The sequence below is a fragment of the Nicotiana tabacum genome, chromosome 22, assembly GCF_000715075.1.
Source record: "Nicotiana tabacum cultivar K326 chromosome 22, ASM71507v2, whole genome shotgun sequence".
Lineage (NCBI taxonomy): Eukaryota > Viridiplantae > Streptophyta > Magnoliopsida > Solanales > Solanaceae > Nicotiana > Nicotiana tabacum.
In genome coordinates, this window is record NC_134101.1 from 13400589 (window position 1) to 13472677 (window position 72089).

Below are 72089 nucleotides of genomic sequence, written 5' to 3' on the forward strand. Positions count from 1 at the left end.
ATGAATATCTATATGTTGCACTTTCAAGAGAGATATCAATAATATCGACAACAAGAGTTCTGGTTATCGCAGAGTAACCAAAGCATTAGAAGAAAACATATACAAAAAAACACTGTGTATAAAGAAGTACTCTATAAGATACCATCATATTAGATACATTTAAACTACAATACATAATTATCTACTTAACATGACTAAAATTGATCATTTATGTAAGTTACGATGATATCCTTTCATTTTGAATTCACGTATTATGTTAATCTAACAATATTTTTCGGCATTTAGATAAATGTTGTAGTATTATATATAAAATTTCTCTCATTAATTAAATTTATTGTTCCTTCATATAAATAAATATTTAAATCATCATGTGTCATTATTAATGTGCAACGCACATTTATAGATACTAGTGTAGTTAAATTGGTGGGTTTCCTTCGGAAAGTGTTCAATGAAATTTCACCCAGCAAATTGGTGGTACACTCTAGAGAAACAGCGTTTTTTTATTGGCGTCACACTAAAGTTGGAGGAAATCAAATAAGAATTGACAGAGGAAATGAGTTCTATCCTATAATATGATAACGCAGCATAACCACTAATCTATCAGTGGTATTGTAGCCTATATTGCCCCTAGAGCAGTAGAGAGGGAAGTGTAATTGTGTTATAAACTACCAATCCTCGATATCTAGTTGTTTGGCCTAGTTAAAAATATATTACCAATTCTCAGCTGTTGTCGGGCAGTATAGTATTAACCACATTCTTCACAAATAAAAAGAAACATTCTCGGCATGAATTAGGCATTAGAGTAGATCTCCTGAGTTCTCTAACTTCCTCGGCATGGACGCACACACATTCTGGAAGGTAAGAAATGCCAGGTCTTCGATGCTCCAAACCACACGCAGCTAAGATGGAGTGAGTGGCTAGTCTTGCAACTTGCTTAAATGTACCAACTTCTGCACAGATGAAAGAATAACAAACTCAGACCAGATGCATCATACTACAACAGTTACTAACCGTATAAATGTAATGAAGTGATGCACGCATAAGCTAACTACAGGTCAAAGTAAAAGTCGTACCGAGCTTTTTATCTCTGCATAGGATTTTTAGGTTGAGCTTCACAAGAGATTGGATCTCTGTCTTGGCATCACATTCCACCTGACCTCTGTTCTTAATGCCACTCTTTTCCACCTTGAGTTTCTCTTGAGGAGGATTCACAATGCTACTCGAGGAAGAATAGTTCTCTTTGTCATTACCTACGGTGGTAGAAATCGATGCCGACCTGACAGAAGAAATCAAGTGTGTGGACCCAGCACACGACTTATTCTTCTGTTGTAGTCCATTTTTTGCATGACAGATATCTGGCTGAACTGAAGTCTGAGACTCCTTCAAAGATACAAGTTCACTATATGATGGTCCACATGCCATTGAAAAACCTTTATCTACAACTGAAGAACCTTCTAATTTACTGTTCAGCTTAAAAGCATGGTTGTGGAAATGACTACCTGATCCAATATTTTGAATATACGCACGCTGATGCTGTTCGATCTTTAGTGAGCCAGACCTTGAGCTTGATTCACCAGCTTTTTTGCAGCTAGTATTCTTCTTAACAGTGTGTTTTGAAGCCTGAAGGAAACTCTTATTCCTGTCACAACCTCTCTCTATTGCCTTAGCCATATTCATCATTTTCCACGCCTTCTCCACCTCTATTGACCCTTTACTGTCCAGTTTATTTTGATCAAGAGACTGCGATGTCATTGGTTGACTCGAGCCCGAACAGCTGCCCTGCACTGGTTTTTGTTTAGCAATAGCATTACTCATTTTGGTAGAAGAGAACGTCAAGGATCCACTTCGAAAACCATTCCAATGTTGACGCAATGTGCGAATCTTATCATGGACATTGCGGCAATGCCCCAGTGTTCTGGCATTGAACTTAGTGGCATGTCTTACAACACCATTTTGTCCTACCGAACCCAACCCAATCGAGCTGCTTTGAGAGGTACTTTGCCTTCCAGTATCAGTACGAGATGAATTTTCTGTAGCATCCAAGGAGGCAGTAGGAGTGTATGACTCTCGTACAATTTCATATATAGATACATGTCTTGCTGGTTCTGCTAAACGGTGGTCACCGAAACTAGCTTGAGTATCACAATCAGTTTTGATCTCACCCTGAGCCTGTTCAGCCTTCAGAAGCGAGCAGTCTGCGCAAAACCAATCACCCTCAGGTACAATGGCACCAAGGCCAACACAATAAGTATGATAAGCAGTGTCACAAAGGTCGCACAACAGCAAGAGACTGTCATCGGCCGTGCTATGGCACACGTTACATTGCACCTCTTCGTACAGATCCCGTGGTCCAGTTGTTGCATTTCCGAGGTAATGGTAAGCCTGCATAAGCAATTTCACCAGTAATACATGAGAGACAGTCAAGAGATTATACCTAGTCTAGTCTAGGTACCATAAACCAAGTGAATTTTTAAAAATATATACAATCAAAAAATGTATGAACCACAGAAAAGTGGAAACAACAAAAACAGAGTCTTCCCCTCCAAACTTTTGAAGCGCTTTTTTTTTTATAACCGAGAAATCGCAGAAGGCCAATTGCGCAAGGCTTGAAGCATAGCCGATAATGGGCTCGCCCCTCCATCCTTCTCCACTTAAATACTAGGCTTTTAAGATAGACAAGAATAATGGTTTTATCATTCAGAGTGCATTCGGATGTTCATGACTTCATCATCAAAAAACTAAAGGTAGCAGATCACCAATTTTATGAAAGACTACTGGCTAAAGATAAATTAATCAGAAATTAATGATGAATCCTGATGTGAAAACAGCAGTTTTAGAATTCATGAGACCTAAAGCGTAAATGCAGGATGATGCAATCCCCATAGACCAATTGGATAGCTTTTCATAAAGCAAATGGACATCTGCTTTTCATCAAATAATTACATTACATACAACTAAAACAGAATAATGCTTGCAACTCTCTGAGCTAAAAATCAGCAATAATGAGGCTTAATACATCGTTAAAAAGAAGCTCTACCAACAGGTTATCCTGATGCAAGCTCGTTTATCTTTAGATGTAATATAAGTATATAATTCACATGTCAACTACAATCAACAGAATTATTGACAAATTTTAATTTTATTTCAACATAAATTGACATGAGCCTTAATGGTTTTACTACATCAATGAGTCAAATTAAGCTAGTATAAACTTGAGCTCACAGGAGTTATCACTATTTTCAGAATCCGGAAATCAATCCAATAAAAATAATCTTCAGAAGAAAAAAGAGACAATCTTTCACCAAAAAGAATCAAATTCAGCAATCAACAATAAACAGAAATTCAAGACAAAATAAAAAGACAGAGAAAAGAACCTGATCGCGGACAGGAACATTCACAACGCGTTCGGAAGGGAAAACGGGAGGTTTAGGAGGGCGGCGGATGGTGGAGAAACGGCGTTTACACATGGGACATCTGGACTCAACCTTAGACCACTCCATTATACACACAAAACAAAAGTAATGGTCGCAACAATCGATACAACCTCTGATGATCGTGCCCGTTCCATGTCCACTTTCAGACAAGCAAATTCCACAGCAATTCCATTCGTTTTCCCAATCCGAAGCTTCGAGCTTTGATTTGCCTTTGTCGGAGGAGGACGGCGAGGATTCAGGTGAAACTCGGGTTAGGGTTTTGATCCGTTTGTTTGGATGAATTTCCGGAGCTCCGGTATCTTCCGGGTCGGACGCCATCTCCGACAACATGCCGGAATTGTTCCCGTCGTGTGTTGTTTTCTTCACAGTTAGGGATGTAGATAATGATCCTTCCCACTTGCTGGAAATTTGCGGCCCATAGCCTCAATTCTTTGATAAGAATGGGCCCAAGCCCAAACATAATTCTATCAGAAGTTGGATTAAAATTGAAAATTGTGCAAGTCTATTCTTTTCCTTTTTTTAATTGAAGAATTAACTCAAATAGCAGTCCACCGAATCATTTAAATTAAAAATATCCGATGAAAGTATAATATATGTATACTTTATGTATTATATGTGTATAATTATGTATAATAAATGTATAATCTATATACATAGCTAAAAAAAGTAAACAATGAATATGACCGGTTTTTTGTTTAAAGATCCCTTCTTAATTAGCGATAGTAGAGCTGGAGCAGGTTGATGGAGAATCTTTTCATAAGTTGTAAACATATATGGGATAAAAACAATTTATACTATCAGTATAATTTAATTGATTATAAGCTTATAGATGTATGCTAAGTATTACTTATTACTTAATTTGTCAGGTTATTGTATTATTAGGTTATATGAAGAGTTTCTATTGTTTTAGATCGACAAAAATTTAACCGTGCAAAAATTAAGTTCATTGCTAATGCACATAAGTTAAACTCGTTGTTTAAAATAAGACTCCAAAATAAAAGGTAAAAGAAATTCCGCAAACCTGATTATGCTATGAGTCATTTATTTATTATTATTAATAGAAAACCAAAACTTCGAACGAAAAAGGTCATTCTTGTTATGTCACTACTATGTGAAATTCTTTTTGCTAAGAGTGAATACACATTGCCACATCAGCATGCATTAATTACTTGATCTAGGCCGAAACTTCTTAGTTCACAAAAATTCACATGGTTGAGACCATGTTGATATTACAATGTCCCATTTGGACCGTATTAAAACATTAGCCACAAATATATGGTCTTAATTCATGTTTTGAGCATTGGATTTTGTTGCATGAGAAAAAGGTATATATAACATGAATCTGAACTGTAACATTAACATTATTAACTATATAGTACAATGAGAAAGGAACCAGACAAGAAAACTACATGTAGGAAATGAAAACTTGAAAATCCATTAGACCTTTGCTTGATTTTCCAATATTAGATAGATACAGTATAAATAGTAAAGAATATCATGATACGCCAAAAATTCAAGAATTTTGTAGCTCAGTTATTTTTTGGAGGGTGCGTTCTTGGCATGTGATAATCAGCACTGAATGCTGTGAAACTTCCTCTATTGACCTTCACATTATCAGAATGGCTACTTCTGCCACTCACTTTATTTTGCATTCGAAGCTTTCCTTGCCCTTTACTTGGCATGGCTTCAATTTTCTTAGTACTTTGCCTCATATTCCTTTGCTCCAACATCCTTTTTCTTCCTCTAATTCTGTCACTGGCAAATTGAATAGATGCTGAAATATGACCATCCAAAACTTCCTGAAATTTCAAGAATCTCTTGATTAGTTTAATATTCAAGCTCTCAATTGGAAAAGTAAGTTTTCACATGATTACTAAAGTCTTGACAGGCAACAAGTAGTGAGTTAACTATGGGTTTAACTTCATTCGACAATTTTACACGCTCAGATCGCTTAATAGATTATTACAAGTAACTGTTATAATAAATGAAACAAGTTATCTGAAAAATGAGTTTAAGTTATACTGTTAGTACAAAGATTTACACGATCATGTCACCAAAAAGATATTTACATGTAATTAAGCCTTTTTAAAATGCAAGAGTTATAATCTTGAAAAAATACGTTACCTGCTATAGCATATATAACTATAACCCAATGGTGTAAAATTCTTTATATTGAAAGTTTATATTATAAACCTGATAGTATAATAATTTTTTACATTTTCACAATATATAAGTTAAACTCAATTATGACTAAAGGAGAAATATTAAATTTATACCTTCTCCTCACTAAGGTGGTTCCTTCCTGCCTTAGCAATATCATTTCCAGCTTCATCGACCACAAAATTTTGTTTAACTGCAGAAGTGCGTATATAAACAAATAATTAATGAGATTTCACCAGAAAGCAAGTTTTTAAATAATTAAGAGAAATTATATACACTCATTCAAGGGGATAAAGAGAGTGATTATACCTTTGTCAGTATGAGCAATAGTATCTTTTATGGATAGCAAAATGAAAAGCAGAACAAGCATTAAGCTACTAAAAGTTAAGGACAACATTCTTAACCTCTTTATTTTGCTAAGGGTATGTTTGTCTGTCTCTGCAACAAAGGAGAGGAAGTTAATGGAACGAAAGCGAGAGATTTATAGAAAGTCCAGAGTCCAAAACCAAGTCAAAGCCTTGGATTTGGAACTGCTAACTTTTTCTTTGATAAAATATGGCTTCGGGTACAAGAAGCACCTGGGGAAATTCAAAGTCTGATCGCATAGAATGAGGACAATACTAAAAGTAACATTTAAGAAATGAAAATTGATTTTATTAAAATATAAGGTAGCTACGCTTTTTCTTTACCCTCGAAATCGGATAACAATTGAATTTGTAAGTAATTTTAATGACACGTGATCTAACTTGATACAAAATGGTAAATCAGATTGTAATTGAAATAAGCAATAGAAAAATAAATGCAAACCACACAAATTGAACAGCCTTAGCCTTGGAAGGTTAGCCACCCTCGAGCAAGAAATACTTTAATCGATATCAGAACAACAAGAGAATAATAAGAACTTAAAGAGAATAATAATATATTGCTTTGGGATACGTGTTACAATGTCCGCTATGAATAATCAAACCTCCTTTTATATAGTAGAGGATTCTTGCTTTAGGTATAATTCTATAAAAAGTAAAAGATCATTTGATTCGCTGATTGCCGGTTCCTTATTGATTCGTGCCGAGATTTTCGTCGTAATATCCGACCGGTCACGGATATTTCGAACTTCTCTTAGTTATTTCAACAATGTTTCTCCGAGCTCGTCTGAGGCTAAGGTCGACACCGGACTTAATATTCCTCGAAGACAGGCTTTCCGACCTCGGATTCTAGCTCAGTGGGAGTCAAGGTCGATCTTCAGTCCTTAGTCGCCACGTTCCAAGCCTAATCTACTAAGTTGTAGTCGAGCTCAACTTCGACCGTATATAGATATTCCTCTCATTTTTTGGAGAGTAGACGACGAGAAACGACATGAACTTTCGATCCTGACTTCGATATTTTGTGACAAAAATGACAAAACAGTCGAAACGTCTCGTCAGTCAAGTCTTAATGGCATTAAATGCCAGTCAGTTGTTGGTTGGCGACTCCCAGATGTGAACAGTCACTAAGAAACTATAAATACCCCCTTATTAGTTCATTCAAACTTTACTTTCAAACCTTCTGCCCTCGTACCTTAGAAATTTCAACACTTCCAAGCATTAATTTTCTGGTTATTCTGAAATTCTTTTATAGGAACTTCTGTTCTTTATCTCAAACCATCAAACATACTCTTCTAACTTCATCTTTTTTCCTTCATTTTCCAAAGGAATGGTGAAGACTTCAAAATTCATTCCTCAAAAAGATAATCCTTCCACATCGCGGCCGGCTACCGAAGATACTGCTTCACGTACAGCTGTCGAGGAACCAGCACCGGAACCTCCTCTAAAAATTTTCATCCAGGGGGATGCCTGGTCAATGCTGACTTTAAAATCGAAAAGCCCTCCTCCGTACCAGGCCGGTGTGAGGAGGTATCGAGGTAGATCTATTTGATAACTGAGAACATTCTCTCCGAAGTCAAGAGGGATTGTAACTGGACTGACAAATATGTGGTGGTTCCCGAACATGACGAGGCCATCACCACCCATGTCGAGAGATTTTTAAGTGTTTACACTTATCCCTTTACGTTGGGTCCCTTGGACTCGATTATCATCGACTTCTGTAAGAGATATGAGGTAACCCTCGGCCAGATTCACCATTCTTTCTGGAGGATCTTAATCCTCCTCTGTTTCTTCGTGAGCAAGATCGAGGAGTGCCCTTTCACAATCGACCACCTTATGCGTTTGTGCAGTCCCCGACTCTACCGAGGATGACTGATCAAGCTCGCCCGTCGGGCTAATAAAGTTGCGTTCTCGAGTATCGGTGAAGATAGGGATCGAGGATGGCTAGGCCGTTTCATCCGAGTGAGGACCTCAAACTTGATCCCGGCTGAGTACATATCGTTCCCTGAGAAGTGGAATATGAAATGTAAGTATCTAATTTTGCTTTCAATATTTTATTTATCGCCCCTTTTCCTTCTTTCTTATCGGTATTCTGTGACAGTGCAGCTGTTGCCCGGATCCCGAAAGCGGTTCCTCGATTCAAGGAGTAGGTCGAGGGAATAGTATCGCAAAGGCCTTATTCTGAGCCCTCGTGGCGCGAGCTTTTGAAAGGTCGATGGGAGGCCCGTTCGCACGGTGAGATCTATTTCACGAGTACTTTTTGGTTTCCCTTTTGCACGACTAAGTCCTCACTTATTTTATTTATTATTGTAGGTTTACCCAAGGATGTCCAAATGAGACCTCCATCTGGTAATGACGATCTTCCCACTGAATCCCCTGCTCCGAAATAAGGCGAAGAGAAGAAGAGAAAAAGGGCTCCGTGTTCTCCGGGCTCGGAGAAAAAGAAACCAAAGAGAAAGTTAGTGCGCAAGTCCAAAGAAAGCACCAGCGCTCGAGCACCACCTTTGGATTCCCTCTATCAGTTGAGGGATGAATCCGAAGGAGAACAAGAGGAGGAAACCTTCAATCTGGTGTCCCGAGTCGACACGATTAGAAAGGGCAAGGAGCCTCTGAACTAGAAGGAGGCGATGTTGATATTCATCGAGCTAGGGAGGTCGAGGAAGAGGCCGAAACTAAAGTTTCCCGGGACGTGGGCAGTGCGCCGAAGGAAGCTCTCGGTACGATATAGATCACCAAATCAACTTCATTCACTAAGTCCATGTACAATGAGGCTCAGATGGTGAAAGAACGTCCCAATTAGGGAGTCCTCGGAGCGAACGATCCCTTCCGCGGCTTCTTTGATGGAGCGGACTCTACGGCCACGGAGAGTGTCACCGGGTTAGGTTATTTAGAGATACCGAGGAAGATCCTATCTTCGGGAGCAAGCGGTCCTTACTCGAGTCCCAAACTGGTCAATCGATTCCCTGCCCCGAGTGCAGATCCTGGCCGGAAGTGATTCATCACTTTCTCCCTTGCGGAGGACTCCCGGGTCCTCTCCGCCCACGTAGGGGTGGCTAGTTATCTTCGATGTCTGGTGACCGAGGATGATCAAGCCAAGATGAATGAGGTGGATGCGCCCTGCATGTTCAACGAAGCGCAACAAGCTTTAAACCAGGTAACTTTAAACATTCCTCAATGGTTTCTAATTTGTACTTGGGCTATTTTATAGATAGCTCTAACATTTTATCTTCATGTTTGTAGGCCTCGGTGCATCACCACGAGACTTTTCTCTGATACCTGGATGAGATGAAATAGCTTGAGGCCAAGGTCCGAGGGCTCACTGAGAAGAGATATTCCTACAAACTTCCTAGTGAGCAGCATGAGAGGGAGTCTAAGAGCCTTCGAGCTGAGCTCGAAGTGGCTCAGAAGAAGCATCCTGATCTGGCCGAGCAGGTAAGGATATTTGAGGTTAGCAATGACGAGCTAGGCTCGGTAACTAACGATTGGAATCCGCAGGTCCAACAAAAAATCGACCAAGTTGCCCAACTTCGAGTTGAAATGGACGTTGTCAAGGCCGAAACCAACAAATGGAGGGGCAGAATGGAACGTCTGGCCTCGGAGAAGGAGGCTGCTCGGGTGCAACTAACTTCGGCTGAGGTCCAGCTTCGAGCAGCAAAGGAAAAGGCCGAGGTGCAATCTAGGAAGGTCGGAGAGCTCCAATCTCGGTTAAATTCGGCTGCCTCCGAGCGTAAAACTATGCTTAAAGAACTTGAAACGGCCAAGTCAGTGGCGGCAGTGGTGAAAACCGATGCTGACGAGATAGTGGCCCAATATAAGGATGATGCCGAGGCGGCCCAGGACTGTTTGAAAGATATCGTTAAATACGAGAAACGGAAGTCTCGAAGAGAGGCCCTCAAGGAAATTCATGCTCGGGATTTTGATCTATTGGACGAGATCGAGACCGCTAACAGGCTCGAGGCCGAGGCCAAGAAATTGGCCTGCCCCGAAGAAGAAGAAGACGACCCCGATGGTTCCGATGGAACCGGGGGCAAAGAAGACCAGGCTGTTTAGATGCCTTTGTAAAAAAAAATTCTTCTTTGCTTTTTTGTACTCGTGTACTTTTGTATTTTCATTAGGGCCATTTGGCCTTTGTAAATATTGTGTATAATATATGAGGCTTTGTTTTCCTCTTTGGCTGTTTATATATTCTACTTTCCTTTGCTTTATTTTTTATGTTTGCAAAGGTCAAAATGCATTAGCATAAAATAGTTAGGTCATGTTCGGAGGTTCGAACAGGCCTTACCTTCAACATTATTTTGTTTAAGGCATTATGGGGGTTCGATATGATCGAAAACGTTTTTCCCCAAAGTACTTATGACTTTTTAGATTGTAGTTTGCCGAGGTAGCCTTTAGAACCGGTTATAAAATTTTTCTAAGGCCTTGTTTTTGTTACGGGTCTCGGACATCTCCGAGCTGTTTTAGTATGGTTATAGCCTTTTTAGTTCGGGTGTTGCCCAATGGGCTTATTACCTCGAGTTATCTGGGCTTGCCTAAGGTAACAGTCCCCGAATGAAGCGGTCGTAGCCTTTAAGGTTCGGGCGTTGCCTAATAGGTCTTGTGCCCCCGGGCTCTGATAATTCAAGCCGCCCGAATTTGTTTTCGGACGGTAGCCTCCGATTGGGAGTGATCGTTTGAACCCGAATAAAGGTGGCCCTTGGGCTCGACACCTTTAGGGGATCGAATATAAGAAATTTCTTAAAAGAAAAAAGAGAAATTATTAAAGGACAAGATATTTATCCGCAAGATAGAAATTTTTATTCCTATGCGCGATAGTTACACATGTGTACAAGTTTTGTGCCAGGGCTCGAGTAGTCTATGCGGGCGCGGTTCATGTGACTGTTTGGCCCTTATAGTAAATCCTATCGATCGAGCCAGAACCATTCAATCATAAAGTTTCCTTCCTTGCTAAAGTCGTTAACCGAAGGTGATGCTCCCCAGTGTTCGGGGCCGAGCATAGAGAGGCCTCGAATACTATTGTAGTGATATTTTATACCAGTTCGTAACCGGCCTTCAATTCTAAGTTAGCACGATTTACCGTTGCCTCGTTAAAAACCTTGCCGAAAAACTCATTTGGGACAAAATCGGTTCAAGGGAAAAAGAGTGCAGCGCGTACTTTCAGACCTAAAAATTGTATCATTCCTCGATGATTCCCTGCAAGTGTTAGTTCGGAATATAAATAAATAAAGGTGAATGAAAGGGATCGTACCTTAGCAATAGTATCGCTTCAAGTGAGCTATGTTCAAGTTATACGGTAGTTGCTCACCATTCATCGTTCCAAGTTTATATGATCATTTACCGGTGATCTCGATAATTTGATAAGGGCCTTCACAGTTCGGCCCCAACTTCCCTTCGTTCAGGTTTCATGTGTTTAGCATAACCTTCCTTAGTACCAAGTCCCCGAATTGAAGTGTCGAAGGTTTGTTCTTCGATTGTAATATCTCTCAATCCGCTACTTTTGGGCGGCCAACGGACAAGAGTTGCTTCGCGTCTTTCATCCAATAAATCTAAGCTCGTGTTCATAGCTTCATTGTTTGATCCCTCGGTTGCATATCAGAATCTGAGGCTTGGCTCTATGACTTCGACCGGTATTAGAGATTCAGCGTCGTAAACTAGTGAGAATAGGGTGGCCCCAGCACTAGACTCCGAGGTCGTTCGATATGCCCATAAGACTTTGGGCCGGATTTCCTTCCATCTTCCTTTGGCGTCAGTTAACCTCTTTCATAGTTTTTGGAGTATGGTTTTGTTGGTCGATTCTGCTTGCCCATTCCCATTAGGGGGTAGGGTGTTGATAGGATCCTTTTGATCTTATAATCTTCGAGAAACTTGCTTACCTTGCTGTCGATAAATAGTTTCTCGTTGTCGCACGTGATATCGGTCGGCATTTTGAATCGACATATGATATGATCCCAAATGAAGTCGATGACTTCTTTCTCCTTTACCTTTTCGTATGCTTGGGCTTCCACCCACTTAGAAAAATAGTCAGTCATAAACAATATAGATTGAGCCTTACCGGGTGCCCATGGAAGAGGGCAGACAATATTCATTCCCCACTTCATGAACGACCATGGTGACAAAACCGAATGCAGCAGCTCCCCAGGCTGATGAATCATCGGGGCATGTCTTTGACATTCATTACATTTTCGTACGAACTCTTTTGCATCCTTTTCCGTATCGATCCAGTAATTGCCGGCTCTGATAACTTTTTGAACCAATGATTCGGCGCCTGAATGGTTTCCACAGGTGCCTTCGTGGATTTCCCACAAAATGTACTCGGTGTCCCATGGTCCTAGAAATATCGCGAGTGGGCCATCAATGTCCTTTTGAACAGGGTTCCGTCTTCGTATAGACAAAACTAGACTGCCTCATATGGCCCTCGATTCCTTTGGATCCGACGATAGTTTTTCGGTTTTCAAGTATTTTATATATTTATTTCTCCAGTCCCAAGTTAGGCTCGTTTAGTTAATCTCAACATGACCTTCTTCCACTACCGATCTCATAAGTTATACGACTGCCCCCGAGTTGAACTCGTCGTCCTCGACTGATGACCCGAGGTTAGCAAGGGCATCAGCCTCACTGTTTTGATCCCGAGGTACATATTGCAAAGTTCATTCTTTGAATCGATGTAATGTTACCTGTAATTTATCCAGGTTCCTTTGCATTCGTTCTTCTCTGACCTCGAACATTCCATTAACTTGGTTTTCCACAAGGAGGGATTCACACTTAGTTTCAATTACCTCTGCCCCCAAGCTTTTGGCTAGTTCGAGACCTGCAATCATGGCCTCATATTCGGCCTCATTGTTAGTCAATTTCACAGTCCTAATAGATTGTCTAGCTATATTGCATGTTGGTGGCTTCAATACGATGCCAAGTCCGGACCCTTTTGCGTTCGAGGTGCCATCCGTAAAGATGGTCCAGATCTCTGAGGAGGTCCTTGAGTTAATTAATAACTCTCTTTCGACCTCGGGCATTAGGGCCTGCGTAAAATCGGCAACAAAGTCTGCCAAAATTTTAGACTTAATGGCGGTTCAGGGTCGATATTTAATATCGTACCCACTAATTTCTACGGCCCATTTGGCCAACCGGCCCAAGACCTCGGGTTTACGCATAACATTCCTCAATGGGTAAGTAGTCACGACACATATAGGGTAACACTGGAAGTATGGTTTTAGCTTTCTAGAGGCGCTTAGCAAAGCGAGCGCCAGTTTTTCTAGGTGAGGATACCTAGTTTCGGCCTCACCCAGGGTCCTGCTAACATAGTAAATTGGAAATTGCGTACCTTGTTCTTCCCGGACCAGGACCCCACTTACCGCTATCTCTGATGCTGTCAAGTACAAGTATAGTTGTTCATTTATCTTCGGCGTGTGGAGCAGCGGTGGGCTCGATAGATACCGCTTGAGTTCCTTCAATGCCCGTTGACACTCCGGGGTCCACGAGAAGTTATTCTTCTTCTTCAATAGTGTGAAGAATCGGTGGCTCTTGTCGGAGGATCTCGAGATGAATCGCCCAAGGGCGGCTATGCACCCGGTTAATCTTTGCACGACCTTCACGTTGTCCACAACCGTAATATCTTCGATGTGTTTGATCTTTTCAGGGTTGATCTCAAATCCCCAGTTGGATACCATGAATCTGAGGAATTCACCTGACCCAACTCCAAACGCAAATTTCTCCGGGTTCAGCTTCATATTATATTTCTTCAATATGCTAAAGGTTTCCTGCAAATGTTTTAAATGGTCTTTTGCTCGTAGGGACTTAACCAACATATCGTGTATATAAACCTCCATTGAGTTTCCTATTTGTTCCTCGAACATCCAATTTACTAAGCATTGGTAAGCGGCACAGACATTTTTTAACCCGAATAGCATCACGTTATAGCAGTAGGTGTCGTATTTAGTAATGAAGGAGGTTTTTTCCTGGTCACCCAGGTCCATCCGTATTTGGTTGTACCCGGAATAGGCATCGAGAAATATGAGGATCTCGTGGTCGGGCATGGCATCGATCATGCGATCGATGTTGGGCAAAGTGAAAGAGTCCTTAGGACATGCCTTATTCACATCCTTATAGTCTACACGCATTCTTAGTTTATTCCCTTTTTAGGGACTACCACTACGTTCGCTAACCAATTCGGATATTTGACCTCCCAAATGGAACATGCTTTAAGGAGTTTAGATACCTCGTCCTTGATGAAAGCATGTTTGATCTCGGACTGGGGTCTCCTCTTCTGTTTTACCGGATGGGATTTCGGGTCCAGGCTTAACTTATGAGTGGTTATCTCCGACGAGATCCCTATCATGTCAAGGTGGGACCAAGCGAAACAATCTATGTTAGCTATAAGAAACTGAATGAGTTTTTTTTTTCTGAGCTCGGGGTTTAACCATGTGCCCAGGTATACCTTTCGATCGGGTAGGTGCTCGACCAATATGACATGTTCCAGCTCCTCGACCGTCAATTTAGTTGCGTCAGAATCATCATGGGCTATAAAAGACATGGGTACCCCGTAATCATAATCATCATCTTCATCAGTCCCCTATTTCTCTGGTTGGGTCGGAGCTGGTGTCGGTAATTGCTATTAAGTTCTTGGATTTGTGATCGAACTCGACCCCTCTGTCATTGCAAGTGCGGATATCAGAATCGTCTCATTGACCTCAAACATCTCCTTTGCGGCTGGCTGTTCTCCGTAGATTGTTTTAATTTCGCATGGTGTTGGGAATTTTAACATTTGGTGCAAAGTTCCATGGCCTTCCGAACAAAGCGTTGTACCTCATGTCTCCTTAGATTACATAAAACTTAGCTTCCTGGATGGTACCGTCAGTGTTCACTGGTAATTTTATCTCACCTTTAGTGGTTTAACATGCCATGTTGAATCCGTTTAGAACTCGGACTACATGCACGATTTGATCTTGCAGACCGAGCTGCTCAACGACCCTCGATCGAATGATGTTGGCTGAGCTACCTGGATCAATTAACACACGTTTAACTTGAATTTTATTTATGAGTATAGATATTACCAGTGAATCATTGTGGGAATGCACGATCCCTTCCGTGTCCTCATCGTTGAAGGACAAGGTTCCTTCCGGTATGTAATCTCGGGTTCGTTTCTCCCTAGTGATGGACACTTTGGTGCGTTTCAACATCGGCCCATGAGGGACATCGACCCTACCAATGATCATTTTAATGACGTGTTGAGGTTCTTCTTGTTTGGTTTGTTTGTTAGAATCCCTATTCCTGAAATGATTCTTTGCTCGGTCGCTCAGGAATTCTCGAAGATGCCTGTTGTTGAATAGGCGGGCTACTTCCTCTCTCAACTGCCGGCAATCCTCCGTTCTGTGGTCGTGAGTGCCGTGATATCTACACATCTAGTTGGGATCCCTTTGGGTTGGATCGGATTGTAGAGGTCGAGGCCATTTGGTATCTTTGATGCGTCCGATAGCTGATACAATGGCGGCAACATCGACATTAAAATTATATTTCGATAACCTCGGTGCTTCTTTAGGCCCGATGGGTCTATCGAAGTTGTTTTTGCTCATGAGTCCCAGGTTGCTCTGACCTTGGTCACTTCTCCTTTTGTTTCTTATAGGGTTCTGCCTAGATCATTGCTTCTTCGATCTCCATTATATGGTTGATATCGATCCATGTTTGGTCTCGGTTCACGATTGATGTCTATCTTGACTCTGTCGATATTTCTGACGGGATAAACATACCCCGAAGGGACCTCGAGTTGATCAGCTTCCACTCTAATCTTTGATTGATACCGGTTATGTATGTCGGCCCAAGTAATGGCCGGATATTCTATCAAATTTTGTTTCAACTGATGTGAAGCCACCGAGCTTCGAACATTGAGCCCTTGGTTGAAATCCTGAACAACCCAATCATCAATGAACGGAGGCAAGTCCATTCGTTCCATTTGAAAACGGGACACGAACTCTCTAAGCATCTTGTTATCCTTCTATTTTACTTTGAAAAGGTCCGATATTATGATCTCGACCTTGATGGCCCCGACATGCGCTTTAACGAAAGAATCCGCAAGCATAGCAAATGAATCAATAGAATTAGGAGATAAGTTGTGATACCATATCATATCCCCTTTTGACAGTGTTTCCCCAAACTTCTTCAACAGGAAAGACTCGATCTCATCATCCTCCAAGTCGTTCCCTTTGATGGCACATGTATAAGAGGTTACATGCTCATTTGGGTCGGTCGTTCCGTTATACTTAGGAATCTCGCACATGCAGAATTTCTTAGGGATTGGCTTCGGAGCCGCGCTCGGAGGAAAAGATTTTTGTACTAACTTCTTGGAATCCAGGCCCTTCAATATTGGCGGTGCTCCTGGGATATGGTCTACCCTGGAATTTTAGGTTTCCACCTTTTTGTCATTAGCTTAGATTTTCTTCTCCCGTGATTCTATTCGTTTTGTTAGCTCTTCAAGCATCTTTATGATCTCGGGGTTAGCCCCCGATTCATGTTCATTTGACCTTTCTGCGACCGGTTCATCCCTGCGGGTGACTTCTGTCACGTCCCAATTTCTCCTCCGTTTGAGTATCGTGATGGCACCTAGTCTTAGGGACTAGGTAAGCCTAACATTAATTGAAACAACAACATTATTTAAATAACATCTGCCAATTTGAAATAGAATTCTCTTAAAATTTATAATTTCCAAAACCGGTAGTACAAGTCATAAACTCTACAGAGTGTTTGTTAGAAAACTTCCAAATACAACTGTCCAGAAATAAGAATAAACAGTGCAAAATGAAATCTTGAAGGTGACTCCGAAGCCTGCGAACGCAGCAGCAGGTTTACCTTGAGTCTCCACAGCAACGACCCGCACAGCTACTATCGAACAAATATCTGGATCTGCACAAAAATATGTAAAAGTGTAGAATGAGCACACCAAAATGGTGACCAGTAAGTATCAAGACTAACCTCATTGGAGTAGTGACGAGGAACAGTCAAGACACCCACTAGCCTAATAACTGAACAAGTATAAATTTAGGAACATCAGAAATATGATATCTACATAAAGACTATGCAATATGGCTCACAATATAGTAATTGCAATAAGAAAGGAAACAACAAGTATCAGCGGAATACTATAAAAAAATGACACAGAAGAGTGAATGGAACACAACCTAAATCCGTAATCACAAATACAACAGAGACAAGTAATAACTCAGCAACTACAACTGCTTTTATATCAGGTTTTAGTCAACAAACTCCACGAGATACCGAACTTCTGACATCGCAACTCACGGGTCTCAATACCTGAACTCTAACACTTTGCATCATGTGCCCTCATAACACCTCATAATTGCACTGATGACTCACTTGCCAATAGAGCCATTCTCACATAGAAGGCAAGTAAACAAGGGTGAGCATATATGCTCAATAATATCAAGAACACCTCTTATCCGATAAGAGTGCTTAACTACGTATATGCTTGTGCAAGTGTCCTAACATAGTCCATACCAGCAAATAAGCATAAGGAAAAAGAACGGACAATACGTAGAATATTTTTCTCACAACTTTCACAAGATAAAGCTCACACAGGCAAGTGCACCACTACACAAATATCAACAACAAGAATGTCCCCAGGCCATCACAAATTATCACAAATCAATCCCTGACACAACCCACCTTGTCTCGCCACGTGTGCAATAGTAAAGTAAATGCCCGCCTTGTCTCACCACACGTGCATAATAATGTTCTCACCTTGTCTCGCCACATGCGCAAACTCACATATAATATATATATATATATATATATATATATATATATATATATATATATATATATATATATATATATATATATATATATATATATATATATATATATATATATATATATATATATATATATATATATATATATATATATATATATATATATATATATATATATATATATATATATATATATATATATATAATCACCGCACGGCAGAAACCTCGTGTATCACAATAATCACAACCGCACGGCAGAAACCTCGTGCATTACCACAATAAGTACAACAACAACAATGATCATAATACAAGGATTCAAAAAATACGTCAACTCAGAAATTCCAGAACTCACAGAAACGGAGGAACTAATTTACAAGGGGTAGCCACAATAGAGAACGCTAGTCATAATAAGAACAACTCAATAAGAAAGGAAATATTATGTAACAACGGTCCACAAATGTACAATTCGACAATGAGGGAGCTAACACAAGACGATTAATTTCAAATAAGGACAAGTCAACAAAAATATGGGATATCTAACTTCTTTTAAGGTTGGGCCATTAAGAGAGAGATACAACAACTTCAATTGAGGATAAGCAGCATAAGAATAATCATTTGCCTCAATTAAGGATGAACAATTACATAAGAGATAATTATAATTTCATATAAAGATAAGTAGTTAGGGAAAGGACAACACGGCAATAGAAGAGATAACAATTTCAGTTAAGGCATATATGAATCAAATGAACAACAAGAGTGGATCATGAGGTAATTAGTTCCAATTAAAGCAGGTAAAAGTGAAACTGGAAACTAAGAAACATAATCGCAACGAGAACAACCACATATTCAATGAATATAAGGACCTAAGAATCCCTAAAAGGCCAATTTTCCACAATTAAGTTTGCGCATGTACTCGTCACCTCGCGTATACGGACTACAATTAGCATAGAAGACTCAAATCCTAAGGGGTAATTCCCCCACACGAAGTTAGGCAAGATACTTACCTAAAAGAAGACAGACCGATACTCTAAAATGAACTCCTCGGGTGAAACGAACTCCGGGCGGCTCAAATCTAATCAAAATAATTTCAAAGCACAAATAAAACTCATAAGAGACTATTCTCGATCATAAAGCCTCAATCTTTATCAAACAATCTAAAAAATCAATCCAAAAGTTGACCCCCGGGACCGCACCTTAGAACCCAACAAATTTTACAAAACCCGAATACCCATTCCGATATGAGTTCAACCATGCTAAAATTATCAAATTCCGATACCATTTCGTCCCTCAAATTATGATTTTTCATTTGAAAATTTTCTTCAAAACCCACAATTTCCCTCAACTAAAAACAAAAATTAAATGATAAAAATAAAGATAAAATTATGGAATGTATAAGATTCTAGGTGAGGAACACTTACCGAATCAATTTGCTTGAAAAACCCACAAAGAATCGCTCAAAACCGAGCTCTAGAACTCCAAAAATATTTAAAATGGCTAACCCTCTGAATAGAGAACTTATATTCTGCCCAGGTGTTTATGTATCGCGAACGCGGAAGAGAAATGGCATTCGCGAAGAAGAAAAATGAAAGCTGCCCAGTTGAGCTTCGTGAATGCGACAACACGCTCGCGAACGCGGAGAGAAAAAAATCTGATGGCCCAACGACTGCTCTTCGCGAACACGTGAAGTATTATGCGAACGCGAAGAGTGGAATGTCATAGCTACACGAACGCGTAAGAGACACGTGAATGCGAAGAGGAAAATGATCACCAGTGCCCAGGGTCTGGTTTGCACTTCGCGAACGCGATATAGGGAATGCAAACGCGAAGAAGGGGGTGGCAGAACTTCACGAAGCGTGGGAGGGTGACTGCGAATGCGAAGAGGAAATATTTCACCCTCCAAAATAACACTACGCAAACGCGATGAAGGAACCAGATGACAAATAACAGCAGTTCAAAATAGGAGAAAATGACCTGTAGCTCATCCGAAACTCACCTGAGGCCCCCGGAACCCCGTCTAAACACCCAAATAAGTTCCATAACCTAACACAGACTCGCTCGGGGTCTCAAATCACATCAAATAAGGCCGAAAATACAAATCGCACCACGAATCGAACTTATGAACTTTTAAAACTTCTAACTTCTAAAACTCACGCCGAAATCTATCAAACTAACTCGGAATGACGTCAAATTTTGCAGGCAAGTCCCAAATAACTCTCGGAATCGCATTCCAATCCCGATATCAAAAAGTCCACTTCCCGTAAAAAAACTCCAAAAATTCAACTTTCGTCATTTCAAGCCTAAATGAGCTATAGACCTCCAAAACACAATCCGTACACGCCCCTAAGTCCAAAATCACCCAACGGAGCTAACGGAACCTACGAAACTCCATTCTATAGTCGTGTCTATACAGTTCCGACTACGGTCAAAATCCTAAGACTTAAGCTTCTGTTTTAGGGACTAAGTGTCTCAAATCACTCCGAATCACCTGGTAATTGAATTCAACCACGCACGTAAGTCAATACACATAATACGAAGCTGCTCGGGGCCTTATGCCGCCGAACGAGACTTAAATTCTCAAAATGACCGGCCGAGTTGTTACAACTTCCTGGGACGGATCAGGTTCAACCCTGCTCAACGCACGACTTTGATTCTGTAACTGAGCTATCACTGCCTATTGAGCCTGCAATATTTTGAAGATCACCCATAAACTGATCCCGTCTCCTCCAATGTTTTGTGCATTTTGAGTTGCCGATCGGGCTCCACCGCGGATGCTATTCTCGGGGTCGGTAGGCAAATTTGCGTCGATAGCCACATGTGAATTAGGGCCAATCGGGTCCGCATCCGAAATTCCGATGGTATCAATGGGCGGCACCTCGTCACCGGGTGCTATGTTGTTATTTTCACCTTGGTGACCGGACTCGTTGTCCACATGTAGGGGAGCTGCCGATTGCGATTGAGAGTTTGCCATTTCGTGTTTTAGCTTGAAAATTAAATACACTTCAAAGAACAAGCGTAAAGTAGTGTGTGTTATGGAGATTTGTATCAAATAACCACTATTATCCTTAGCCCCACGGTGGGCGCCAAACTGTTTACCCTCAAAATCGGATAACAATTGAATTTGTAAGTAGTTTTAATGACACGTGATCTACTTGATACAAAATGGTAAATCAGATTGTAATTGAAATAAGCAACGGAAAAGTAAATTAAACCACACAAATTGAACAGCCTTAGCCTTGGAAGGTTAGCCACCCTCGAGCCAGAAGTGCTTTAATCGATATTAGAACAACAAGAGAATAATAAGAACTTAAAGAGAATAATAATATATTATTTTGAGATATGTGTTACAATATCTATTATGAATAATCAAACCTCCTTTATATAGTAGATGAATCTTGCTTTAGCTACAATTCTATAAAAGGTAAAAGATCTCTTGGTTCGATGATTGCCGGTTCCTTATTGATTCATGCCGAGATTTTCGCCATAATATCCAACCGATCACTGACATTTCGGACTTCTGTTAGTTATCTCAACAATATTTCTCCAAGCTTGTCCGTGGCTAAGGTCGACACCGGACTTAATATTCCTCGAAGGTAGGCTTTCCGAGCTCGGATTCTAGCTCGGTGGGACTCGAGGTCGATCTTCAGTCCTTGGTCGCCACATTCCAAGCCTAATCTGCCAAGTTGTAGTCGAGCTCAAGTTCGACCATATACACTCTTAATAAAATATTAGTATAAGGCAACAAAAGGATGAAAAATGGAGGAAAAATATGAACTACACTAATCATATATAGAAAACACTACTCGTAGATAGTAATATATTACTTGTAGGTAGGAGTGTTCATAAAAACCCGAAAAACCGAACCAAACCGATACTTTTTAGGTTTGGTTTTGATTTTGAATTTTAAAAACCAATCAAATTTGGTTTTTTTTGTTTTAATCAAAAAATAACCGAAAAAATCGAACCAAACCGACTATAGAAGTAGCTATTTAAATTTATTATTACACCTATATATATATATATATATATATATATATATATATATATATATATATATATATATATATATATATAAAATTTTATGGTACATATTAGTTGTTTATATTTTAATCTAGTTTTTGTTATTATAATAATCTAATTCTTTGCTTATACATTCTAATTTGGTTGGTAGTTTTCTTTTGCTAAGTACAAGAATTTATTTCATGTTAAAAATAATCAATTTTAAATTGAGTAATTAAATTATTCATCACTATTTGATTCAATTATCATCAATATGTCTTGGTAAATGATAGATTTCTAAAAAAGCAATTGGTTTGATAGTGTTATGTTGAAAATGTAGTCTCCGGAATATGTGTTTGGTAGTGTATGTCTCTGTTTTAAAAGGAGTTTCTGGGGCGAGCCCCGGGGCGAGGCGTACCAAAAATGCCCCGGAGCGATGGTGTGGGGCGAAAGTCTCAAGAGGCATACGCCCCACAACTCGGGGCATACGCCCGGGCGTTCGGGGCATACGCCCGGGCGTTCGGGGCGTAGGCCCGGGCGTTCGGTGTGCGTTTTTTTAGTAAGGAGTAAGTCCGAGAGCTTTTTCAAATTAAAATAAAATTTGTTGAATTAATCCTTCATATAATACCCAAATTCTCAAAAGTCAGTTTGGTAATTACTCAAAAGGTTTAAAAATGAACTCAAAAGTATTAAATTTAAAAGTAAAGACCTTTTTTATCGATTTAAGCCCTAATTCATGATTTTTCTAATTTTTTATCTTATCCGCTAGTCTGCTAATATCTCCCAAAATCAACAAATATTTTTTTTTACAAATACAAAGAGAATTACATTATTCTTCATAGCAGCAAATTCAAAGTTCAAATTGCAGGTTAATCATCGTTTTTGTTCCTCCATATAGAAAATTTTATTCTTTGACTCAAATTACTTGTGCTTGTTAGTAACGTATAATAGATTTTTTTGATTAATTTTTTTGTGGGGATGAAGCATGCATATATATAGTTTTCTTCAATATTTATGCAATTTTACCTGTTTATAAATATTTACTGTCATTATATTATTTTATAAAATATTAAAAATTAAATACCTATTGGGCTTACGCCGCACGCCTCGGGGCTTACGCCCCGCTGAGGCATATGTAAAACGCCTCGCCTTACGCCCACGCCTTTTAAAACACTTGTATGTCTCATTAAGAAAAAATCCGATAAATAACCGAAAAAATCGAAAAATCCGATAAAAAAAACCGACTTAATTGGTTTGGTTTGGTTCCAATATTTGAAGAACCGACTTACTTTATTTAGTTTCTTTGTAGGAAAAAATCGATCCAAACCGAACCATGAAACACTTTTATATTTACAACTATTAAATGCTTTCAACACACTATGAATTTGGTTAGATTAATAATGCAAAAGTTACACCTTGATAATACAAAACAGCATGCACAAAATGAGATTAATTATCATTAAAATATTTAACGTTATAAAAGTCACACCTTGATAGTACACGCAAACCAAGTTTTTTTTTTAAATTTTGGAGTTACGTTTAACTTTTATATAATGACGGTGTCAATAAATTCCATTACATTGTTTATAGGTATAATTAAGTAAAATCGTTACTCCCAACGATTCGCTTTAATTGATTTTTTGGCTTTTTTTTTTAGTCCACAATATTTAAATATTTCAAATATCAAGAAGGAATTAACTTCTTTTTTCCAAATTTGCTCTTGGAGTAAAGAATCTTGGAGTATTCGTTATGTTTCCAATGAATAAATTAAAGGGATATTAAATGTTAACATAGTAAATTTCATTATTAATTAATATTATAAGGTAAATTTCTTAATATGTACAAAAATAAAAATAAAAATAATTAAAGTGGACCGAATAAACTAATTTCATTTATCAAGCATTGTTCTTCCTTTTCAATTACGAGCATTTGATGAAAGAATACATAGTTAAATCGGTCTCATTTTACTAATATTAATAAGGAGAAGAGGACTTTTGTCAAAGCCAAAAGAATGTCGTTTAGTATGAAATTGCGTGATCCACCAGTATAAATATAAAAATAAAGCGAGTTATGGTGATTAACGGACAGAATTTTGAAGGGAGTCAGTCAGGGCGAAAATCAAAACATTGGAGCAGGAGAAAAACATGGGCAAGTGGTAAACTGCCTTGAATCACTCAATCTATATATTATGCTCGATAATAGGATGAAAAAATATAAAACTCATGCTTGATAATATAACCCTTTGTAACTTTACACTTAGGTTTTAGCAATCAAGTCCATAACACGAGGGTTGGGTCTCCCATTGATTTTCTATTTATCAATGAGGTTCTCTTTTGAGAAACTATCGGTTATGTCTGTTTATAAGTTACCAAAATTAGTTAATTCATAAAATATTACAAATATTAGCTAATTAGTTATTTGTAGCAAAAAAAAAATTAAATTTTTGCTTTCTTTTGAGTGTGTGCTATTAGAATAGATTGAGTACATGTTAAAGAGCTTGAATCTCAGTTTTGGGATGATTTGGTAAACTTTTGAGGTGGTTTGAATTGGAAATTCGAAATAAAAACTTAACATGAAAAAAATGACGTGTATCACACTATGTATCATATTTATATCAATTGTGTATCACATGTGTGTGAGATACATATTTGATACATGTGTCGCAGAAATATTTTTTGAACTCGATTTAATTACGAATTTTAATACAAAACCAGTCCAAATCACCTCCAATCTTCCTCAAATTTTGTATATTGACTTATCTATATGTTTTCAATAAATTTCAACTATACCCATTGAAAAAGTTCTTTTTTTGCTTAGATTTTTGGAACATTATATTTTTTTTTGTATTTCATCACCTTATTTGCTGCCACATCCATGAAATTTCCTTTTCGTCTTGCATCTAATGTTGCTAATCACGTTTAAAAACATGGAAGGAGATTTTTGCATGTGATTTTTTGAGAGAAAGAACCTTATTTATTTGGTTTTTTAATTTTTATATGTGCTTGGCTAATTTTAGTAAGTATATGACTAATGGCTATAGGTTGGTAAGTTAAGACTTATTTGGGACATTTGTGTAAGTTTCCCTGCTCTTTTTCACCTTTGCTGTAAACAAGTTTGAGTTTAAGTCATGTGATTGTATTTACACTATCAGTTCATCTAAAGAATATTTATAGGTAACTTGTGGATATTTGTAATCTTAAAAATAATACAATTTACCTGCTAAAATAAGTAAAGGTAATTAAATGGTATAAAAATTCTTTATACTCAAGTTTTCACCAAGTCTCTCTGCGATTTCTTTTGTAAACAATTTTTGGATAATTAAGTCACTTTTACATATTGTAGCAAGTAAACTTGTATTATTTTCAGATTACAAATTTCACATTTAAGGAAGCTATCGCCTATATGTTTGATATCTTTTGGATGACGTGATTATATAAAATTCATACTATATACTAATGGTATATATAATATAAACTCTTAATTTTAACCCAACTCTTTCTCTTTTGAGTGTAAAAACATGCCGTCATTGAAAAAACTAATTACTAATACCAAGTTTGACTAAAGAAGGAGAAAGAAATAGAAGTTCTAACGTAGCTAAAGTCATTTTATTACTTTGAGTGAAATGTAAACAGAGTTTGTAAGAAAACCATGCATATCACCTTCAATCTCAATAGTGTCATGGCAAGTAACTAACTGCTTATAATTTGAATTTTCTTTTCTTAAAATATAATGTCAAACAGTTGCGAAGAATTTCCTCGAGTGTTTGTCTCAAATTTGATTATTTTTTTATCTCCCAAAAATCCTCCACTTTTTTAAAAATACTGAAATTTCTTTTTAACTAATATCATTAGAATTTTTTTTTTTCAATTTTGGAGAAAAACTAAAAGACTTTTCTCTGAATCTAATAATATTTGGTTGAAAAGAAGTCGAAAAACATTTTCCAGTTTTTGCAGCAAAGACTCAGATTCTTTCACTATTTGTTGTTTCAAACAAACGCAATAGATTTTTAAAATTTCTAATTTTTTCCAGGTAAGTTACCTGCTACATTTCTGATTTCTCTCGTTTAAAGAATATACAAAATATCTTTTACTGGAAAATGACTAGTGATTAATTTAGAAGCTTAAATTAATTATTGGCAATCACTATGAAATGTGCCTAAAGGAGAGTCAGACCTTACAGCTGAAAGTACTTTTACCGAGGATGATGGAGTCTTGAAATTAGTCGAATTTGGTCTGTGGACTATGCCCTAAAGAACGTACATTAAATAACACAGACAAAAGTGTAGAGATTAAAGTGTGAATTTTGCTCCTTGTCGGGATAGGACCAAAGTCTTAAACATCGAAAGACAACAAACATGAATTAAAATTCTCTTCCACGTGATAAAAATATATGTTCACTTTTAATTATTCAATTTGAAAAACTAATGGTTCATTTATTATTTTATACTTATTTTACCCTTCTTATTAACTATTACTCATTTCATTCACTTTCACTTGTCCACTGTACTAAAAAAATATTTTTACTTATCCACTATATTAAATTAAGATAAAGACAATCTTTTTTATTCTTTTTCTGTTTTACTTTTACCATTAACTACTCATTCCCTAAATCATTTATCAAGACTTTTTGAAATACTACCATTATTATGGGTAAAATTATAAAATACATACTTAATTTATTTTTTTTCTTAAAGGGAGCGTAAAATCAAAAGTAGTTAACTAAAAATGAACCGAGGGAGTACTATTTATTTTCAGTTCATTTTTCAACATATAATAATAGTAATTTTTACCATATTATTTATTGTTTCTTAAAAGGTGTGAACGGGAGCTTTGGCGTAACTGGTAAAAGTTGCTACCATGTCGAGCCGTGCAAATAACCTCTTGCAGAAATGCAGGGTAAGACTGCGTACAATAGACCCTTGTGGTCCGGCTTTTCCCCGACCTTGCGCATAGAGTGAGGTTAATGCACCAGGCTGCCCTTTTTTCTTTAAGGGGTGTATCAAGTCGATAGTGAACAAGTAAACTTGGACACAATTCATGGTCTCATTGATTTCCTAGCTTTAATAAATTGAAAAATGCAAATATTACCTAGTATTGTGAAACTTAGTGAATTTACTATGTATATTTAGCTCAAATAAAAGAAAAATGCAAATTCCTAAATTTATTCTGAAAAATCGGATTTGGGTGAAGTTTGGTTTGAAGATAAAAATGTGTTTGGACATCTGTTTTGGGTGAAGTTTGGTTTGGAAAAACATGAAACATGATTTATACCCACAAGTTCTAAAAACTATCATAAATACCCAACAATACCATTATCAATAACATTCATTATATTATCGCAAACCATAGTCCTGAAAATAAATAAATTTGATATAAAATTATCATTTTTATAATGAATTACATGATACACTATCAGATGACTGAGAAAAAGAAACAACATCGTTACAAAATAATAAATGGTGGGCTCTTTTATAAAATACAAAAGTTTGGGGCAATGTTTTAAAAAATATAATAGTGATATTTTGGCATTGAGCTGATTTTGGGATTTGGCCAAAATGTAGGTAAAATTTATGGCCAAACATATATTTGCCAAATAAAATTCAAGTTTATTTTGGCAAAATCTATTGGCAAAGAGATATCTCCCAAATATCATCATTAGCTGTGCACCTCTTGAATTGTATCTTCGACTGTACGGAAAATGAAGCAACTGAGGTTTTCGGGATTCTACATGGGATGTCTTGCAATTTTGAGTCTTGGCCCCGGCGACTCGGTTGGACTGTAAACTTGTTAGTATTTCAATTTCTGGGATTTTGAAAACGAGAACAGTTGTTTGCCTTTTTCTAAACATAGCCACATGAAAGCTAGAAAATTCTAGTAAAAAGGAAAAACAGTCAATAAGATGCTGTATTTTTTCATTATTATGGCAGTATTTCGATCAGCTCAATTATTCTACCAAATATATTTTACATGTTATCATCGCTTGAGATGATTTTATGAGCAGCCTATTCCCTTTAACCAAATATATTGTGCGGTTTCGGGAATTTAATGTGTATTGTATGGATCCTATCACTATAATTCAATTAAAACAGACAACATTGTAACTTATACTCTACTAGATAATGGGTTTAAAACAAGCTGCGGTTTATGTAAACTTACAATTATACTGTAACGCAGTTTTGAAAATGTCAATACTTTCTATCAGCAAAATGTAATATCCTCAGCAACCTTCCAACTGTAATCGTAAATAAAATAATTATTAAATAATTATGCTAATATATGCAATCCACAAGGATGAATGAAGTTCTTTGAAAGTTTAATATTCATTAAATGGTAATATACGCGTCCACAAGATTGTACTTATTAAAAGGATAGCCCAATAAAAGGAAAGAAATTCTAAGATAAGTACTTTTTCTTTGAAGGCTGCTTCCTCTTAGCATGAATTTCACTTGTAGAATTTGACTTGCTACTGTTATCATCATTAAAATTAGCAGGGTCTACATAGGACTGGTAACCAGGAAACCTGAGGCGAAATCGAAAAAATTAAAAAATAAAGACAGCAAAAAGAGCTAGTGAGGCAACAAAAGATATGCCAAGATTAATACATGCAATATTTTCACATATATTACCTGCTCACTTTTGTGGCTTCTCCATCTTCAGTCATTTTCACATCAAATATGTTTCCTGCAAACAATTAACAGTGAACTACTCAATCATATCTGAAGCTTTTAGGGAAGAAAATGGTAGGGCTGACTTCTAAACAATTCTTAGCCTATCAATGGCAAACTGAAATTGATCTAAAATAAAACGGATACAATTATCCCGTCACAAAGATAAACATTTCCTTTTGTTGTGCATGTCGAAAAACAAATAGCAAGACAAAAGATGTAGCAGACTCGCCGAAAATATCATCCCTGTTGGTTAACCTTTACATGCTGGTTCTCAATCAAAAAAGTCTTACTATACAGGCCTTAGGTCTGAGGAAGTTAATGCTAAAGTGATTATTTTACTACTGTTGCAAAGCAATAAACAGATACAAAGTAAAGTACCAAACTACAGTATTGAATATGCATTTCCTATTGACCCTAGTCCTTCAATGTGTTGTCTTTATTGCTTTGAGAAAGGGTGTTTTAAATAGTTTTCTTGACAAAATGATCTACAGTAGCATCTGTATTTAGGGAGAAAGAGCAGAAAAAGTAGACACAAAGATAAAACACTAAAATAAAGATATGAAGGTACTCAATTAAGGTATAGGAAGAGAGGTAAAACCAATAGACACTATTGTGATCCCTAAAACACACAACTGAGGTGGATAAAGAGTATCTGCCAAAAGTGAGCAAATGCAGTTCACAAGAACCAGCAAATGTACTGACATACAAATGCAATTATGAAACTCCAGCATGCATCAATAAAAAATTAACCCTTCTGGTTTAATACTGATAACAAATGCGCTTATTGTGTATCTAAGGAGTGTTTACCTCCAAAGATATTCTTGTCTGAGAAGTACTTGGACATCAAATATCTCCTGCACTCAACTTCATACCTCTTGAACTTCTCAATCTGTTCCCTCTCCATATAGCTACATGATAAACAAGATAAAAATTGGGACATCGTATGAGCTCACAATACACTTAACATGTAGATGACTTGCACTGGAACTAATTAAAATGAGTGCTAACATAATAGGAAACTGACAGAGAAGTGATTAATGCATTCCAAAATTTTCTTTTTGCGGGGCAGATAAGTATCATTTTTGTATAATCTCCTGACCCACGGAAGCAAATTGGGATGATGAAAGAGAATTAATCAATGTCTCTATTCAATACAAGCTGTCACAAGCTTCTCTAATAGCAACTGGTAGCCAAATGAGCAGTACCTATTGATCCTTCCTTTTGGGAAAGTATTAGAACCTTAGATCATTTTTACGATTGCATCTTTTATCAATTTTCTTATTAGTTACCACCAACCCAACCCATAGGAAGAAGGGGAGGAATTGGTGCCAAATTTTATATGTTAAACTCCAGATATATTAAAACAATTGCAAAGAGGACTTTATTATATGTGATAAACTTTTACATCATAAAGCTTCAACTTGAAAAACCAGGCAAAAATCTAAAAGGGAATAGACGCAAATGGATAAAACACAGGATAATCCATAATCACAAATGTAGCAGCAAAAGGATAGAGGGAAAAGAAATAAAAGAGAACAGGATCTCCATTCAACCAGACAGGTAAAATTTCATACACGCATTCAATAGACAAAAAAGGACTTTAATCAGTTCATAAAATTGAAAGCTGGCATTAACCTAGGTACCTTGCAAGACTGCGGCGATGCTAACACAGAAGTGAAACCTACTGTCTTAGCCCTCTATCCTTATATATACGCGCGGGGATAATTTAGCAAGTCAGATAACATTAGTAAATTCCAACCTATAGAAAGAAATAAATGAGCAGATAATACCAATGCCCGAGCATTTTGAACAACAAATATGCATTTTTTAGTGAATTTTGACTACTGGAGCTAGCTCAGAAGTTCAGACTTTCCAAATGTGGCCCAAACAAAAAATCCCTTCTTACTGGGCCCACCAAGAGCCCAGTCCAATATAATTGAAACTCTGGGCTACCACAGCATAGCCTGGATAGAACAGCAAGACGGGTATGAGAGGAAAGTCAAATAAACAGATTAAAGAAGCATAGATAACGGATTGTATCGACTATAAATGATGAAAAACACACTTCATAAAGTAAAGAAGGATGCAGCTGTCAGCATAGAGAAGATAAATTCATTTTATTATTTAGAGGACCGACAAAATCCAACTAGGAATGATGAAACACAAACACTTGCAAGATGAAACAAATTAGCGGCTACTTAACAAGTTTTAAATATTGTTATACAAAAGAGTATTTACCAGGAGATAGGATAACTTATACAAGATTGTATTAACAAGCAGTAATTGTAACAATCTGGTTACAGCTAACCAAACTACTTGCTGATTCTTGTTGTGTCACCAAACAAATTTTTAAGTTCATTAGTAGTAGAAGAACCGAAGGTTTATAGAGTACTTAACATTCTGTAACTATTCAAGAATTGGAGTATCACATTATTCTCCTGTCAAACCCTTTATGTCTTTGTTAGACCTGATCCTAGGATTTCATCAATCCGTGACGTGACGGATTACACTTCTGCGATCTGCCAGAAAGCACATTCGGACAGTCATTATGAAAACTTGAGACTGTCCACTAGCCAAGAAACCTTGTTGGATCTATTCTAGCTTACAAGCTTAAAGCCAAGTTTTTGAAGTGGTTTGAGAACCTAAAGGCTCAAAACCAACTCATAATTCTATATAATTTTCAAAGGCGTAGCGTCTAATATTGATAGTTGAAGAGCTTTACAAATGAATTACAAGAAGAGTAAAGAGCAAGTAGGTAAATAATAGGTAAGTGAAGAAGATTTGATGCTTTATTTATAATCTCGATTGTAAAACAGAGAAGTATCTTTGTGCTTCCTAACTTTGCGATGAGAGGTACTTTCCAAAATTTTCCTTTAGTAAGTATACATCATTCTCTGGATTTTAGAGTAACTGTAACACATAACTCGCATTCCGACATATATTTTGGATATGGACTAACCCATTGCTACAGAGCAAAAGAGTTAACAACCAATTCAGTACTTGTTTATGTCTGATTGTGACACTTGAAGCCAATAATGTCCTAAAGCATTCTTCCAAAGCCAACAATGAGCTCTAAAGGCATTAACAAAGAATACCTAAGAGGCCATGCTATTGCAAGAGAATCTCTTAAAAGTTACACCAGGTTAAATCATAGTAAGAGCATGACATTACCAATCAACTCTTCACAGAGATCCATGAAGACAAAAAATCACAGCAAAGAAGTAACACACAAATGGTCAGCTCGATGATCACACGCACATAATAAATACGAAGTACGACGAGCTAAGAACATAAAATCGCACCCAAGGGTTTGGCCTAGCAGTCATTAGTCATTGACTGTGGGTAGAAACCTTGAAGACAAGGGTTCAAATTCTACCAAAGACAAAAAATACCCACTTTTGTCACGACCCAAACCGATGGGCCGCGACGGGCACCCGGTGCCTTACCTAACCGAGCACCAACGTAACGTATCTTTCTTATCATACCATCATGGGTAAATGGGCCAGAAGGGCCGTTATGAGATAACCAGAATAAAACATAAGGGAATACTAAATATAGGACGGCCCGACATGATATAGAAACTTATACATGTGACATACGGGCCTATAAGGCCGACATGATCATTTGTATACTCAAAACATAGGTCGATAAGGCCATACAAGTATCCGTGTACATGACATCTGTCTACAAGCCTCTAAGAGTACATAAATGTCATAAAGGTCGGGCAAGGCCCCACCATACCAATCAATACATGTCCAAATCATACTGACCAAATAGGCAACTTCGGAGCAAGTGGAGTGCACAAACACCTTCCGCTGATAGCCTACTAGAAGAACTCTCAACCTGTCTATCGGGACCTGCGGGCATGAAACGCAGCGTCCCAGGCAAAAGGGACGTCAGTACAAATAAAGTACCGAGTATGTAAGGCATGAAAGTAATATATAAAAGACATGAAAGAAACATGGAGTAAAGAATTCAACCTGTAATTCTGAATAACTCTGTGAATCATGAAAAATTTATAATGTCATAGGTATATGCGTATATAACACCATCAAGCCTCTGAGGGCATCTCAGCCACTGTGGGCAAAATCATCAACGTATACCAGCTGATCAGGTGGTGGTGCGTATATAACGCCATAACCTTTCCCCATACTTCATATACATATACTATACGCCATCTGGTCATGGGTAATATACATGTATAAATGAATGCAATGCATAATGAAGTAAATCAATAAGATCCCTCGGAATGTAATGAGACCCATGAACAAATGATATGATAGTAGGACATATAGGGAATTAAGAACATAGGCAACCCTAGTACTTCTAGGAATAGAATCATTTGTGAAAGTTGCGTGCTTGCTCGTTTCGTTGCATCATGTCAAAAGGAAAGAAGGGATGACCTTAACTCCATTGAGTCCTTAATACCTTCAAAGCAATTCTTCGAACAACTCAACTCAATCTACCATAGCATAAGGAGATTCAAAATCAGTGTTGAGTAAAGGCTAAGTCCGCAACTTAAACTAGTAGCTTGTTTACGTAAATTTGGGCAGCATCTCCCTTGTAACAAGAGCCTCCTCCAATACCATATACCAACAACAATGACCAGAGCAATCCAACAATACATAATTATCAATAACAAGACACCATATAACAACAACTCACAACTACTTCACGACGAGCTCCAATTGGAATCTGTATACCTCATATCACCCCTTATAGACTTCTTACTTTAACTTAATAGTATCATTAACATGATAATGAAGTCATTCATCAATGATTCCAGCCTTATACCATATATTTATAACAAAGAAAGCAATCCACAACTCCAATTATCCTCAATTAGCAACTTTATTCACTAGTTCATGTCTAGTCCATCCATTTAACTTAATCAATGTCAAGATAACCTTAAGCACATACAAGAACACAATATACATACCTCCTACAGTAGCTTCAAGTCGAAATCCAAGTTACATTTAGCTTATAACATCCCCCAATGTCAATACAATACCATAGAAGTAACTTAAGCTAATCTTCACTTGCAATCTCAAGTTTCATATGTTTCTTTCATCAATTCACTTGATCAACATAATGCATCACAACAGAAACCATATCATAATAAAGTTATTTTCACCATAACAATATATATATATATAGCCTTAAAACAACCCAACAAAAAATAACATCTCTTCCACTTTCAAGTGTTGTCTTGTAATCTTCATCCAAATAACTTAACCAACACATAGATAAGATTAATCCCAAGAAATAAGATGTTATACATACCTTAAATAATCTGGAAAACCTCGAACCAAAGCTTCCCTTAGCTTACAAGCACCCTTAATCACATCACAACACCATAGAGACTCTCTTCTTCACTTAGGCTTACTTTGATGTTTGATTATAGTGTATTTCTTTGGAGCCTTTGGGGAACTATTTGAGAGGGGGTTTGGAGAGTGTGAGGCTAGAAGGAGGACGAAAAATGAGCAAAGCTCATCTCAAAAACGAGATAAGAATAAGTGAAGGTCGGGCCCCGACCAAGTGGGTCCCATAGGGGCTTCCTACGCAGTCTCGCAAAAACACAAATATCTATCTACACCGATGTCGTATTGACGAACGGTTTGCAGCGTTAGAAACTAGATACATGGGGCTTTAATTCCATATAAAGTTTGGGAAAAATTGGATTTAAGTTGCGGAAAAATCGAGCTAAGATTTACCTTGTAACGAGCCGTTTTGAGAAATTAAGTTCGTAAGCTTTATGATGTCATTTTGGGACATATATCATAACAAAATGAAGGTATTTGAACCTAATTTCCAACGGTCCAACCCATTTATTCATACGATATCGGGGTAGAGAAATATGGATTTTTAAAGTAGGGTCGCCAAGTCACGTCGTTCGAAGAAACTGGCAGGTTTATAGGCTAGGTTGCGAGGCAATTTTCTTCCAATATATTGAGAGTTACAGGGAGATCTTTATATGGAATTAAAGCTCCATGTACTAGTTTCTAACACTGCAAACTGTTCGTCAATACGACATCGATGTAGAGAGATATTTGCATTTTCGCGAGACTGCGTAGGAAGCCCCTATGGGACCCACTTGGTCGGGGCCCGACCTTCACTTATTCTTATCTCGTTTTTGGGATGAGCTTGCTCATTTTTCGTCCTCCTTCCAGCCTCACACTCTCCAAACCCTCCCAAACAATTCCCCAAAGGCTCCAAACAAATTCCAAAGAAATACACTATAATCAAACATCAAAGTAAGCCTAAGTGAAGAAGAGAGCCTCTATGGTGTTGTGATGTGATTAAGGGTGCTTGTAAGCTAAGGGAAGCTTTGGTTCGAGGTTTTCCAGATTATTTAAGGTATGTATAACACCTTATTTCTTGGGATTAATCTTATCTATGTGTTGGTTAAGTTATTTGGATGAAGATTACAAGACAACACTTGAAAGTGGAAGAAATGTTATTTTTTGTTGGGTTGTTTTAAGGCTATATATATATTGTTATGGCTGGAAAATGGTGAAAATAACTTTATTATGATATGGTTTCTGTGGTGATGCATTATGTTGATCAAGTGAATTGATGAAAGAAACATATTAAACTTGAGATTGCAAGTGAAGATTAGCTTAAGTTACTTCTATGGTATTGTATTGTCATTGAGAGATGTTATAAGCTAAATGTAACTTGGATTTCGACTTGAAGCTACTGTAGGAGGTATGTATATTGTGTTCTTGTATGTGCTTAAGGTTATCTTGATATTGATTAAGTTAAATGGATGGACTAGACATGAACTAGTGAATAAAGTTGCTAATTGAGGATAATTGGAGTTGTGGATTGTTTTCTTTGTTATAAATATATGGTATAAGGCTAGAATCATTGATGAATGACTTCATTATCATGTTAATGATACTATTAAGTTAAAGTAAGAAGTCTATAAGGGGTGATATGAGGTATACAGATTCCAATTGGAGCTCATCGTGAAGTAGTTGTGAGTTGTTGTTGTTATATGGTGTCTTGTTATTGATAATTATGTATTGTTGGATTGCTCTGGTCATTGTTGTTGGTATATGGTATTGGAGGAGGCTCTTGTTACAAGGGAGATGTTGCACAAATTTACGTAAACAAGCTACTAGTTTAAGTTGCGGACTTAGCCTTTACTCAACACTGATTTTGAATCTCCTTATGCTATGGTAGATTGAGTTGAGTTGTTCGAAGAATTGCTTTGAAGGTATTAAGGACTCAATGGAGTTAAGGTATGTTAAGGCCATCCCTTCTTTCCTTTTGGCATGATGCAACGAAACGAGCAAGCACGCAACTTTCACAAATGATTCTATTCCTAGAAGTACGGGTTGCCTATGTTCTTAATTCCCTATATGTCCTACTATCATATCATTTGTTCATGGGTCTCATGACATTCCGAGGGATCTTATTGATTTACTTCATTATGCATTGCATTCATTTATACATGTATATTACCCATGACCAGATGGCGTATAGTATATGTATATGAGGTATGGGGGAAAATTATGGCGTTATATACGCACCACCACCTGATCAGCTGGTATACATTGATGATTTCGCCCACAGTGGCTGAGATGATATGATGGGATGCCCTCAGAGACTCGATGATGTTATGTACGCATATACCTATGCATGGTATGACATTTATACGCACATGCATGACATTATAAATTTTTCATGATTCACAGAGCTATTCAGAATTACAGGTTGAGTATATCATGAAATAAACTTTATCAACTTACGTATTTTCTGAGACCCATGAACAGACGATATAATAATAAGACTTAAGACACATGGAAAATCAAGAACATAGGCACGCCTAGTGCTTCTATGAATAGAGATATTTATGAAAGTTGTGCGTTTGCTCGTTTTGTTTATATCGTGTGGATCATGCCAAAAGGAAAGAAGGGATAGCCTTAACATACCTAGTCTTAACCCACTGGCTCAAGAGCTCAACTCGTATCCACTTCACGATCTATATAATAACAAGAATAATACTAGTGTCAACCATACGAACAATTCTCTTAATCGCATAACGGAAGATAACCTATCCTACAATGAAATGGACATGATTTCCCATGTTCTTATCATTCCCTCAAGCCTACCATATGTAAGGTAATACAACAACACAACTAGCAACTCCCGCAACAAGTTTTACAACCCAAACTATGATACAACGAGCGGCAAGCTCGGGTACGATTATCAAACATACTTCTCCAATATTTCTTTCCTTCAAAACACATATCAATGACAACTACAACTATATATCCAAGTTACTCCCATGATTTTCATCCACAACACAACTTCGAACATTACTGAATATCCGACACAATAACAACAACGTCAAAATGCGATTTTCCGCTATTAATTCCATAATTCTCATTCCACAATTTAGCCATGACCTTGACGAATTTAAATATACCAAGGAGAGGAAAATTCTTACCTTATTTTCCAAGAAATACTCTTATTCCACCTTACTTCACATTGAAGAAAATCCGGATTAACCAACGCGCCAAAACAGAACAACGAGATCGAGGTGGTGCGCAAAACCTATATATTGTCTTTGAGAAAGATTACACTCTTCTTCCATAAATTACCAACTCACATTGCTGCTACTACAATATAAATTCACATTTATGCTATATCCCTTGTGATATAGTACTGTTGCTATGTATAATTTCCAAAGATGAAAGGTTGCTTCAAATTTTTCTACTTCTCGTGAAAATGAAGGAACCAAAATAGTTGTTGCCTAGTTTTATTTATGAAACACCATATTTAGCTAAAGTGATAAAGGAATCATATTTATTGCAATTCTTTCTCATAAGAAGAGTCCAAATAGAGTGTTTTTATCCATCATGGTTTGTGGGGTTCACCCACCTCTTCATTATATCAAGGGGAATTGGGATGACCATCTGTCACTCATAGAATTCGCCTACAATAATAGCTACCATTCCAGTATTAAAATGGCCCCATACGAGGCACTGTACGGGAGGAGATGTAGATCACCAGTTGGATGGTTCGAAGTCGGTGAAACAAAATTATATGGCACAGATTTGATTCACCAAGCCATTGAGAAGGTGAAAGTGATACAAGAGCGACTGAGGACGGCGCAAAGCAGGCAAAAGTCTTATTCCGATGTCCGACGTCATGATCTGGAGTTTGAGGTTGGTGATTGGGTTTTCCTGAGGATCTCACCGATGAAAGGTTTTATGTGTTTTAGGAAGAAAGGTAAGCTGAGTCTGCGGTATATCAGGCCATACAAAATTCTTTGACGAATTGGACAGATTGCTTATGAGTTAGAATTGCCACCCGAATTGGAATTTGTCCACCCAGTATTCCATGTATCTATGTTGAGGAAATGACCCTTCTCGGGGCGTCCCTATCAAAGATGTACAAGATACGGAGGATCTATCATATGAAGAAGTGCCAGTGGCTATATTAGATCGACAAGTCCGCAAGGTGAGAACAAAGAATGTACTCCGTCAAAGTATTGTGGAGGAACAAGAATAAGGAAGAAATGACATGGGAAGCAGAAGAAGAGATGAAGTCTAGATACCCTTACCTGTTCCAGATTAAAGGTTCTTAATAGCTGACCCTTACATATACTCTTCACCTCGTACGTGTATCCTAAAGCATTTTCTGTTTATCCTTAGATAACGAGAATGCTGGGAGAATGCAAAATGCAACGGAAACGGCTCTATGAGGTAAACAATAGCCTGAGAATACTCTTCCTTAATACAAATTGGTGATACACAGCTAATGTACATATCTATAATGCTTTGTATAGCCTTGTGAGGTTGCAGGTCGGATTTAACTGCTTACAGGTTTGGCTGGCGTCCATTTTATATGAGCTACCGCACCTGGGCGTTAGGATATGTCATAGTAAATCCATATAAACTTGGAGGGATTAAGGTTACTCATGTGGCTATAGGGGATTTATGACAGTGTTAACAAAGACCCCGTAATTTTGACAACCTTTTAGTAAAGTTTTGATAAGTTTGCTTTTATGTAGTTATTGTTATTTTTACTTTTCGGATGTGCATTAAATTAAGTACATGATATGCGGAAGTTTATAAATGAAATTTTTCTTTATTAGAAAAATAGAAATTATTTTCTCATAAAGCGAGAAAGTTATTTTTTTATCGTTTTAAGAACTTATAGTAGAAAAATTTGTATTTTGATATTATGTTGGGAAAAATTAGAATTTGATATGATATATTTTTTTTATCAATGTCCTAACCTTTATAAAATATTAACATATTTATTTTGTTACCAAGTATAATAATTACCAATTAATAGATAAGTTTGTAAATAATATTAGCTACTTATTTTACTAGATAAGTATTAACTTTTTTTGGAATAAATTATTTTATCAAAGTAGTTATAGTAATCTGTTAGACTTCCTAGTGCTACGTGACAGGTGATGATATTTTACTCAATTAGAAAGTAGTGGAGTTGGTAGGACAAATCATTTCAATATATATATATATATATATATAAATACACTTCTTCTACACTGAGAAATAGACTTTTGCAATAGTTTGATGATGGGATGTATTTCAGCCGAACATATCCTCTATATACATAGTGTTTAAGACACTTTAGCATTGGGAAATGGGGGAATCATTAGATACATATATTTACACTCCAGCAACTACGTGGGGAGAAACTCTATCTTGCTCATCCCTTGTTCCCTAAAGCAATGAAGTGCTCAAAGTTTTCTTCTACGTACAACTTCTCAATATTTTCATACATCTAGTTAAGGTAAGTTTTATTTTAAGGCATGTAATTGTTGAGAACTCACGGGACGGTGATCGGAAGCCGTGAGTTCAAGTCATAGTAATTGTATAAATAGGTTATGGGCTACTTTTGTATGGTAAGGAGATTGGTGGTGGTATGGTAGCTCGTGTAGAGCTTGGTTGTTGTTAAAAAGAGGTCGGGTGTGGAGTACACCATTGTATAGAGCCTCGGGAGCTTGTCGCTCTTTGATTGCTTGACGATAGTGTTGGCATAGCGGTAGTTTTTAGTTGATGTTGGGGTTGTGTTGTTATTATTATGCTTTGTGAATTTGAAAGAAGAAAGTGTATAAAGCTATTATATACGAGCGTATATTGGTTGTTGTTGGCTATAATAACTTGTGGGAAGTCATATAAATAGGGGAGGTGCTACCCGTTTTATTATAAAATAGGTCGTGGTCGACATATAATAGTTACGACGCTTAAAAGATAACAATAGTATCATTTCTCTTATTGTAGACTAAGGAGTCGTGACCTTTGCATAGCTTGAGGTTGGGCAGTATATACAAGGTATGTGAGGCTATCCCTTTCTTTCTTTTGCACGGCTCCGATTGTACGTAACATAAACGGACGAGCTTCCAAAGATACTTTACTCATAGAAGCTAGTAGTACTTACATTGTTTCCCTTCTTATGGAAAGATTCATGTTGATGTTGCTTCTCTTATTTTTATGTACCAAATGTTGTTAGTATTCCTTGAATCCTATAATATGTATGATGGAGAGTTAGATCCTCTAATAACGTATACGAAGGTTCCCGACCTTACGTCACTCTGAAAGGTTCATAATGTGATTCCATGAGTCGAGCATGCATTATATATATGTATCTATTTTACTCTACCGAGCCACGCTATAGTTGGCCGGGTACGGCACCTATTGTGCAACCACTGATCAGTTGGGTTTTACCGAGCACCACGTGGTCGGGTACGATTCTACCGAGCCTTATGAGGCCGGGTATGATATGATGATGATGCCCACAGAGGCGTATGTTTTTAAAAGTTTATGTATATATATATATATGTATTATGAATTTTGTGTTAGTAGCCCCAAGAGGCACTCAGATGTTATAGGTTGTATTTCCTCTATCTCTCTTTACATTACTGTTCTTGTTTATCTCTATCTCTCTTTACATTACTGTTCTTAATTATGTTATCCTGCCTTACATACTCAGTACTTTGTTCGTACTGACGTCTCTTTTATTTGTGGACGTTGCATGTCTTGCCACAGGTCCTAATAGAAAAGTAGACGAAGTTCCTCCACCACGGTAGACTGCTCAGTTCAGCGTTATTGGCGAGACCCCTTCTCTGGACTTGCCGTGGTCTTGGTATGCATTTTGTTATAGACGTTATGGGTAGGTCGAAGCCTTGTTCCGACAATGTTCCAGCACGTATGTTTCTTTAGAGGCTCATAGACAGATGTCGTCTCATGTATAGTTTTGGATAGCCTTGTCGGTCGGTTTTGTTGTATATAGCTTTACGATAGCCTTGTCGGCCCATGTTATATGTGTTTATGTCGTTATCTATCATTGTTGGTTGTTTGTGATTCATGTCTACCATTTATGTTGACCTTGTTAGACCTTACAGATAAAAGAAAGGTTAGATAAAATGTACGTCAGTGCTCGGCAAGTATGGCCGGTTACCAGTCATGACCCTCCAGTTTGGGTCATGACAAACTTGGTATTGTGTTGATGGGAGGTATAAATAATATTTATAAAAAAGAACACTAGTCCAAACAAGAAAAGGGAAGAGAGAAAAACAAGAAGACAAACGACTTAAGTTGCACTCCTCGATCTCAATTTATATGACCCTTTATATTTCGGGACGTCCTGAAAATTTGACACTATTTATTTCTATACAACTTTCCAGAATTCATATTTGTTAAACAATTTAATACTTTAAAGTTTGTAGCTTTTCAACCATTTCTTTAATATTCACTTCTATATAAAAAAATTACTACGCTTCAGTCCCAAATAAGTCAGCTCAGTTCCTATTTAAGCTCAAGTCATGTCATCATCATACTAAATAAAATAAGAGTTAAAAAAAAAAAAAAAGAACTTTATCCTCTGACCGCAAGCAGTATTAATTATTTTTATACTCCCTCTGTTCCAATTTAAATGACATACTTTCCTTATTAGTCTGTTCCAAAAAGAATGACACATTTCTATATTTGAAAATAATTTAACTTTAAACTTTTCATTTTACCCACTTGCCTCTTAATGAGAAGCCTGTATAGCCACAAAAATGTCACAAAGCTTTTATCCTTTAAGCCTTTAGAACCACATGTTTCAAAAGTTTTTTTTTTCCTTACATCTATCTTCCTTCCTTGCTTTCCTCTTCTTCTTGCCCTTCCTGAGCCGAGGGTCTATTGGAAACAGTCTCTCTACTGCATTAGGTAGGGATAAGGTATGCGTACAGAATACTCTCACCAGACCCCACCTGTTGGTATCAAACTGGGTTAATTATTGTAGTTGTTGTTGTTAGCCTTAACCAAAAGTCTTTCTAGCCACACAAATGTCATATGACCCACAAAACTTTTACTCCTTAAATTTTTTAAGACCATGTCTCAAACTAACTCATATATAAATTAAAAGGGAGTAGATAGTAAAAATAATAATAATATTACCAGTTCTCTATTCTCTAGCAAGTCTAAAACATATTCCCAAATACCACATATCGAGTATTTAATATTCACTCCAACTATCACTAAAATGGAAACGGAAGGAGCAAAATATTACAAAAGATTTATTGAAAAAATATACTTCTGGGAATGCGAGAGAAACCTGATCTTGTTGAACGGTGGAGGACATGGAGGAGTTAGAAACAGAATCGACAGATGAAGAAACCATTGAAATGCAAGTTTTGGAAATATATTTTAAGGGAAATGACAAGTGTGGTTCGCTGAAGATGCCAACTTTCATAGAGCAGACAAAAAGGTTTGTGGCCAAATCTTTTTCTACTGGGTTGATTTCAAAATATTTCTTGTAAGTACAAATGGCGAAAGCAGTAGACTGAATTTGATGAGGGGCAAAAGTGAAATAACCGAGGTAAGATTAAGAAAAAGCTAAAATGGCCAATTTGCCCTTGAACTTTATGAAATGAAACTTATATATATATATATATATATATATATAAAACACGAAAACCCTTAGCGAAATGTCGTTCGCCTTTTTTACCCTTTAAAAATAGATCTCACATTGAACAAAATAGTATTATTTTTCTAATATTTAATACAATAGTTATTTAATTATTTTTCTAATATTTAGGACTTCTAAATCAACAAAATTTTCTATATTAGAATTTTCTTTATTTGAAGTTTTGAACCATGTAATATATCATATTTGTAAAAGAAAAATAGTGACACATCATAATACAGTTTTTAGGTTTAAAAGCTTAAGGAAAAACATTGCATATTCACATTAATAAGACTTCTAAGCCACATAGGCTAAAAGAAAACGAATAGTACAAAGAGGAAAACAGACAAGAAAAAAACTTACACTGCAGATACGCATTTGGAAAAATTTGAAACACTTTGCACTTCTTTTAGATTTAAGAGTCCCCTTTTTAACCTAAAAACGTGATTAATTAAACCGTTTATTTTGTTAATAAAATATTTGCAGATTAATTATTTACTAATATAATTTTAAGGGAATAGTTCACAATTATATAATAAATTTAGCATTATATGCTTCCAATGAGCTATTAATAAATTAAAAACTAATTCAATACTCTAATCCTTACTAAAAGAACATTAATGGATATAAATATTTATAAATTGTTATTCACTAAACACTAACTATTAATTAATAAGTTTCATCACTTACAAATGTGAAAAAATTATTTTCAAATGAAATAAAATAAAAAATCAAGATTTGAAGAAAAAATTATAAAGAATTCAATAATGAAGACCTAACAAAAATTAAAACATGACGAAGTTTTGGATGAGAGGTTCTATCAAATTCACTTTCATGACGTAATGTTATTATTTTTAATTTCTGAAATACAATTAATTAAGAGAGTTTTTGACAAGTCAAAAGATTAATAATGAATTTTTTATGATCTACAAAGCTAATTATACAAAGTAGCACACGAATTGTGTGACAAGCCCGTGTGTAAGGCATTGGGCACATACCAAGCATATGCCGAGCGCTTGAGCGTAAGCTTCGCAAGATAGGAGCTCACACGTAAGTCCAAGAGCATTTCACGAGTGTCTTGCCTCGTACCAGTCCATATTTTGCCTAACCCCATTTGGTGAATGGAAACAAAAGTGATTTGTAATAGTTAAATACAAAGATTCAAAATTGAAACATCCATCAACTTTTTATCTTTTGAATCCTTCTTATTTTAAAATATGTTGGAAGTTTAGATATTTAGGATTTAAAATACAATCGAAATTTTACGTTCTTATTTAAATAATGTAACATGACCAAATTCTTTTTCTCTCATAACATGACTAAAATTCATGAGAGAGAAAATTAAAGATGGTGGTCAGATAACTTCGATACGTAGTTGGCGGGAATACAATCACAATAAGTCATATTACTTCATTTATCGAGCTAGCTAGATAGGAAAAATGTTCATAATTTTTAGGAACTTATATATTTTTTATTTTTTAATACAAACATATTATTTAATAATATTTATACGATTTCTTAAAAAGTTGTATACTCACTGACATGGGTACACGCGTAACGCACGTAGCATAAGACTAGTTATTATAAAAGCACGAATGTTTCACGCTAAATATTAGATGACTAAAACATCCTCGTAATATTGATAGACTTTTATATCCTTCAAAATTTAAATTATCTCTTTAATATTTATGTCCAAAAACATAAAAGTGTTTCAACAGAGTAGAATCCAAATCCATTATAAAGTAAACTATCCTATCAGGTTATGACTTTCACTCCGTTAGTTGGTTATTCAAATAATGAGACTGAGAAACCCCAATTTGCTACACTATGGAATATAAATCTTATTTGGTCTAGAAGTCTAGTTCGTAATATAAGGCTAAAGAATCCCCAAATCTTTGTTATAAAGAAATAGAAGAAATGTCTGGGGCGTCCATTAGTTGGAAACATCAGAAGGAGGCGCCAAGGTATTAGTTTTATTTTATGGTATTATTGTAAAACGAAGGTAACAAAATTAGGTAAGGTATTATTAGTTTAGAGTTTGGTTTTGAGTTCTCAATGAGATTGAAATAAGGTGCATTGCATGTAATAGCAATGTACAGTGGCGGAGCCACATTCAATCAAGGGGTGTCAATTTGACACCCCTTCGGTAGAAAATTACACGATATTGCTAGATAATTTTTTTTATGTTTTATGTATATTTATTATACGTTGACTCCCCTTAATTTTTTGGTGTATTTAACTTTTTATATTTTGAAACTTCTTAGTAAAAATCTTGGCTTCGCCACTGGCAATGTACAATTTTCATGTTAGTCTACGAGTCTAAGTGTATGCTGTCATCAAGGTTAAACACATTTATGAATGCAACAACTTTTTTTGTGGATCGTTATAATACAACGGAACACTTTTTAGAATGTTGACATGAATACGTGAGAATTTTTCTAACATACTAATTGTTTTTTTTTTTTGGTTGAATATTTAGGTGGTTAAGAATTATAAATTTAGATATAAAATTCTAAAATAGTTGACATAGGATAACCTGCAACGCAACAAAAAGGTAATGACATGGAAGACATGAATAACTAAATAACTTCTTGTATATATATTGATTTAAAGAATTATTACTTTTATATACCTGAATTTTTAAGGCTTAATTAAACTAAACCATTGCATTAAAAAGATTATAACTGTTGTTGTATTGTTTAAGTGATTTTAAAACTTTTCGCATAACTCTTATAATGTTTAGTTTCATTTCGTAATATTAAAGAGATAATTTAAATATTAAAGAGATAATTTAAACTTTTCGCATAACTCTTATAACTTTTATATATATATATATATAACAACCATACACTATAAAAGCCAAACTTTTGTCGGAACCGATTTTTATACTATGTTATAATATATGTCATCTATAACAGCGCTTCACTATTGCAACCAAAAAATATCGAAACAAACGAGACTATTATAGAGAAGTATGTTTGTACATATATTATATTCTTGTTGCTTTTTGTTTTAAGGAACTAATTATTGAACTTTGTACATACTCAATAATTGTTTTTAGAATATTTATGCTATTAAAAGTTTATTACTTATGGTATGTGTAGCACATGATATTTCGTGCATCGCACGAGCATAGAGACTAGTTACTATAAAAGTATGAATACAATGTCGGTTTATAAAAATAACGTTATAATATTAAGCATAATAACTCATAATAAAAGGACATAACCGGAATTTTAGATATTAGCCTTCTAAACCTATTAGTTTTAGGATATAATACTACACATTAGAAATCCAACATGATTACCTTTAGGAATCCTATTAGTATAATTACTCTCGGGCTGTCTAATTCATATAAAATTGAACAAATAAATATCTTTAGTCATGTAATCCTATTACTTTTAGGATATACTTCTTAAAAATACCTATTACTAATTTAATTTGAAAACGCATTATAATGCCTTATTACTAATTTAATTTGAAAATGTATTATATTGTCCAAATTCATTTAGAAAAAATGAGAGCCTATATTATTATAAAATAATAGATACAATATTAATATATCGAAATAGCCCTAAAATATTAAACGGAAGAACTCATAGGTAAATGACATAAATGCAATAACCTATTTTTTGGACTATAATATATTCAATGCTAATTTTTCATATTTAAGATTTTAAATTAATAAAATTTTGTCTATTAAATTCTCATTAAAAATATGTATGAAGGTTTAATAAAATCAATTTCATAAGAATTTTTCGTATTGGCAATACATTACCACTACATAATGTCCAATACGAAGAAAAAATAAAAGTAATATTAAATAGACGACATAAAGAGTTTAAATTGAGAAGAAAAAAATACTCCCACGATAATATATTTTATTTTATATTTGAACTATTTTTCTACTCAAATAATATTTTTTTAATCCATTTTTCGTGTAATATTAAAAAATACCCAATCCTTAAACAACAACTAAGAAAATATTTAAGAATATAAATGTGTGAGAAAGAGAAAAAAAAGATTGGTAAGAGTCCATACCACTAATGATTCTACAAACATAAAGATCTAAAAGTGAAATGTTATCAATCTTTTACTCTTTCAAAATAAATTTATGGTGGATAAAATTATAATTAAGATTAAATATTCAAAACAAGAGATGAACTAATATTAAGATCTGAATTAACATATAATAAATTATTTTTTATGAGTAACTTTAATTAAATCAAATAATTAAAGTTATTTAATTATTTAGCAAAAGAATCCAATTCAATTATTTTTTAAATTCATCATATGAGTAAATTTTTTATTTAAGTTAAAAAAAAAAATATTATGGTATATAAATTTATTCCATAAAAAGAGCGTTAGAACAAAGTAAAAATGTTAGTATATTATTAAGAATCAAAATGATATACAAGTGTCTGAGGAAGCACAATCAAAGCTAAATCCTAAACAAGAACAAACTTTCAAGACTATATTATAAAGAGCCGACTCTGGTATAACGGGATTATTCTTTGTAGATACCTCCGGCGGAATCAAAATAATATTTCAATGTCATGAATTACTTGCAAATATCGTACCAAGATGACACTGTTAGCAATAATAGCAAGTGGTGTACCAACAACGATTTTATTATGAGCCACTGACTTTAGATTTGATATACCTCTTCAAACAACTTAAATAACTATCACAAATATATCAAAGCAGAGGAATTATGCTAAATTTATAAGGAAAGCAAAATCGATAATATGGGATGAAGCACTTATGGCTAAGTGTCAAACGATCAAAATAATTACTTGGAGTTCTAGAGATATATTGGATATTAATGAACCGTTTGGTGAAAAATTAATGGTTTGGGAGGTGATTTCTGTCAAGTAGTACCAGTAGTTCCAAAATCGACAAAAGTCGAGACTTTAAAAGCTAGCTTGTCAGAGTTATACGTTTGGCCTCAAACGAAAAAGATTCAACTGACAAGAAATATAAAGTAAGAACAGATCCAGTATTCAGTGTCTTCTTGCTTCGTGTCGGAAACGAAGAAGAGCATCCAATAAAATATGATTTGGTTCTTCCTGAACACTTGATTATCAATCCCAATGGTAATAGTAGTGCATTTAATAAGAGAAATATTTCTATCATTAGATTTTGTGCAAATCGCATGATAGAATTAAAAAAGATATCTTAGCTGACAGAAATGAATATGTTGATCAACTAAATAAAAGGTTGATTGCAAAATTTTAGGGATTTTTACTTGGCTATACTATATCAGAAACCCATTTACCTATGTTCTCTATGTTTTGTAATTTTTAATAAGTATCTAGGTTTTTCTTACAACTTGTATATATTGCTTCTTAAAAGGCTCCCACCCCATTATTAGTGTCTTCAATTAAGGGATTCAATTACATCCTTTCCTCTCTCTCTTTTTTCCGTCTCCTCTTCTCTCTCCTTTTAAAAAAAAAAATCAAAATCCCTTAATCTACGTCCAGAATATCCATCTTCTCTCTTCACCATTGCCAACAACTTTATATTATTAAAAAATATTCAAAAATTGTATGATAATTGTATCATAATTGTAGTTGAATTGTATCAGATACATCAATGCCTAAAACATAAATGTATCATACTTGTATCACAATTGTATCTAACTTGTATCTGGTACATTAATACACAAAATAATACGTGATACAATACTAATAAATTAATATACAATTATCATATTTGTGATACAAATTGTAAAATTCGTCACGAATTCACAACTGCTCGTAACAATATATAATGAATATACAATTATCATACATTTGTAATACAATTCCGGCAACAATTATGATACATATACAATTATAATACAATCGAGATACATTTTCTGAAAAATTGTGATACAATTATGATCTTCATCTTCCTCAAGTTTCAATCACAACTCTACACTAAAAATTTAATATAATAGTATTATAATTATATTAGTATTGTATCCACAATTTACCCACAACTTTATTGTAGAGCAGATTTTCGAATTTCTTATGTATTTTATAAATAAAAAAGAGATTTTGGATGATTGAAAGAGAGAAATCGAATATCAAAAGTTTTGGGAGAGGAAAGAATCTGTAATTTTTGGGGGATAACAGTGGATGATTGGAAGAGAGAAATCGGATATCAAAGCTTTGGAAGAGGAGTGAGTAAGCGAGATTTTTGGGTTAGAAAGATTTTGGGTATCAGTGGGTAAGAGAGAATTCTTATGGTGGGTAAGTATAAATTTGGGTAATTGTTAAAGAAAGAGTGAAGATGTTTTTGTAATCTTTTGGAAAAGGAAGAGAATCTTAAATGTAAAGGGATTATGTGTTGTAATTGATACGTTGTATTTAAGGTATGTTGCATTTCCTCTTTTTTATGATTTTGTATAAAACTAGTAAATATAGGTATATAAAGTAATTAACAAGGAACCTAAATAAAGGTAGTAAATAGGTTTCTAATATAGTATATCTAGGTAAAAATTCCAAAATTTTATAGTAAAAATAAAATATTTTTCAGCTTTTGACTCAACAGAAAATGATATCAATAATTACTACAAAGAAGAATACTTAAATACTTTAATACCAAATGGTCTTCTACCATATATGTTTGTTGTTAAGTTTCTTATTTCTTACGTATGTTAGTGTCACGGTATATATAACAGATTAAGTTAAAATTGATCTTCCATTGTATATAGGTTAATTTTGAAGAAACAATATGATCGTCATGCTACTAAAAAACTTAGATACGCTGAATAGCTTATATAATAGCACACATATGGTATATAGCAGTTTTGACACTAACGTCATAGATGCAAAAATTATGATATTGGTTAATATGCTTCTAAGTATATTCTTATCCCTGAATTCAACTTTTAAATTTGTGTGAAAATAATTTTTAGTATCTTTATGTTTTGCACTAATAAATAAAGCATAAGGACAAACATCATAAATATTGGACTATATTTACCGTAATATATTTTCTTGCACGAACAACTGTATGTTGCACTTTGGTTAAGGCAGAGCAACCAACGCATTAGGAGGAAACATACACAAAAAAATATTATCCACAAAGAAGTGTTCGTTAAGATACCATCACATTAAATACTTTTAAACTATAATATATAATTATCTAACTAACTTGACAAAATTGATCGTTTGTGTAAGTTTTGATGATGTCCTTTTATTTTAAATTCATGTATTATGCTAATGTAATAATATTTTTCGGCATTTAGATGATTGTTGTTTTATTATACATAAAATTTCTCTCATTAATTAAATTTTATTGTTCCTTCATATAAATAAATGTTTAAATCATCACGTTTCATTATTAACGTGCAACGCACGTTCATAGATACTGTAACGACCCGGCCGATCATTTTGAGTATTACAATCTTGTTTACTGCTCAAATTGTACTTCACAGTTATTGTGTGAATTGCTGTGGTAAATGGTTCAGGTCCGGTAAGGTTTTGGAATAAATTGGACCATTTAGTTTCAAGGTTTAAAGTTTAAGTTAAAATAGTGATCGGATGTCGACTTATGTGTAAACGACCCCGGAATAGAGTTTTGATGATTCCAATAGCTCCGTACGGTGATTTTGAACTTAGGAGCATGTCCAAAAAATTATTTGAAGGTCCATAGTGGAATTAAGCTTGAAATGTCGAAAGATGAATTTTTGGAATTTTTGACCGGGGGGGGGGGGAGGGGGTGACTTTTTGATATCGAGTTCGGAATTCAATTCTAGAAATTTGAATAGGTCCGTAATGTGAAATGTGACTTGTGTGCAAACTTTGAGGTCAATCAGACGTGATTTAATGTGTTTCGGCACAAGATATAGAATTTGAAGTTTCAAAGTTCAATAATTTTGAATTGAGGTGTGATTCGTCGTTTTGATGTTGTTATGTATATTTTGAGGCCTCGAGTAGGTCCTTATTATGTTATGGGATTTTTTAGTATGTTCGGACGGGGTCCCGAATGACTCGGGTGAGTTTCGGATGAGGTTCTGAGCATTTTGGAAGTTTTGGCTAAGGCTGGAATTTTTCTGTTGCTGGTGTCTTCACACCTGCGGAAATGGGCTCGCAGGTGCGATGGTCGCAGAAGCGAGGGAGTGCTGGCTAGGGAGGCATCGCAGAAGGGGAAGCCACGACGCAGAAGCGCTTACGCAGGAGCGGCCTAACGCGCACAAAAGCACGACCGCAAATGCGGTCCTTGGCATCACAGAAGCGATTATGGATGGCCAAGCTGTTCTTGCAGAAATGAGATTTTTTCCCGCAGAAGCGAAGGTCGCAGGTGCGACCCCTTGTCCGCAGATGCGGAAATCTCTATGGCAGAACCTTAAATTCGAGGGTTCGATATTTTTACCCATTTTCGGATTTTGGAGCTCGGGTTGGACGATTTTGGAGAGAAAATTTTCCACACAACTTGGGGTAAGTGTTCTTAACTCCCTTATGATTATATTCCATGAATTAATATTCATTTTTGGTGTAAGATTATTGAATCTTCAAGAGAAATAGAAGAAAATTTCTATAATGTCACAAAATAAATTTTTCAAGTTTGAATACCGATTTGGAGTCGGATTTGAGTGAAATTAGTATGGTTGAACTTGAAATTGGATGGGTTGTAGTATTTTGTGAGTTTCGTCGAATTTCGAGACGTGGACCCCACGGGGTGAGTTTTGGGACGTAATTTCGGATTTTGTAGAAAATATTAGCATTTTGATATGGAACTAATTTCTATAAATTGTGTGGACTGAATCAAATTAATTGTGGTAGATTTGAGTCTTTCGGGAGTTGATACATGCATAATGGGATTTCTGGAGCATTATTCAACTTGCTCGGCATTGGATTCGGCTTGTTCGAGGTAAGTAACTCTTCTAATCTTAGAGTTGAGGGTATGAACCCTGAATATATGTATTTCGTCAATTGTTGGGAGGTGACGCACATGCTAGGTGACGGGCGTGTGAGCATGCATTATAATAATTGTGACATAACTGTTTCTGTGGAATTTTGTAGTTAAATGATCTTGGCATTTTCCATGCAGTTTTATAAGTTAAAGAAATTGAGCTGAAAAGCATATTAAAAATCATGTTGAGGCTATGTGTCAGTATTATTGGGACCCACAGAGATCATATTGCTATGAATTATTTGTTTTAAATTAAAAATTCATGCTCAGTCATATTCATTTCATTGCATATCATATCTCAGTCTCTGTTGTTATTTATTGATACATCATATCATCATTTTTGGGATATTTTTATGACATTGTGAGCTCGAGAGACTGGAGAGATTGATGACCGAGTGAGGCCGAGGACCTGATTGTGAGGATTATTATGTGGATCGGGGCTGCCCCGCCTGCATCATGCTTTATATACTTTATTATTATAGCACGTGAGTTGTCCGTGCAGATTATAGCGCTTGGGCTGAAGGAGCCCCTCCGGAGTCTGTACACACCCCAGTGAGCGCAGGAACCTACTGAGTGCGAGTGCCGAGTGCTGAGTGACTGGGAGGCATGAGAGATGGTGAGGTATGCCCGATGGGCTGTTTACGAGTGATTGTGAGGTATGCCTGAAGGGGCTGATATGAGTGATTGTGAGGTAAGCCCGAGGGGCTGTATACGAGTGATTGTGAGGTCTGCCCGAGGGGCTGTTTATGATTTTATCATTGAGTTGCATCGCATTGGCATGCACACATGACATACAGGCATAGAGATGTATTTTTCCTCATATTGTACTGCATTACATCATTCATGATTTTCATACATTTTTTACAGATGGGCATAGTGATGCATTTGTTTTTACACGGGTTAAGTAGAAGGAAAAAAAAATGAAACATCTCATTTATTATTGAAAGGATTTTTGGGAAAAATTATTATTTTCAAACTTATTCATATTTTCGGCAACTTCGGTAAACGATTTGGGTTTTCACTGATGTATTTGAAAGGAAGAACTATTATTTTTGAAATCATGATTTGGCTGAGCATTTTATCTCTGAGTTACTTATGGTATTATTTGCTTTATGTTGTTATGGACTATTATGGACTATTGGTTATGGACCCGACCTTGGTAGAAGCTCGTCACTACTTTCAACCTACGGCTAGGTTTGTTACTTACTTAGTACATGGGGTCGGTTGTATTAATACTATACTTCTGCACATTGCGTGCAAATTTTGGCTGTTGTTGTTGCTGTGCTCGATGGTTGCGGGACTTGAAGATGTACCTGCGTTCCTGTTGTTGCCGTCTCTTGTTCAGGGTAGGCTTAGATTTATAAAAGCTCTGTTTATGTATTATTCAAACAGACTATGTATTTATTTCATTTCTGCTTTGTAAACTCTATTCTTAGAAGCTCATGATTTGTACTACCAGTTCTTGGGGAATGTACATGATTAAGATCTTTATTTAGTTAAATTGCTCCAATAATTGCTATCGGAATTGGAAATTGAAAGTTGGCTTACCTAGCAGGTTGGGTTAGGTACCATCATGACTAGTTGGATTTTGGGTCGTGACAAGGTGGTATCAGAGCCCTAGGTTTATAGGTTTTATAAGTCATGAGCAAGTGTCTAGTAGAGTCTTGCGGATCGGTATAATGACGTCAATACTTATCTTCGAGAGGCTACAGGGAATTTAGGATATATATTTCCCATCTTTCTTTCCTTATCGTGCGAGATTGATTCAGCTTGAGACATAACTCTTTGAATTCCTTCCACGTATTCGTATGCACACATGAGCGCTCAGTATCAACTGTGCATCGCCGGCTTGTGATTCTATGAACGAGGTTCGAGGTGTGTATTATGTGTTTTGGTGATGGGCCATTCTGGAGGACTTGAGGCCAAGGTTAGACCGCAGCTTAAGCTCGGCAGCTTCAGTTGTAACTCGTACAATTGGACTTAAATGTCCGGTAATGACCCTAATGTGGAATTTGTGGCTCGATGAGCGGTGGAATGGCGGTGTGATGGGTATGATGTAACCGCGGGATGTGTTAAGACGATTGGAATATGACGAGAAGTGTTTCCTTGAAATGTAAAGGAAAGGCCATTGGGTGCTTGATTTTCGATTTGATGTGACGAACAATCTCGAGTAATGAATGTTTTGAAGGTTCTTTCACATTGTTAAATTTTGGGACAGACCAAACTCTCATGTCTGGTTAATGAGTTTGGACTCAGATAGACTAAGTGATTACATAGTAATTGTGACTGCGAAAGGGTATAACAAGATACATGTTTGAGGCTAAGCAAGGGGTTATCCCCTGCGGAGTAATGAGAATCTTATTTCATTATCATATGAGTAGAAAGTTTCTTTTCTGCCGACGGGGTGTATGGGTGGAGATTTGAATCTGAATCTGGTTGAGAAAGTTGACTTGTGTGTTAAGAGGATGAATACGAGCTTAGCGGATGATTGGGGTATTTTTATGGTTGGCATTGTATGAACTTGGGAAGAAGTTTTGTTGGACTGTGTGATGACCCAAAGGTCATCTTATGTTTTAAAACTCGAATCTGTGCTCTTAAGCCTTAAAAATATTATTTTTACCCTCTTCGATTTGCGTACGCAGTCCGGACAGATTTCCGGAAAGCTTTTATGTTGAAAATTGTTGAAAATAAGAATTTGTACCTTAAAAGTTAATTTTAGTTGACTTCGGTCAACATTTTTGGTAAACAGACTCGGATATTTATTTTGACGGTCCTGGTGGGTCCGTATCGAATTATGGGACCTGGGCGTATGCCCGAAATCGAATTCAGAGGTCTCTAGCTCAAGTTATGAATTTTTGACGAAAATTAAAAGTCTGGAAATTATTTGTTTTTAAGAATTGATTGATGTTTGGCATTGTTAGTACCGGGTCCGTATTTTGATTCCGGATCCCGGTACAGGTTCATTATGATATTTAAGACTTGTCTGTAAAATTTGGTGAGAAACGGAGTTGATTTGACGTGATTCGGATCTTCGGTTGAGAAAATAGTAATTTTAAAGTGTTCTTGAGAATTTCATTTGATTTGGTGCTAAATTTAGAGTTCTAGGTGTTATTTTGGTGATTTGATCGAGTATGATGTTTTTAGACTTGTGTGCATGTTTGGTTTGGAGCCTCGAGGGCTCGGGTGAGTTTCAGATAGGCCACAGGATGTTTTGGACTTGGGAAAAATCTGGTTTTCTGCAGATTCTGGTGTCTGGCATATCCTTCTTCGCGTTCGCGAAGGTACTCTCGCGAACGCGAAGAGTAAACTGATGAGGCAGGGATTTCTTCTTCGCGAACGCGAAGGCTTGGTCGTGAACACGAAGCGATGGGGGAGTTACCCTTCGCGAACGCGACAAGCCCATCGTGAACGCGTAGTGTTAGGCACTGGGGAGGGGGAGTCAGTCTTTTCTTCATCGCGAATGCGAACACTATCTCGCGAACGCGAAGACCAGGGAAGGGTAGCCTATGCGAACGTGAGCACTGTCTCGCGAACGCGAAGGCTTGGCAGCCTATACTCTTCGCGAACGCGACAGTGCTCTCGCGAACGCGATGAACACTGTCGCCCAGCACTTAACAGAATCCAAACACGGGATTTAGCCAAAAATTCATTTTTCTCAAAAACCAAACGGTGTGAGGCGATTTTTCAAGAGTCATTTCTTCCCCAAAGTTTTGGTAAGTGATTCTAAACCATTTTCTTTCAATTACCCATTACATTTCTTGAATTTTCAACCTAAAATCTAGAGTTTTCATGGTAGAATTAGGGGTTAGGGTAGAAACTTGGGATTTTCGGAATTTGAGGATTTAGACCTCAATTTGAGGTCGGATTTCAAAACCAATTATATATTCGGGCTCGTGGGTGATTGGGTAAATAAATTTTGGTCTGAACCTCGGGTTTTGACCAAGCGGGCCCGAGGTCGATTTTTTGACTTTTTGGAGGAAAATTTAGGAAATTTAATTTATGCAATATAATTGATTCCTTTAGCAATATTTGATATTATTGAGTCATTTTTGAATAGATACGAGTGGTTTGGAGGTGAATTCCAAAGGAAAAGCTGTGATTGAGAATTAAGTGGCCTTCAGAGTAAGGTAAGTGTTGTGTCTAACCATGACTTGAGGGAATTAGGAACCTTAAATTATTTGCTAAGTAAAATTCATGTGAGCGGCGTATATGTGAGGTGACGAGTACTTATGCGCTGCCAATTTACCTATTTTTCCATGTTTCTTCCGTTTTCTTATATTGTTTCTTCCTATGCCTAATTGCTACATGTTTATACTAGTGTTGTTAAATTGATCGTCATTATCATGTTTACGGATTTTCTGTTGGTAATCGAGTATTTATTTAAAAGTGGAGATTTATATTGTGGAACCAAATGTTAAAGTAAGGTTTGTACTTGTTATTCTATTTCCCTGTTGTTATTTATGCATTGCATTATGGTAAGAGAGAGTGTTAATGCACGAAGGGTGATGTCGTGCCATGATATGAGAGTTAATGCACGAAGGGTGATGTCGTGCCATATTGTGAGTGTTAATGCACGAAGGGTGATGCCGTGCCATATTGTGAGTGTAAAAGCACGAAGGGTGATTGACAACTAGGGATTTTAGCCTATTATTTGCTCTCTTTTGCTTAGGTTTTGGGTTAAAAATGCTAAAGGTAGTCCCGAAAACTAACATAATGTGCTTGCTTGCAGGGTTTGGTCAAAATGAGGCAAAGAAGCCAAAATAAGCTCATGAAGGAGTCAAACTTGCACAAGCCAAAGGCTGAAACTAAACCGCGGACCGCGATGGAAAAGCGCGGCCGCGTAGGGTTCACCGCTGAGGCAGATAGTATTCCGCGGTTGGTGAGATAGAGGTTCAGAGAAGCTGCAATCCAGAAAAAACACCACCGCTGCCTGCGCCTACATTACGCGGCTGCGAAGTTATCAGACGCGGACGCGGTGGAAATTCCGCTGGGAGCGTGATAAAAGGTTCAGAGACTTGGCAAGTGAAACCTAACTGAAGAACGCGGTCCGCGAACATAATACGCGGCCGCGATTGAAGCTAACGCAAACGCGAATGTATTTACGCTGTCCGCGAAACCTAGTCCAGCCCAAGCCCAGTATTGAAGAAACACAGACCGCGCTTATTATTATGCGGCTGCGAAAGCTCAAGCGCAGACGCGGTCAGAATTACGCGTCCGCGAATACTCCGCAGGGGCATTTTTGTCCGAAAATTTTAGCTGTGTATAAATAGATCTTCTTGACATTTTTAGGTTAAGTTTTGTAGAGCGGAGCATGTGAACGACTGTTTTTCCCCTTTTGGGCAAATTTATAATAGATTTACCTTCAAACTTTAGATTTTCATCTTGTAGTTTAATATTATGGCTTATATTTCATCTTCACCTTTGATTTCTGCTGTATTCATGAGTAGCTAGACCCCATAGCTAGGGTGGTGACCCAATCCTAGTGTGGACATTTAATGGGTTTTGAAATTTATGGCTTAATTATTTATGGGTTAGTGATATTTAGCCTAATTCATGCTAAAATTGTAGAATTAGTGGTTGCAAACACTGATTCATGCCTTTATGACTCAGACTCTTTTTGAGAAAGAGAGACTAAGTCTAGGAAAATTAGGCTAACAAGGAATTGGGGTGAACTCAAGAGATTGATAGCCCCGATTAAAGGGTTAAACCTAGAGATAGTAATACCCGACTTGAGCCAATTTCATTTGGATTGTGCGAACACCCATTTGGGCTTGAGAAAGCCAAATCAGGCAAAGTCACTCAAACTACCGAGAGGTATAGAGTGAGCTCTTATGTGTGATGGTTATATCACGACCCCAATCGTAGCAAGCTTGTCCTAAATTCTTGACATCCATTAGATACTCACCTAGGCGGAAGTCACTACCCTAGTGCCTTTTAACACTTGAAAACTTTCACAAAAAATATTGTACTTAGCTTACACTTGGCATACAATAGAATAAAAATTAGAATAGAATCAATCACAACAATGTTTGTAAGTGTAATTAGAAACAACACGCACATCTAGATTAGTTAGATACCCGACTCCAAACCAAATTAACTCCCTGTGGAAATCGATCCCGACCTCATCGGGTAAAACTGCATCGACCACTCTTTGCTACTATATAGTGGTGTAGGTTTGGCCACGATCAGTGATGCCGTGCAATGATATGAGAGTTAATGCATGAAGGGTGATGTCGTGCAATTTCTATTATTTTTATAGTAAGATTGAGAGTAAAAGCACGAAGGGTGATGCCATGCATTTTTCCTTTACTGTATTCACTATTCCCATTGATTCATGGTATATTGACTGATTCGGTGATCATTCTGTTGTAGTTCTTTATCTTGTATTCCCCTCAGTATGTTCCCCTCCCGATATTTCCTGTTTAGTTCTTCATTTCTGTTATTTGTATATACATTGTTAAATTGTACAGGTTGATTTGTAGGTGCCTTGTCTTAGCCTCGTCACTACTTCGTCGAGGTTAGGCTCGACACTTACCAGTACATGGGGTCGGTTGTACTGATACTGCACTATGCATTTTCTGTGTAAATTTTGATATCGGCTTGGGTTGATCGAGATTTTGCTATTGGTCCGCTGTCTGGAGACTCAAGGTAGATCTGTCGGCGTTCACATACCTTGAAGTCCCCGTCTATCTTTTCTATTCTACTGTTTCTTTCATTCAGACAGTTGTATTTCTTTCAGACTATTATTTGCAGTAAATTCTAGAATGCTCGTGAATTGTGACTCCAGATCTGAATGGTAGTAATTAATACAGTTTTATGATATTTCGCACTTATTATATTTCATCTTAGTTAATTATTGTTAATTACTGAATGGGAATAAGGAATTGGTTTAATAATTCTCTAACGTTGGCTTGCCTAGCAAGTGAAATGTTATGCGCCATCATGGTCCCGTTAGTGGAAAATATCGGGTCGTGACAGACTGACTGTGGAATTATAGCAGTAAGAGAGTATTGGTATTGTGAGTTATGGAATGTTTTAATCTATGGCTTTGAGTCAAGTGGGGGAGTCTGCTATTGACAATTTGATTTCATGGTTAGGTGTTAAATTTTAATTTTGGTCTGAGGCATACTTGTGGGTTAGCTATGACTTGCAGAAGTTGAGATCGAGGATGACTCGAATAAGGAAATTCCTGGTTAAGGATTATATTGCACGTATGAGTATATGAAATTCGTGGGATGAGTGAGTTGTTATTGGTGAATGATGTAGCGCGCACGGAGTATGAATTTGATATGTGGTGTTAAAGTAGAGTTACTTCTTTAAGTATTGTGGTGCTAATGGAGCACGTGTCTTTTGGCCCATTTGGGTGGTGCAATTAGATTTGAGAAAAGTGGGTGACTCCAAGAAAATTCCAGTGGGTTTGAGAATTATATATAGCAATTGAAAATATTTCTGGACTTATGTATGGACAAAATCTGAGATTTGCGTTTGATAGTGCCTGGACTTGCGGAAATTTTATATGACTATGGATTCTACATTTTTATATAAGGAAGGTAATAAGAACAATTTCAAATTCACATAAGGTATTCTCAGAGTGAGTGTTATAGTTGTGGTATTTTTGAAGGGGCTTAAGAAGAATTCAATTGCTTATGGGTCGTAGGGCGTTGTGGTTCTATGCTAGATTTGTGGGGTGAGCTGTGGCTAAAGATCGTGGCGTTTTAGCAAGGAGAAGTATTAATCTGAAGACATATTTGGAAGAAACTCGGAGAAAATAAGACAAACGGGTAGTAGGTTAGATCAGTATGGTAATGGATATGATCGGTTCTTTTGGTGCTTATGATGTGGGGGTTTTCTACAGGTGCTTTGTGGCAATACACCTGGGCTTGGCGACCTGCGTGACTTGGTTGATTTAGAGAGATTCAACTCTGATGGCCTGATTATGTGCAAATGGATTCCAAAGCATTCTCGAGGTTTTCTACCACAGTTTGAGATGGGTATTTTCCTACCGGCCTGAGGAGCATGTTGAGTATTGTGATTTTATACCGGATGGGATCAAATGTAAGGCTTCTGGCTGATCAAATATGTATTTTACTTTTGACTCAGAATGATTATGAGGTTCTCGTATTTTTCAAATGATGGCATGATAGATGCGGTGTGTTGTGTGGGATTAAGGTTGGCGTGTGCAAGGTCATGGTTTAGCTTTGAAAGGGAGGTCATAAATTCTTAGAGGGCATGAACAGTTTTCGATGTTTAGATGAATGCTATAACTATTTGGTATTGCGTGATTAGAGTGTACATTTCAGAAGGCGCACTATGTTTTGAATTATAGATATCTCATAGGTATTGCGGTATTTTTCTGGTTGATCGACTGTTGATATTCAAATTTTGCCAAGTGGCACGGAAGAACTTTTAAAGTATTTCTCGTGGGATGCTCGTGTATAAGAGAGGTGTTAGGCATTCGGGCGGTGGAGATGAAATCAAATATGGTGATTCACGTGTTCTATGGATTTGGAGATTGGGAGTTTTCAGGAGCAGATTGTTTCATGTTTGTGGACTGTGAAGTTATGGCCGGAGCTAGCCAGATGATAAAATGTGTTATGATTAAGTCATTATGGATTTTTGGAGGGATTTTTATGTATTTGTGGGTAACCCGAGTTGATTTGGGGGTCCATAGGTAGGCCCGATTAAGATGTGTATTCTACACCAAGCCGGAATGGTTGGCTCCAAACTACTATTATTGAGGGATGTGTCATTCGGTTGATGTTGAACTTATTCGTGTTCTGAAATGATCTGTGAGTTAATCCTTTATGCTATGAGAAGTTGTGATTCATTGGTTATGTGCACAGATGGTGCGGTTTTATTTGAACTTAATAGCAGAATTTGAGTGTGATGAGTATTTGGGTATGCATGATCGATTGCGTAATGATTATGTTCTTTCAGGTTTTATGTGGCATTTTTGTCATTTTCCTCTTTGTGGTTATTGATTTTTGAGCGGGGTGGTTCGAGGTATATATTATGGACCAACGTTTGGATGGGGTCACGCACTACAACAGAGTTATGTTAAGGTATGAACCTTGTGTTAGGATCGGGTGATGGTTCTACGGTGTGTGATGAATTTTCAGCATTTCGTTGTGGTGGTACTTGTTAATCTGGCGGGGCAGTTCTCTCATTTGAGTCATTTTTTTTTATGACTGAGTACATTTGAATGGTTGCATATTGGTGCACGGATGGCACGTGTTGTGTCTCTGATTTATATTGGTGCGGTATGTCTGTGAAACAGTTATGTTTAGTAATATAAGGTCATTGGACCTGGAATGGGTACTATCAGGTTTAATTTCGGTATATTCGGGAGTATAATATTGAAAGTCGACTCAGAAAGTGATTATAGTTCTGGTTGGGGCAAGAGAGCTCCGTGACTTGTTGATCTGGTGAGTGGTCATGAAATTTCGCGTGTTTCTTTTGTTATCAACAGTGTACGAAGGTTTTGGGATGAGGTTTGGTTCGATATGGGTTTAATACTAGTATGTGGTTGGTTTTGGAGTAGTCACTGCGATCAGGAATGGTACTACGAGCATGCGAGTTGTGTAATATGTTGGTTGATTATATCCGTGGTTATAGTTATAGCTCGATGCAACTTGTTCGGACTTATACGGTGTGTAAATGTAAGATTTGTGTCTTGAAAGAAATTCTAAAGGTTGGAAATTAAACTCCAAGGTTTATGGACTAAGGTTAAATTAATGATTTTCAGTTGTATTGTGTAGTCAAGCCTATGTGGAATGGGGTGACGTGGGTTCACCCCCGGGTACGTGTGTGGTAAGATGGAACAATGATTTGATAGCTTGGAAACAACTCTTAGCATGTTCGAGGACGAACGTATGTTTAAGTGGGGGAGAATGTAATGACCCGACCGGTCGTTTTGAGTATTACAACCCCGTTTACTGCTCAAATTATACTTCACAGTTGTTGTGTGAATTGTCGGGGTAAATGGTTCGGGTCTGGTGAGGTTTTGGAATGAATTGGATCATTTAGTTCCAAGGTTTAAAGCTTAAGTTAAAATAGTGACCGGATATTGACTTATGTGTAAATGACCCCGTAATAGAGTTTTGATGATTCCAATAGCTCCGTACCGTGATTTTGGACTTAGGAGCGTATCCAAAAAATTATTTGGAGGTCCGTAGTGGAATTAGGCTTGAAATGCCGAAAGATGAATTTCTGGGAAGTTTGACCGGGGGGTTGAATTTTTGATATCGAGGTCGGAATCCGATTCTAGAAATTTGAATAGGTCCGTAATGTGAAATGTGACTTGTGTGCAAAATTTGAGGTCAATCGGACGTGATTTGATGTGTTTCGGCACAAGATATAGAATTTGAAGTTTCAAAGTTCAATGATTTTGAATTGAGGTGTGATTCGTCGTTTCAATGTTGTTATGTGTATTTTGAGGACTCGAATAGGTCCGTGTTATGTTATGGGACTTGTTGGTATGTTCGTACGGGGTCCCGAGTGACTCGGGTGAGTTTCGAATGAGGTTCGCAACATTTTGGAAGTTTTGGCTAAGGCTGGAATTTTTCTGTTGCTGGTGTCTTCGCACTTGCGGAAATGGGCTCGCAGGTGCGATGGTCACAGAAGCGACACTCAAGCCACATAAGCGAGGGAGTGCTGGCTGGGAAGGCATCGCAGAAGCGGAAGCCAGGGCACAGAAGCGCTTGCGCAGGGGCGGCCCAACGCGCGCAGAAGCGCGACCGCAGGTGCGGTCCTTGGCATAGCAGAAGCGATTATAGCTGGCCAAGCTGTTCTCGCAGAAATGAGATTTTTTCCCGCAGAAGCGAAGGTCGCAGGTGCGACCCCTTGTCCGCAGATGCGAAAATCGCTGTGGCAGAACCTTAAATTCGAGGGTTCGATATTTTCACCCATTTTTGAATTCTGGAACTCGGGTTGGGCGATTGTGGAGAGAAAATTTTCCACACAACTTGGGGTAAGTGTTCTTAACTCCCTTGTGATTATATTCCATGAATTAATCTTCATTTTTGGTGTAAGATTATTGAATCTTCAAGAGAAATAGAAGGAAATTTCTATAATGTCACAAAACGATTTTTCAAGTTTGATTACCGATTTGGAGTTGAATTTGAGTGAAATTAGTATGGTTGAACTTGTAATTGGATGGGTTCTCGTATTTTGTAAATTTCGTCGGATTTTGAGACGTGGGTCCCACAGGTGAGTTTTGGGGCGTAATTTTGGATTTTGTGAAAAATATTAGCATTTTGATATGGAATTAATTCCTATAAATTGTGTGGGCTGAATCAAATTAATTGTGGTAGATTTGAGCTGTTCGGGAGTTGATACACGCATAATGGGATTTCTGGAGCATTGTTTAGCTTGCTCGACATTGGATTCGGCTTGTTCGAGGTAAGTAACTCTTCTAATCTTGGAGTTGAGGGTATGAACCCTGAATATATGTATTTCGTGAATTGTTGGGAGGTGACGCACATGCTAGGTGACGGGCGTATGGGTGTGCACTATAGAAATTGTGACATAATTGTTTCTGTGAAATTTTATAGTTAAATGATCTTGGCGTTTTCCATGCGGTTTTATGAGTTAAGAAATTGAGATGAAAAACATATTAAAAATCATGTTGAGGCTATGTGCCAGTATTATTGGGACTCACGAAGGTCATATTGTTGTGAATTATTTGTTTTAAATTAAAAATTTATACTCAGTCATATTCATTTCATTGCATATCATAGCTCAGTCTCTGTTGTTATTTATTGATACATCATATCATTATTTTTGGGCTATTTCATGATATTATGAGCCCGAGATACTGGAGAGATTGATGACCGTGTGAGGACGAGTACCTGATTGTGAGGATTATTAGGTGGATCGGGGCTGCCCGCCTGCAACATTCTTTATATACTTTATTATTATAGCACGTGAGTTGTCCGTACAACACGTGAGTTGTCCGTGCAGATTATAGCGTTTGGGCTGAAGGAGCCCCTCCGGAGTCTGTACACACACCCCAGTGAGCGCAAGTACCTACTGAGTGCGAGTGCCGAGTGCTGAGTGATTGGGAGGCATGGGAGATGGTGAGGTATGCCCGAGGGCTGTTTACGAGTGATTGTGAGGTATGCCCGAGGGGTTGTTTACGAGTGATTGTGAGGTATGCCCGAGGGGCTGTACATGAGTGATTGTGAGGTATGACCGAGGGGTTGTTTATGATTTTATCATTGAGTTGCATCGCATTGGCATGCACACATAACATACAAGCATAGAGATGTATTTTTCCTCATGCTGTACTGCATTACATCATTCATGATTTTCACACATTTTTGACAGATGGGCATAGTGATGCATTTGTTTTTATACGGGTTATCTAGAAGAAAAAAAAATGAAACATCTCATTTATTATTGAAAAGTTTTTTGAAAAAAATTATTATTTTCAAACTTATTCATATTTTCGACAACTTCGGTAAACGATTTGGGTTTTCACTGATGTATTTGAAAGGAAGAACTATTATTTTTGAAATCATGATTTGGCCGAGCATTTTATCTCTGAGTTACTTCTGGTATTATTTACTTTATGTAGTTATGGATTGTTGTGGACTATTGGTTATGGACCCGACCTTGGTAGAAGCTCCTCACTACTTTTAACCTACGACTAGGTTTGTTACTTACTCAGTACATGGGATCGGTTGTACTGATACTACACTTCTGCACATTGCGTGCAGATGTTGCCTGATGTTGTTGCTGTGCTCGATGGTTGCGGGACTTGAAGATGTACCTGCGTTCCTGTTGTAGCTGCCTCTTGTTCAGGGTGGCCTTAGATTTATAAAAGCTCTGTTTATGCATTATTCAAACAGACTATGTATTTATTTTATTTCCGCTTTGTAAACTCTATTCTTAGAAGCTCATGATTTGTACTACCAGTTCTTGGGGAATATACATGATTAAGATCTTTATTTAGTTAAATTGCTCCAATAATTGCTATCGGAATTGAAAATTGAAAGTTGGTTTACCTAGCGGGTTGAGTTAGGTGCCATCACGACTAGTTGTATTTTGGGTCGTGACAAATACTAGTCCTACTTTAATATTTGGAATCAATTTTACTCTTTACGCTACAAAAATGAGCTACATTGGTCTTATTAATTAGTGATAAAAGCTTTCCAACACGTGAGTTTTTTACAAAAAAAATAAAATGGTCAACGTTGGACTTTATTCGGTCGTGCAACACTTATTGAATATAAAAAATAAAATTCATTTGACTCAATCGTTCAGATTTATTTATAAACTTTAAGAAATGGTTTAAATTCGCAAAATATAAATTGTTTTTTTTGAATTTGTGGACAAAAAATTTAAGAATATTTTAAGTTAGGTTATTTTTTTTATTGTTAAAGTATTACTGGGTAAATTATTTAACTGGTACATATGTTGATATAAGGTAGTAAATATCCGATGAGATAATTAATTTCGATGAACAATTGAGGTCTGTCCCATGAAGAGGCGCATATCTAGCGGGATTCCTGGGGGCACGTAAATCCAAGGCCCCTCCCTAGACCATGTTTATTAATACTATATTGTTGAAATATATATGTATGCATCCAAGCTCAAAATATTATATGATGCAATGATTATCGCAGGTACCTCTTTACGTGAGTTGAAAGTTCAAATCTTATGTTTATTTTGTTGTTTTTCTTTTCAATTTTTCCACCGATGGGATTGGCATGTGTGGAGTCATTTCTTGCATTCTAATTATTAAGTACTTTTTATCCTTTTCTTTCTTTTCTTGTTTGGTTTAATTTTTCAAAATTTCAATTCCGACACATTGAAATACATATTCTCGTGAGATTTTAGGTCTTCTTGGCCTTTTACAATATTGAATTTAAGAAAATATCTTTTTTAGATCTCTTATTTGTAAATGAAAGATCTCTTATGTATAAAAGTAAATCTCCCGTGTGTAAAAAAAAGAGGTAGGATCATAAAACTAAAAATAAATTTGTAAAAGGCCAAAAAACCAAGTGACCCTATTCTCCTTTTGTCTCCATAAAATTTTATATATTCACACCAAATGTGTATATTAAATTACAAGGAGTGGATCACATGGTGTAGCATATTGTCATGAAACTATAGCTTCAAAAGCGTAATGGTTGCAATAGTAAGAACCTAAAGGTTAAGCTCGTTAAATTTATATCATGATAGTGTACCAATCCTTTCGAAATTCTGGATCCCCTCGTCGGAGTAATGCGGTCACTAAACCTTCCAGCTTCAATTTTCTGTATCCTTTAATAAGTGTTGCTGCTTCCTGCACTAATGCAAGCTCTCGCTTTCTTTTTACTAGAATGCTTAATACCTTTAAGAGTTGCTATCGCATGAAGTTACTGTCTTTTCCCCTAAATTAGAATTATTACAGACCCGATTGACAGTTGTCCGAGACACTACAATTATGTATTTCCTTTTTCTCGTTGGTTTCAAATGAAGCATTCATGTGAGAAGCAAACAATGTCTAACACCTTTTTCCAGCTTAATTTCTCTGTCATTATGTCACTTTGGTATCTCACATCTAATTAATGAACGTTCAAAACAGGATAAATCAAAAAGGAAAGGAAGAGGCATGTTTTATAACAAAAGAAGAGCCAAAGCCAGCCGAATTAAACATCATGTTTCCGGTCTGGGGAGAATTCATGATTTAACTTTAAATAGGTCCATGATTTATATATCTAGGTTCTACTCTAAATATGATTAATCAGAGATAGAGTCGGATTCAAAATTTGAAGTTTATGAATTCCTACAGCGATATCAAACTAATAATTGAATTCACAGTCAAATAATTATAGATGTTTAATTTTTTTTAATGTATGTACAATGTATGAGAAAAAACTATTGGATTCCCCACGAACCCACATTATAGCCTCTAGATTCGCCACTTATTAGAGGTCCACCCCTAACAAGAGGCAAATCTAGCTTGTACGTTACGAGAACCAACCTAGTAACTTTTAGTCATATAATGTATATATATTAAAAATTCATTAAATACGTACAAATACTTAGCTGCAAACTCGATTATTATTACATATTAAGTTAAGGTTGTTGTCGGAAAGCCATAAGCTTTAAATCATCCTTCTGTGTCTCTGCCGGTAACACTATATATCCGACTCTGATTGTCAATATGTACCTTATCCTTTGGTGCGACAGTGACGATCACGTTTTCCAGTCTGTTGACAGGTTGGGAAAATTTTGTAACTCGAATTGAGAGAAGCCTTATATTTACTTTTACATTCAATTCACATGTATGCGTGATGTTAGCTAGCTAGCACTGCGTCTATTAATTGGCTGCTTTAATTTTTCTTTTTTTTGGTTGCCGTCGCCTTTGTCCATTCAAGTATTATAGCTTGAATAAACACTTTAAAAAATTTCTTTGACTTCCTTTTCTTTTACTTTGCATGCGCCATTGACTAGATTTAAGATTTTCACGTATATTCCTATGTAATACTTATACTTTTGGGAAGAAGTAGATCTTCCCAAAAGTACTAGATCTTGTCTGTTGGATTGCTAAAAATTTCAACTAGTGATTTCAAACATGTTTATGTTTATGCTTATGAAAAGTACTGATAAAATCTTGTTTTGATATCAATAGGTTTCACATATTGATTGAGCAAGGTTCAACTAACCTAGATTTGTTGATGGATACTCCCTCTACATTATTCCCTTCCTAAGACTCAAATAAACTTTGACTAGAATTTTTAAATATATTTTTTCGTCATTTTATATTAGAAAATAAATTTGAATTTAAATAGTGAACTGATTTAGCTTCAAAAAATTAATCAAATTGACTCGTGACATGTATACTTTAGTTTATCTCATGATATGTGCTTGTAGTATACTAACAGCCAAAAATTTAATAATTGTTCAGGACAGACCTTTTGATAAATGTGCATCGATTCACACCCTTACATAATTTCTTTTAGTACAGAGATTAGGCCGTAATAGTGAAATTTAAAACGTATGTGCATTAGCTTGTTTTGATTGGCACTATATATTATTAAATCGCTTACTCCAATACTAGGGGAGATTATACCACTTGAGTTCTATGCTTTTAATTTGAATCTTTCGAATTCGTATTCAGTTGTGTGGGTGATAATGTTAATCCACTTCTTAAATGCTAACTGAATACGTGTTTGATGATGACCCTTTTTTTGTGGAAAATTGCCGGAGAAACCCAAAGCTGCTATCCTTCGGGTGCACTGGGTAACTTGTTCATTGCACAATAGCTCGCAAACCACACATGAAATATATAAACTGCACTAGGCAAGCCTCGTGCGACGAGCTCTGACTGAAAAGGATGCTGGTGAGAGGAATCGATCACAAGTCTCCCATGTAAAAAATCACTCATCCAACCAACTCAGTCAACCTTTGCAGTAAAGGAATATAAGTTTTTGATCTTGTTCTCAACCAATAGCAAAATAAAAAGAATGTGTTTATTTCTACTTGAAAACATCCTGATAATTTTTCCATGCACTAAGAAAGAAGAAAGAAAGATATACTACTACATAATAGTACTAGTGCTATCTAATTAAAACCAAATGAGAATTAAACTATAAAAGTTACTACTTTCCTTTGCCCATCCAAATACTTTTCCTAACCTTATTACCACCATTTGAAGGTTCTCCTTTTGCAGCAAAAACAGACTCTTCTTCCTTGACTTCATTCTTGGAACCACTTTTCACTGAATTATTGGCTTTGTGGAATTTCATTGGATCGTTGTTGTTCAAGCTGCAAACTTTGTGATCCTTACCCTTTTCCTTTGGATTCTTGTAATGAACCATATTGGCTAGACCAGCACTCTTTCCATTTTTAGTAATATACTGCCTATGACTTGGGCCTGAAGAAGCATCAGAATCCATTGAATCATCAGTGTCACCATCTTCTTTGTCGTCGCTATTAATGGCTTCTTTATTATTGTCTTCTAATTCATCAAAATCCTCATTTTCCAGCTCATCTTCAACCTCACCATTTGAAGGAGAGCCAATATACATTGTCCAACCTGATTCACTGCTATTACATTCTTCTGCTTCTCCAAATAATTTGGAAGAGTCCATTTCCAGTGCCAAAAGCAGAACACTCAAAAGTGAATAAAAAGGATGATAAAATACAAGAATTAAGAGTACTGCATTTAGATGAACTAAAAGACAGAAGAGTGGAGTTGGTATTGCTGAAAAAGGCAAAGGAATGTAGATGAAAAACACCTGTTAATAACATATGCTTTTTATCTGCACAGACCAATACAGCTCTCCCTCACACAGAAAGAACGTGCCTAATCTTATACTACTACTTTTGAAAGCAACCCAAACCCCTGTATTTATTTTTGTTCTCCCTTTTTTTTCAATAGCTGGAATTAAATTTTTACCTCATGGATACATGTACATAGCCATTATTTCCCCCTGACTTTATATCACCAAAGGGACAGGAAGAAGCTGTCAAATTTGATAGAGATACATGTCTTATAAAAGGCACGAGACAATAGTGTCATGAGATGGATGATATCCTTCCACTTTTAACTAGAGGTTTGCGCCTCGAGCCTTGAAAATAGAGAACGTAATATGATAGAGATACATGTCTTATAAAAGGCACGAGACAATAGAGTGTCATGAGATAGATGAGATCCTTCCACTTTTAATCGGACGTTTGGGCCTCGAACCCCGAAAATAGAGAAGGCTCTCTTTGGTGGACCACACTGTGCGAATTCAAATTAATCCAATTAGTAGGTTTTGGATACAATGCATAAAGGAAAAAGAAGGCAGGAAACTTCCCTTCGAATAAATGTGAAAGGACAGAATTGGGGCTGCTCTCACTTAGGGTCATAAGGTTTAACTGGTGAAGAGAAGATAAAAATATTTATTGCTTAGAATTCTGAACATGATTCATTAATAGGAAGCTGTAATACTTTGAATGCAAAATACAGAGGAGGTGCACAGCCTATGTGCTAGTGAGAATAATGTATGTATAGTGTATAGCCCTTTGTTCTTAAATTAGGGGATAAATGAACTTCCTGAAAACCGTCATTTATTTTTCACTGCCTGATTTTGTAAGTCATGTCAAATAAAACAAACGGCATGCGAGTAAATGAAAAATGCAGCTTTTCTTCTGTGAAATTGGAAGAAGTCAACTGGAGTTTTCTTCTATTAATAGTAGTCTTTTCAACAAGCAGTGTAGATTTGTACCAAGAGGGCAAATAGAAGTTTTAATTAACATCTTTTTAGTCTCTCTTCCTTATAATCATTTATAGAATCTGAGGCAAAAACAATTTTTTTTTTTTTTTTTTTTTGTCAAAAGTGCTTTTTTTTTTCCTCTAAAATTAAGGTGTTTGGCCAAACTTTTAAAAGGAAAAAAAGTGATTTTGAAGAAAAGCAGAAATAGTTTTGGAGAAGCAGAAAAAATAGTTTCTCTCCAAAAATACTTTTTTGAAAAATACTTTTGAGAAAAATACTTTTGAGAAAAATACATTTAAAACCAGTTTTTTAAAGCTTGGCCAAACACTAATTACTGCTCAGAAGTGCTTTTTAAATTAATTAGCCAAACACAAACTGTTTCTCGCCAAAAGTACTTTTGAGAAAAAGTACTTCTCAAGATAAGCTGATTTTTGCAACTTGGTCAAACGGGATATTAGTATCCAGATCTCACTGATTCAACTAATCTTGATTTACATCGCGTACTAAAAGGGAGAGCACACTATCAGGAGTTTCTCCATTGTCAAGACTGTTAGTGGCAGAGCCACCTTATAGTAAGGGGTATCAACTGACGCCCCTTCACGATAAAAATACAATGTGTAAGTAGGTAAAAAAAAATTATACGCATATACATTATATGTTGACTCTCCTTGATTTTTTTGTACGTTTACTTTTATATATTTTGACACTTGCTCTGTGTGGTTAATCAACTTCTTTCGCTCTTTATTATTTCTATTCTCTTTGGTCTTTTCATCTGTTATTTTCCCAAAGCCCTGTTGGTGCATCACAATTGTGCTTTCTAAAACCTTTTTACTTTTCCTTTATATAATACAAGTATTACATGTTAGTGATGATCTTTTTCCAGTTGTGGCAATCTTGGATGATGATCTGGCAAAATGGTTAGATCTAGAACTTGAAAATATTTGTAATTATGAATTTTTTGTTGCTATTCATGTTACGTGGGGAAGATCTAGTTTCTTGGCTCTTTTGAGGGGTCATTTTTTCTTGATATTAAGGGAAGGAACAAAAGGAACTTAAGATTCACAACAATGTGGGGATGGGACATACCTTGCCTCTAATTCCCTTTTTAGTTGTTTCTCACTTGTAAATCCTAGACAATGGTTTATAATAAGGAAATGACAGACAATTGTGACCCATGTTTTATTCTTGTTTCTTGTCCTTTTAGGTGATCATGTCTTAAATTGCACTTTTCTTGGGCTCCATGTGATTTAAGCAAAAATATCCAGCAAATTCTTTTTGACAATAAGACAAAATATCCCATGGCTGGAAAGTTTTCAATCTAACCAGGCCAGTTCACTTTTTTGCCCTTTGTATTTAAATGTAGTGTGAAGTATAATAGGCATGTGGGAACAATAAGATAATGTTAGGTAAGTGTTCAAGTCAAACTTAGATATGACAAATCTCTGTCTTCCCCATTTCAAATGTAGGAATATGTATAAAATTGCTAATATACTTTTTCTCATGCTATTATCAGAACAGTACATAATTCTATTGTGTACTGTTTTTAAGTTCCTCCTATGTAACTTAAAAAAGTTCAGTGAACGGTTTTATGTGATTAGATATATTATGAAGTTGCTGCTTTTTTCTTATGGAACTTTCCCTCCATAGGTATTAGTTAATATTGTCATCACATGCAATTTATACACCTTTATTTTAACTCGGTTGAAGGGAGTCTTAGAGCAAAGATAAAGTTCTCTTCGTGTGATTTATAGGTCACGGGTTCGAACCGTGAAAGCAGCCGCTAATGCTTCATTAGGTTAGGTTGTCTACATCACACCCCTTGGATGCGTCCCTTCCTCGAATCCAGCGTGAATGCGGGATACTTTGTGAACCGGACTGTCCTCTTTATTTTAACTTAGTTGGATACTATTTGGATGGTAGTCCCTTCTATGTATATATTATGGCTCAAGGTTGTCATACCTATATATATCAACAGATACAAGTGGTTGGTACATCAGTTGAATAGGTGTGTGACGAGTGCAAAACACACACTTAAATTATGCTCGCTAATCGAATATAGTATAGTATAATATCGTATTCACAAGGATTGGATTTAAACAGTATTCTCGTAGTTTCTAGCTTGATTGCTATCCAAGATGATCAACAATTGAGATTTATATGATTTCTAACTAAAATTAACTAAGAGTCTAAAGCTATTGACTAATGACAATCGAAACAAGGAATAAGCAAAGAAAGTTATCAGTGGAAGAAAAATAGGGTATTGATGGGATATGTGCAAGATAATTATTTGGGATCTAGCTCTAGATAATTCACTTCTAACGTTCAAGTGAGTCTCTCGAATCCACTTGATTATTAGTTCAAATGTTTAGTAGAAACTCCTCTCTCGATTAAGTCTCAACCTCGCAAGATGAACCAATTTAAGCTCAGTAAAGATATGCAAGAATGCGTAATGGATTAGTCTTTGGGAGAACCTCTCTCGATTATCCTCCTAACTAGGTTTAATCAACGATTCAACTAGCCTCTTTTGATTACTAAGAAGAATTAATGAACTCAACCAATAATATAATACAAAGATATAACAAGTTATGCCTCTCTCGGTTACATGAACAAGTGAATATAGATGCAATAATTAAATAATCCAAAAACGATTCAATACATAAAACTAGAGTTATAATCCACAA

The 72089-nt window shown here is 36.4% G+C and overlaps 4 protein-coding genes across 11 annotated transcripts; all 4 read right to left on the minus strand.

Annotated features, from left to right (window-relative positions):
* Window positions 1-482: 482 nt before the first annotated feature.
* LOC107796160 (uncharacterized) lies at window positions 483-3854 on the minus strand. Its single transcript, XM_016618904.2, has 3 exons — window positions 3375-3854; window positions 1074-2382; window positions 483-950 (listed from the first exon to the last, which is right to left on the minus strand). Exons 1-3 carry the CDS (start codon window positions 3762-3764, stop codon window positions 721-723), a joined length of 1929 nt encoding a protein of 642 aa, XP_016474390.2. The 5' UTR covers window positions 3765-3854; the 3' UTR covers window positions 483-720.
* A 1000-nt stretch (window positions 3855-4854) lies between these two features.
* Window positions 4855-6029, minus strand: LOC107796163 (uncharacterized). Its single transcript, XM_016618907.2, has 3 exons — window positions 5904-6029; window positions 5711-5787; window positions 4855-5233 (listed from the first exon to the last, which is right to left on the minus strand). The coding sequence occupies exons 1-3, from the start codon at window positions 5989-5991 to the stop codon at window positions 4964-4966; spliced, it is 435 nt and encodes a 144-aa protein (XP_016474393.1). The 5' UTR covers window positions 5992-6029; the 3' UTR covers window positions 4855-4963.
* A 21099-nt stretch (window positions 6030-27128) lies between these two features.
* On the minus strand, window positions 27129-42187 carry LOC107827547 (uncharacterized). 8 transcript variants are annotated; one of them, XM_075245013.1, is made up of 7 exons: window positions 41960-42187; window positions 30163-30336; window positions 30016-30069; window positions 29180-29280; window positions 28331-28385; window positions 28111-28224; window positions 27129-27936 (listed from the first exon to the last, which is right to left on the minus strand). In XM_075245013.1, exons 4-7 carry the CDS (start codon window positions 29274-29276, stop codon window positions 27903-27905), a joined length of 300 nt encoding a protein of 99 aa, XP_075101114.1. In that variant the 5' UTR covers window positions 29277-29280; window positions 30016-30069; window positions 30163-30336; window positions 41960-42187; the 3' UTR covers window positions 27129-27902. The 8 variants fall into 8 exon arrangements, 6 of the variants coding, with proteins under 6 accessions (XP_075101114.1, XP_075101117.1, XP_075101113.1 ...); XM_075245016.1 differs by lacking the exons at window positions 30016-30069; window positions 30163-30336 and adding exons at window positions 32143-32229; window positions 36313-36362; XR_012705509.1 differs by lacking the exon at window positions 27129-27936 and adding exons at window positions 32143-32229; window positions 36313-36362 and having other exon boundaries at window positions 27940-28224; window positions 30016-30336.
* A 25494-nt stretch (window positions 42188-67681) lies between these two features.
* Window positions 67682-68965, minus strand: LOC107793506 (uncharacterized). The gene has a single exon (XM_016615873.2). The coding sequence runs from the start codon at window positions 68296-68298 to the stop codon at window positions 67807-67809; it is 492 nt and encodes a 163-aa protein (XP_016471359.2). The 5' UTR covers window positions 68299-68965; the 3' UTR covers window positions 67682-67806.
* Window positions 68966-72089: the final 3124 nt, after the last annotated feature.

Excerpts from the sequence above, each read along its gene's own strand:
- LOC107796160 (XM_016618904.2), bottom strand. The coding sequence starts at position 3,764 with ATGTTGTCGGAGATGGCGTCCGACCCGGAAGATACCGGAGCTCCGGAA. Across the intron at positions 2,383-3,374 it reads ATGTTCCTGTCCGCGATCAG|GCTTACCATTACCTCGGAAA; the intron begins GTTCTTTTCTCT and ends TTGCTTATGCAG. Across the intron at positions 951-1,073 it reads ATGCAGAGATAAAAAGCTCG|AAGTTGGTACATTTAAGCAA; the intron begins GTACGACTTTTA and ends TCATCTGTGCAG.
- LOC107796163 (XM_016618907.2), bottom strand. The coding sequence starts at position 5,991 with ATGTTGTCCTTAACTTTTAGTAGCTTAATGCTTGTTCTGCTTTTCATT. Across the intron at positions 5,788-5,903 it reads TATTGCTCATACTGACAAAG|TTAAACAAAATTTTGTGGTC; the intron begins GTATAATCACTC and ends GCACTTCTGCAG. Across the intron at positions 5,234-5,710 it reads ACCACCTTAGTGAGGAGAAG|GAAGTTTTGGATGGTCATAT; the intron begins GTATAAATTTAA and ends TTGAAATTTCAG.
- LOC107827547 (XM_075245012.1), bottom strand. Across the intron at positions 28,386-29,179 it reads AGACAAGAATATCTTTGGAG|GAAACATATTTGATGTGAAA; the intron begins GTAAACACTCCT and ends AATTGTTTGCAG. Across the intron at positions 28,225-28,330 it reads GAAGCCACAAAAGTGAGCAG|GTTTCCTGGTTACCAGTCCT; the intron begins GTAATATATGTG and ends ATTTCGCCTCAG.
- LOC107793506 (XM_016615873.2), bottom strand. The coding sequence starts at position 68,298 with ATGGACTCTTCCAAATTATTTGGAGAAGCAGAAGAATGTAATAGCAGT.